This window comes from Temnothorax longispinosus, chromosome 6, assembly GCF_030848805.1.
Source record: "Temnothorax longispinosus isolate EJ_2023e chromosome 6, Tlon_JGU_v1, whole genome shotgun sequence".
NCBI classification, from domain to species: Eukaryota; Metazoa; Arthropoda; class Insecta; order Hymenoptera; family Formicidae; genus Temnothorax; species Temnothorax longispinosus.
This window is the reverse complement of record NC_092363.1, coordinates 10057612-10129700: the sequence shown is the minus strand read 5'-3', so window position 1 is coordinate 10129700 and position 72089 is coordinate 10057612. Positions and strand designations below refer to the sequence as shown.

Sequence of the window (72089 nt, the reverse complement as noted above, 5' to 3'; positions counted from 1 at the left end):
AAAACGTCTTCTTATCTTAGACAAAACATTCGAAAAACTTTTATTTTTGAGAAATAAAAAATTAAGGGTGTTGTGGATGGTTCAAAATGCTACGAAGTTGATAAAAACAAAATTACCTTTTTCAAAAAGGTAAAAAAAGGCGCCAAGTACACGCAATGTCTTTTGTAAATTCAAAAATCTAACCCAAGTGGTAGTTTAATTTCTCCTTAACAAAATTATTATATCACAAAATTATGTTACCTAACTTAACCCAAGTAACATGTATTTCAAAAAAAAATGTGTGTTCGCGATTGAACCAAAAACCGGCGTCGCGGCGGTTAATTAATACCGCGAATTAAAATAATCATTCTTCCAAATAATTTCTGTCAAATTCTGCCTTTCAGTTTAAAGTTGTCTAAATTTAAAGTAAGAATAGATCCGTTCGCAGAAATAACATCATATTTCCTGGTACACTGGAAGGGCAGAAAAACAGAGCTCAGTTTTTGCCTATATACCGACTCGCTCCTTTGTCTCGGGGACTCGGTGCGCGAGGCATACACCCGGGGCAAAGCGAGCGAGCGATATTTCAAAACAGCTGATCAGTTGCCGGCCTCAAGATCAGTTTGACATTTGTCAAATACGAATTTCTTCGGAGGTCGACAGCTGATTGGCTCAGCTGATTTTTCGGCTCGTTACCGGGGGTCCGGAGGATTCGAGAAAATTCTGAAGTTGTGAGAATAAAACCCCGGACCTTCGCGCGCGAGCCCGCATTCGACCAAAGTATTCTGGCGAACGTATAGGTATCTAATAAAGTCTCTCGTATATCCGTTGCTTGCGGTTATCGTGTACTTGCTTCACGCGCGGGAATATCCGTCGTTCGCGAAACTATCTGTCTGTGGCTCGCAGCATAAAGATACTGTAAATACTTTGTAAATACTGTATATAATAATTTTTATTATAGAAAACAAATAAAGTACTTTTACTTCGCCAGTGAGTGATAAAGGAGTTTGTTAATTTCATTATAGACTTTTACATACTGAGTAAGACTTTGACATTAAATTCAAAGTTCCTTCTTACTCGCGACTCCTTTGACCATGCGCGCACAATGTGAAATCTTTAAATTGCTTCAATTGCAAAGAAAATATATATATATTGCTTTGAAATATAATTGTTGTGCAACTACTTTAAAAAAATAAAATTTAACTGGTACATATCTTTGTGTTCCCATTAAAGGATCTTCCTATTCCAACCCAAGTGGTAATAGCTTCTTAAATCTCCTTAACAAAATTATAATATTACAGAACAAAATAAAAATATTTAATTAAAATAAAATAAATTTTTCTTGTAAAAAAATTTGGCGCTGCTTTTTTACTCTCGTCACATTCTTCCCTAAATTATGTTTTTTTATTTAATCAAAAATTTTAGTACTAATGTTTAAATTTTAATGTTTAAATTTTGAAGTCTAGCAGCACCAAGTTTTTTTACAAGAAACATTTATTTTATTTTAATTAAATATTTTTATTTTGTACTGTTACCTCTTAAATTCTTTGTGATTAAAACGATTCTTTGTAATATTATAATTTTATTAAGGAGAATTAAGAAGCTATTACCACTTGGGTTGGAATAGGAAGATCATTTAATAGGAACACAAAGATATGTACCAGTTGAATTTTATTTTTTTAAAGTAATTGCACAACAATTATTTTTCAAAGCAATATATATATTTTCTTTGCAATTGGCACAATTTAAAGATGTCATATCTTTTTTTGAAATACATGTTACTTGGGTTAAGTTAGGTAACATAATTTTGTGATATAATAATTTTGTTAAGGAGAAATAAAACTGTTAGATTTTTGAATTTACAAAGTACATTGCGTGTACTTGGCGCCTTTTTTTTACTTTTTATGAAAAAGATAATTTTGTACGTGTGATATCGTTTTGTGGCGTTAAGCATCAGGGATCGGCAAAAAATTTTTCACAAAATTAGCAATAACAATAAATTAAATTTTTATTAAATTAGCAAATCAAAAAATTACTAATTGCATAAAAATTAATAATATTTAGGTAAAAGTGAAGTACAGAGATTACTTAAAGAATTCATAATTACCTCGACAAAAAAGAAAGTGGTAGTATTATACCTCGAAAAAACCTAAGTAACAAGTGGTAGACGTAATCTTTATATCTCGAAAAATCTCGAAAAAATCTAAGCAGTAGTATCTTTATTTCCGAAAAATTATAACCCAAGTGATACACATCACAAAATTATGTTACCTTATCAAAAATAAGAGTCGCGCTTCAAGTGATCTATTACAATTACAAAATAGAAATGATATCTCTTTAAATTACAGCGCCAATTACAGAGAGAACATATATATTGCCTCAAAAAATAATTGTTGCACTACTTTGAAAAATCTTTACATTGTGTCAATTAGAAAAGAATGTATGATAACAATTTTATAAGATTAAAAAATTTTATTTAAATTTAACAAGGGAATACAAGATATTTAAATACAAAGTTTACATGTGTATTTTTTAGTGGTCACAAAGAATTACAGAGGTAACAGTACAAAATACAAATATTTTATTAAAATATTTAATCCAACGAGAGAATACAATTTGTATTTAAATATAAAGTTTATATATGTATTTTTCAATAGAATAAAAGATTTAATCACAAAGAATTACAGAGGTAACAGTACAAAATAAAAATATTTTATTAAAATACATAAATTTTTCTTGTAAAAAAACTTGGCGCTGCTAGACCTCGAAATTTTAAATAAGAGTTTTTTTACAAGAAAAATTTATGTATTTTAATAAAATATTTTTATTTTGTACTGTTACCTCTGTAATTCTTTGTGATTAAATCTTTTATTCTATTGAAAAATACATATATAAACTTTATATTTAAATACAAATTGTATTCCCTCGTTGGATTAAATATTTTAATAAAATATTTGTATTTTGTACTATTACCTCTGTAATTCTTTGTGACCACTAAAAAATACACATGTAAACTTTGTATTTAAATATCTTGTATTCCCTTGTTAAATTTAAATAAAATTTTTTAATCTTATAAAATTGTTATCATACATTCTTTTCTAATTGACACAATGTAAAGATTTTTCAAAGTAATGCAACAATTATTTTTTGAGGCAATATATATGTTCTTTCTGTAATTGGCGCTGTAATTTAAAGAGATATCATTTCTTTTTTGTAATTGTAATAGATCACTTGAAGCGCGACTCTTCTTTTTGATAAGGTAACATAATTTTGTGATGTGTATCACTTGGGTTATAATTTTTCGGAAATAAAAATACTACTGCTTAGATTTTTTCGAGATTTTTCGAGATATAAAGATTACGTCTACCACTTGTTACTTAGGTTTTTTCGAGGTATAATACTACCACTTTCTTTTTTTTCGAGGTAACAATATATACACTACTATACGTGTACTTGGCGCCTTTTTTTACCTTTTTTTAAAAAGGTAATTTTGTACGGATATCACGCTTTTTTGTAGTGTTACGCATCTTAATCTTATAAACAATGTATCTTATAATCTTATAAACAGTATATAATACAAGGTATGAAGCTAAAAGTGTTACGGACTATTATTTCTAAAGAAAACAACAATTTAATATTTTGCTTAGTTTTTTAAAAATAATAATCTGTAACCCTTTTAGTTGTACACCTTGTATATATTTTTCAATTTCAACATAAAACATAATCGCAATATAGCATGATTATTGTTAATAAGTCATTAACTGTAAAATTCTTTATTTATTTTTATTCGCGTGTCTTACTGAATGTTGTTCGCAACTGTATATGTACCGATGTCTTCAGGTATCGATATTTTTGATAATTACAGATGAACACCTGTAACATGTGTCTGAAATTTACCTGATTTGTTTATTCTTTTATTTCCTTCAACTAATCGCAAATTAATTCTATTTGATAAAAGCAATTCTGTTAAATTTCTCATACATAACGCATCGTTTATAATTTTCTATTAATTATAAATATTAAATAGTACGATATATATATATATATATATATATATATATATATATATATATATATATATTCGTACTCACATCCTTGAAAATTATTTCGGGAATTCGAGCGAATGTCACAACTAGATAAAATTATCTTTTATATTTTGACAGTTGAGTAGGAACATATTTGAGTTGGCGAAAAATGATTCTCTGAAACCGCACGTGTGTGTAAATAATTCAGTAGAAAATATATAATCTTCATTTCAAAATACATTTGCACACTACGTACCAAAAATATATAATATGATAACGTAGTTTTTGCTATTCAATTGATTGAATTTCAGAAAAGAAAAAGATTTAAAAGTATATAACTATGTCAGTCAACAAAGAGACATAGACGCAAATTGAATCATAAATATTTAATTGCCTGCTCATTAAATATAAAGTGCAAACACATAGAAATTGTATATTTTTCTATACTTAAATGCAATAGGAAGAAATAATTAAACAAGTATTTTTGCATAGGAATATTATGCATGATTTTTACAAAACATATTTGAGATTCGCGCAATTGAGATATATAATAAAATTAATAACGATTCTATAAATCTTAGGTATATGTTAATAATATTACGACATGATCTTTTTAATCATGAAACTTACAAACTAACGGAAAAAGATTCGTATCCTAAATGCCAATAATTTTTCTAATTTTCCAAAATTCTTTGCTTTGTCAGTGAAAAATTAACACAGGTTGTATTTTTGACCAAACTGACACTTATTCTTACGTTAACTCGACGTTTCGACACTGGTTTTGTGTCCTTATCAAGAGATTTCTATCTCATATTGTTCGCAAATTGCATTAGCCACCCACAAAGTTCTTGTAGTTCTACTAACATTGTCAAATCTTAAAAACAGTCAGTCGCTGTCTTTCGATCCGGAACGACGTGTCACCGGTCGATTCCGTTCACATCATGACTGCGGCTCGCTCTGGAGTGCGACTTTTTTAAGATTTGACAATGTTAGTAGAACTGCAAGAACTTTGTGGGTAGCTAATGCAATTTGCGAACAATATGAGATAGAAATCTCTTGATAAGGACACAAAACCAGTGTCGAAACGTCGAGTTAACGTAAGAATAAATGTCAGTTTGGTCAAAAATACAACCTGTGTTAATTTTTCTAATGTAACAATAATACTGAAAATATATGGATAGAAATATATATAATAAATAATAACATAATTAATGATGATATACAAGAGCTTTTGTTGCGCATATCGATTTTCAATAATGGATATTATAACAAATACGTTTTACGTTTATTCGAAAACAAATTATGTGTACATATAATAAAAATTGTATGAATTAAAATTATGTGTATACACATAATAAAAATGCGGAATTATTTTTATGTCAGACATAATTTTAATTCATCCAATTTTTATTATGTCTAGACATAATTTTAATTCAGCGATTTTTATTATGTCATGACATAATTTTAATTCTGCCGCTAGGGAATTTTTAAGTCGATTCTTATGAATCAAGCTTGAATTCAATGTCTAGGTGTCCCAGGTTGCCGATGACGAGGTCCACATAGTGCGCTCTATAGTTTTCGGTGTCCAGGTGTATTAATACTTGAATTCGATGTCCACGTGTTCCAGGTTGCCGATGACGAGGTCCACATAGTGCGCTTCGTAGTTTTCGGTGTCTACGTGTATTAATACCTCGAATTCGATATCTACGTGTCCTACATTCAGATTTAAAGTTATTAATACACCTAGACACCAAAAACTACGAAGCGCACTATGTGGACCTCGTCATCGGCAACCTGGAACACGTAGACATCGAATTCGAGGTATTATTACACTTAGAGACCGAAAACTACAGAGCGCGCTATCTGGACCTCGTCATCAGCAACCTGAGACACCTAGACATCAATTTCAAGGTATTAATACACGTAGACACCGAAAACTACGGAGCGCACTATGTGGACCTCGTCATCGGCAACCTGGAACACCTAGACATCGAATTCAAGGTATTAATACACGTAGACACCGAAAACTACGGAGCGCACTATGTGGACTTTGTCATCGGCAACCTGGGACACGTAGACATCGAATTCAACGTATTATTACAACTGGACACCGAAAACTATGAAGCGCACTATCTGGACCTCGTCATCGGCAACCTGGGATACCTAGACATCGAATTCAAGCTTGATTCATAAGAATTGACTTAAAAATTCCCTAGCGGCACTTTCTGCCAAGCGTAGAGAACCTTCTTTTCCGGCAGCGGTGGTAATACAATGTAAGGATACGAAATCTCTCCAGATAAACATGAAGCAATTGACTCAATATATATATTATATATATATACCTAATTTACCTAAATAGAAATCTTCCTCCTGACCGATAAGTCTATCGACCTAATTTTGAAATACGCGCGCGATATCGAAACAGGCGATACCTGCGCCGCCAGCGTCGAAAAAGTGAAAGTGACGTTTCTCTAAAATAATCATAATAATATTGAGACGTCGGCGTTAGGAGGAGGAAGAGGAGGAGGAGGAGTATCTTAAAAATAAGTTTTCACATTTGGACTTTGCGTCGCAATATCTCCGCTCGTAGGGCACGTAGCGGAATATTATAAGAGAAACCCCCCCCCCCCCTAATTCGACCTCAAGCTATGGATCAAGCCTACTTAGAACTTGATCCGTTCACTCGTTATCGAGATCTCAACATCTCGGGTCCTCGCAACCCGTCGCGTCGCGTAAAAGAGTCACGGTTGGTCTCGCTCCGCGTGTACTTGGCGCGAGACACTACCGTGTCTCTTGATTTGTCAGAGAAAAATTTCTAGTTCGTAAAAGTTAGTATTTAGGTAAACATAAATTAATTTTTTTTGCAAATTTGTAATTAGTAAAAATAAATTCTTTATTATTAAAATAATTAATAGTTTGTCAAAAATAAATTACTACTTATTTAAAAATTAATAATTAGTAAAAAATAATAATTATTTTTTTCAATAAAAAATAATTAGTCTCTACTTAGATAAATTACTTATTTTAAAAATTATTAATAATTATTAATAATTAAAATTATTAATAATTATTAATAATTAATAGTTAAATATAAATAATTAATTATTGCAGTTAAAGGTGGTTTAAAAAATAATTATGTTAATGTTATATTAAAAATATAAACTGGTTTGTCCACTTCCAAAAACTTTGCTATTATAATTTTTATTGTGATATATTTTGTTTAAATATTAATTAATCCTTTTAGAGTCTAATCTTTTTTGTGTGTGAGAAGAACATATTTAATTTATTTATTTTTTAAAATGTTAGAGATTGCTGAATACGAATATAAAATTTACCAAAATTTATTTTGTTGTTATTGCTTTCGTGAATAATTAATATTTCCAGACTATAAGATATAAAATCAACGTCTATCACAAATAATATAATGGACTCGATTCAATTAATTGCGCTACAGATCACTTTCTCGTTTTCTTCAACTTTTACAAGACGGAAATTTACAAGACATTTACAAGACAGCATATGCATACGTGTGTGATTTTGGTTGCGCAATGCGCACCTTCTAATATATAATATTATATGATATATTGATGATCGCACGCACGCACGCACGCACGCACGCACGCACGCACGCACGCACGCACGCACGCACGCACGCACGCACGCACGCACGCACGCACGCACGCACGCACGCACACGCACGCACGCACGCACGCACGCAGAGCACGCACCACGCACGCACGCACGCACGCACGCACGCACGCACGCACGCACGCACGCACGCACGCACGCACGCACGCACCGCACGCACGCACGCACGCACGCACGCACGCACGCACGCACGCACGCACGCACGCACGCACGCACGCACGCACGCACGCACGCACGCACGCACGCACGCACGCACGCACGCACGCACGCACGCACGCACGCACGCACGCACGCACGCACGCACGCACGCACGCACGCACGCACGCACGCACGCACGCACGCACGCACGCACGCACGCACGCACGCACGCACGCACGCACGCACGCACGCACGCACGCACGCACGCACGCACGCACGCACGCACGCACGCACGCGCACGCACGCACGCACGCACGCACGCACGCACGCACGCACGCACGCACGCACGCACGCACGCACGCACGCACGCACGCACGCACGCACGCACGCACGCACGCACGCACGCACGCACGCACGCACGCACACGCACGCACGCACGCACGCACGCACGCACGCACGCACGCACGCACGCACGCACGCACGCACGCACGCACGCACGCACGCACGCACGCACACGCACGCACGCACGCACGCACGCACGCACGCACGCACGCACGCACGCACGCACGCACGCACGCACGCACGCACGCACGCACGCACGCGCCCCTTACGGAAAGAAACTACAGCCAGTAAATATTACACTTGTGTAGTTACTACAGGACCCCCTGTAGTTATCACAGAAAGGAACGCAATAATCTGTAGTTATTACACGCTGTAATTCCTTTAGTGCGTGAAATTCCTGTAATATGGAATACATGTCTAATTATGAAGTGTAAAATCCACTACACGTGTAATCCACTATATGTGTAATACACTACACGTGTGGTAAGTGTAGTAGACTACACGTGTACTAGACTTGTGTAGTAGACTACACGTGTAATCCATTATATGTGTAATATACTACACGTATGGTAAGTGACTTGTGTAGTAGACTACACATGTAATCTACAAAATGTGTAATACACTACTACACGCGTGTATTAAACGTAATGCTACCAGTAATCCATGAAATTTGAAATAGCGAGCCTCATATATGGAGGGGTAAAAACAACAGTGGTGTAAGTCAAATTTTTAAAAATATTTTCTCGTGTGCATAGATGCAATTTATATATTGTACAAATTGCATCTATGCACACGAGAAAAAATTTTTAAAAATTTGAGTTACACCACTGTGGTTTTTACCCCTCCATATATAATATACTTTTACTTCAATGCAGCTGTATATAAATTATTTCTATAAATATTGTTTGAAATTTATTAGATTTAATGTATCACTTTTTAACCACATTTTATTATTTTTTAATTTCATATTTTATAAGTAAATAAATATAAAAAAATATAAAGTATCAGTGTGTATACAGGGTATTCGCCATTTTGACATCATATAAATATATATTTTTCTTATATATATTATAATTATACATTACAGATTATTTTCCTATAATTCCACAGTGATATTACAGGCTATTATTATCCTGTAATATCGGCAAGATATTCACAAAAAAAAAATATTCTACTGATAAGTGGGGAAATTTGTTTCTTAAGATGATTTTTGAAAAATTATATATTTGCGCTGGTTATGACATATGTAGACTATATATAACACTTACATCAAATTAAGAAGTAGTCTACCACGTAAGGCAGTTGGCTCACGATCCAGAGGTCCCGAGTTCGAATCCCACCAAGGTAAGGTTTTTCAAATACAAGAAAATATTTATAATCATAGACTGTATCTTAAGAAACAAATTTAGTTATAAAATAGTAATAAAATTTCAAAAAAAATATTTTTTTTTATGCCGGGTGAATATCGGAAATCAGTGTCCTCTAGTATTAAGAGGACTCTTAAGTTTAGTGTCTCATGGTTAGAGGATATTCCTCTAGATTTTAAAATATCTTCTTGAGACCGTATTTCAGAGGAAAATTCTCTAAAATCAAGCGGGAGCTACTAAATGACAGAATACAGGTTATTTTCCTGTAATATTTTCCTGTAATCCGAGCGTATAGTACGAAAATATTACAGTATATTACAATACTTCAGTCTGTAATTTCGTGTAATACTTTTATGTAGTTCCTGTAATATAATTTTCTGTAATCCGCTGTAGTTTCTTTCCGTAAGGGGCACACGCACACGCAAACGCAAACGCACACGCAAACGCACACGCACACGCACACACACAACGTTTATGCGAGCGTTCTTCTGTAGTAACTTACGATAATTCATCCCGCGTAAACGAGTGAATTATTGTAAGTTACTTATACAAAAGTAACGCTTGCGTAAACATAGTAACGGTCACGACTGTCACTTATACATATCTCCGACCCGCTGATATTTCGCCTCTTGTGACATCTACATCCTAATTTCGTGGCACTTCGATCCTTGCGTGACGCGACCGAAATTCGGAATTAAACGATCGTAGTATTTAACGATGAGAAACCACGGTGTTACGCGCGAACGCGATATGTATTTCTAGGTTATAACTAATGACTGACAGCCCGCTGTCCGCGCGAACGCACTGAGCGACGAGTGCACACGTACGCGTATATGCTGTCTCTTTTCAGTGTAGCAACATTGTCATGGAAGGGTCCGGGGGGACGCTCGAGATGTTCTCAAACGCCATCTATTGAAGCAAAAGCAACCGTATGGCGACGACGACGACAACGACGACGACGTTTCTTAATTGTAATGTAAAGTTTAACATTTCGGACTTTGCATCGTAATATCTCCGCTCGTAGGGCACGTAACGGAAAAATAAAAACACTTTTATTATATAATTCAAACCCAAGCTATCGATCAAGCCTACTTAGAACTTGATCCGTTCACTCGTTATATCTCGGGTACTCGCAACTCGTGCGTTCGCGTAAAAGAGTCACGATGCGGACTCGCTTCGTGTGTACTTGGCGCGAGACACTATACCGTGTCTCTTGATTTAATATCATATTCTGTATTTTCTTTCAAAGTTCGGAGCCTTTCAGATCGATTCACAATTTAGATAAAAAGTTATCAATTTTTGAATATCCGAGTTTTAAAACGTAACCTTATGGTGTTACAGAGAAAAATGTAAAAAGAAGTTAAAAAATACTACCAATATGATATTTCACACACAAGTAGATCATCAACAAACAAAAATATATGGCAACAAAATTTAAAACAATTTACAACATAGTTTTAAAGAAATTGCAAAAAAACCAGTGAAATTATTACGTGATCGGACTTTCAATTACTTTATTTTATAATTTTTCACATTTCTCTTTATTAAGTTGAATTCAGGGCAACTCTCAAAAATTTTCATTAAGTTTTTATTTTTATTTTTTTATTATTATTATTGTTATTTTATTAGACTCGCCGTAACTATTTATACATTTTTTGTCTTTGGATTTCTGGAAAATTAATATCGGTGTTTTTAATATTTCTATGGCTCTGACCAAACCTAACCATCCAGAACATCCTTAAAATAAAATTGTGAGTACTACTTTTAATATCCCTTTTACAATCTGTGTAATTCTTTCTGTACATTTTTAATTTCATAAACTCAAATTTATCTAAAAAATTATCTAGATAAATCGCGATAATCACCTCATCTTTTATCTACATTAATTAACAATAAAATTATCTTTATCTCATCTAAGATAAATTTACGGATTTTTATTTTTATTTTATCTTCATCTTAGATTATTATGAAATTATTATTTTGAAATCGTCGGATGATCAATCAAATCAATATTGGAATTCCACAAAGATCTCTTGGCAGGAAAAATTTGAAATATTTCATTATTTTGTTTGCGTTTTTATGAAAAACGTATCAATTTGTACAAAAATTCTAAGAAAGTTTTAAAATGTTCATAAAAATTCTGATTAATAATACGAAAAATTCTGAGACATCTTTCCACGAGGAAATGCAATAAAATTATATGTTCGAAATAAATATTGCCGGTCTGTTACGTAAATATTATTCGTTTCTTTCTTTGTTGCTACGTAACTGCTATTGCAGTGGTCAAGCCTCTGTTTCGCACGGAACCTTAACGATCTAAATCATGATCGCGCGCGACGCCTTCTGCTCCTGTACAGGAAATAATTACGCCTCGTGCTGGCGGCGCGGTGTATCGAAGATTTGTCTTCGAGCGGGTATCATACAGCGGAAACTCTCTCTTCACGTGAGAACGGCCCGTTTCTCGTGGTTTCATTAACATACAATTATCGAAAGAGAATGTTACATCAATTAAATCACCTTCTGGCAAACATTTTAGAAATAGCAAAAGTAGCAAAATTGTATTATATTTTACGTAATAAACTAATCAATCACAACATATCAATGTAAAAATAAAAAGTTACGGTATTCACCATAATTAAATCCTGGATTAATTATTCATTAAATACTGGAAGAGTAAAAACTCCCTTGCGTGAAATATTATTCAGACTTGTAATCAGAGATACGCTTTTTCTCTTAGAGATAATCTGAAAGAGGAAATTAAAAATTATAGTGTATTTCATTATTTTTAATTTGTTTTCATTAATTACAATTTTAATAATTGCGACCATTACCGATCAGAGTTCGTTAATTGTACCTGTATTCTTAATTGTACGTCGAATTAAACTTATACTGTAAACTTATACCGAAGGCAATTCTTCACCAGCGAAGATAATTCGAGATTAAACAGTTAATTTAAGATTTGAGAATGAAAGAGCAAACGCTGAACTTACAGATAACATGTGCTGATAGAGAATATTGCCCAGACCCATACGCTGTCGCGACTCGTGCACGTAGAAATCCAGGATGCATCTTGCCTGCAGCTGATAATGCTTCCCCGTTTCGCCGAACAGAAACAGATTCTTTGATCCCGTTTTTAGTAATCCCACGACGCTACCGAGTCCGCTGCAAAATGAAGCAATTTTATGCGAATGAATCACAGTCTCTCGCGAGACGACTTTGGAGGACACTATATTACGTCGTTGTAATATCTGTGTATGGTCTGACGCGTGTCTCATGTTTTTCAAACGTTTACATCGGAGAAAACAATAATTCTTTATTTACAAGCAATTGAAAAATTTAACTCCAGAGCAGAAAACTATGGAAAATCGCAGATCCATATTCTATCGTCAAGTATCTGTAGGTTGACTTTCATATATCAATAAAGACAATTTCAAGTTAGAGCTTGATCAGAATATAACGTTACAATTTGAAAAGTTGTAATGGGAGCGTTTATCTTGCTATTCTCGCTAAAGAAGAGTCGAATTGATCAAAGTATTCGTTGACAAAGGCTTAATAGTTTGAAGACGCTCTATATATTATAAAAGTATTTTAATTATATTGTATCTTAATTAGATAATCTTAAAAATAGACGAATTATGTAGATGGAAAGAATTAAGGATCATGTGTTAACAATTTTAAAGAAAAATCTAACGAATGTTGCTTCGACTAGAAAATACCCATTTTGGGATATTATTTTAAGTATATTGCTTCTTTAAAATTCGCGAATTTAAGATATCTCGATTTGTCTAATGGTTGTGAAACGTAATAACAATGAAAACTCTTTTAATAAAAATTAAGTAAAAAGGACCCTCAAAATTGAAAATAGAAATAAGAAAGGCTGTGAGAGTCAGACACGGTTCTCCAGGCGTAATATCAGAATCACTGATTTATTAATTATTACGTTTTACATCTATCTATCCGTACGTTTCGGCTTAAGTTTGAGCCATCTTCAGTAGTATAATATTAAAAATGACATTCTCCGTTCCACAGTGGTGAGTTTCCAGAATATGCGGCGATTACAAGGTAACCGTAAATCCGAAATTGTTAATTGATAGACACTCATTACCCCGGATTGAACACCTTATTGCGAATTTACAGGGGGGGGGGGTTTCTTTTCGAAAATAGACCTGAAAGAGGCCTACGCGCAGGTACTGGTGAGCGAGGAATCAAAACAAATACTAACGATAAGTACACATAGAGGTTTATTCCAACCGAATAAGTTACCGTACGGCATAGCCTCGGCACCGGGATTCTTCCAAAGACAAATGGAGCAGATCTTTGCAGGAATGCCGGGCATAAATGTATTCCTCGACGACATAATTATTACCGGCAAAACGCTGGAAGAAACCGTACAGAGAACGAGCCAAGTCCTTGATAAATTGAGCGAATGCGGTTGAAATTAAAAAAAGAAAAATGTGAACTATTAGTCCGTAAAATTCGACATTTGGGCGTGGAAATAGACGAACACGGGGTACACGCACCCCAAGAACGAGTAGACGCAATAGATAAAGCACCGGCACCAACAACAAAAAGGGAATTGCAAGCTTTTCTGGGAATGTTAAATTACTACGCAAAATTTATCAAGGATCGGGCCACGAAACTGTATCCATTGTACGATACAGTAAAACCTCGTTTATCCGAGGTAATGTGGGGAAGGGGTACCTCGGATAAGCGAAAACTCGAATAACACGGAATAAATAAAAAAACTCGAAAACTTCCCTTATTTTTGGTATATTTAAAATGGTACAAGAGAATTTAACCACATTAACATATGAAAATGAAAAATTGTTGAACATATGAAAATGCCCGAGAAAAAATGATTAGATATAATCACATATGATTTTATAAAATCGACATTAGATATAATTAGATATAAAAAATGGCCCGATATAATTGTATATAATTATATATAACCACATATAATTATATAACCATATATGGTTATATATAATTGTATGTGGTTATATCTAATTATATTTAATGTTGATTTTATATATAATCATATGTGATTATATCTAACATAATAAATATTTTATATATATTAAAAAAGAATTCTGTTAACTTCGATTAAGGAATAAAGCATTGATAAATTAAGTGTATATTTTTTTCAAAAGCCAGAATTAAAAGTGAAATGATTTACATATAACTTGGCGCTGGTTGGCGTGAGATACTGCCGTGTCTCTTGATACCATTCTTATACCATTGTTTGTCAAATTTTAAATACGAGAAATAAATCCTATCGGATGCCATCTATCGGATAATCCGAATTTAAGTTTATATATGGCTATATATAATCATATATAATCTACATAGATAAATGCTTAATTCTTATATATATATATATATATATATGTAAGTCCAGAAGTATGTTCCGGGACTTTTATTTTTTACATCGGTATATTCCAGGACATTTGGCAGTTTCCAGGACTGTCCTGGAAAAAATTCATGTCCTACGGCACGTTTCGGGACAATTTTTTGAATCTGATTACATATATATGCGTTATATTCCAGGACTGTACATTTCAAAAAACGTAAACAGTCCCGGAACATACCTCTAGACCTACATATATATATATATATATATATATATATATTTTATATATAAATTATATGAACTTATATATAATCATGTCAAAATGTATGTGAAACTTTATATATATATATATATATATATATATATATATATATATTTAATAGGATTCGTTTCTCGTATTTAAAATTTGACGGACAGTGGTATAAAAACGGTATCAAGAGACACGGCACTATCTCATGTCAAGCAGTGCCAAGTTGTAATATATGCATGGAATAAATCATTTCACTTTTGATTCTATAGCTTTTGAAAAAATATACATTTTAACTTATCAATGCTTTATTATCGAAGTTAACAGTTCTTTTCCAATATATATTGACTATATATGGTCATATATGGTCATATATGATTATATATGATTATATATAATTATATATGATCATATAGAGACAAAATTCATATGTAATTGCATTATATATAATTATATATGTATATTTATATATCTCTATATATAAAGGAAGATGTCCTGACTGACTGACTGACTCACTCACTCACTCACTCACTCACTCACTCACTCACTGACTCATCAACGCCCAGCCCAAACCCCTAAACCGAATTTTTACCAAAAGTATATGAAATAAGGGTAGAATTTTCCGGGGAGTGCCACTATGTGTATAGTTTTTTGTTACCGATTTTCTGGAAACCGATTTTTTTAATTTTTCCTATTTTTCGAAAAATAATTGATCAAATCTCAACAAATTATAGATCAAACGAAGATAGAATTTTCCAAGGAGTACTATGAAGTGTATAATTTTTTGTTACCGATCTTTTGGAAGCCGGTATCGAAATTTTTTCAAATAATTTTTACCAAAAGTATATGAAATAGGGGTAGAATTTTCCGGGGAGTGCCACTATGTGTATAGTTTTTTGTTACCGATCTTTTGGAAGCCGGTATCGAAATTTTTTCAATCTTTCGGGAATTAATTGACCGAATCTGAAAGAATTGTATATGAAGTAGGGGTAGAATTTTACGGCGAGCGCCATAATGTGTACAGTTTTTATTACCGATCTTTTTAGAAACCGGTTTTTTTAATTCTTTCAATTTTTCGGGAAATAATTGATTAAATGTCAAAGAATTATACATGAAGTAGGGGTAGAATTTCCCGGGGAGTGTTATAAAGTGTACTATTTTTTATTACCGATCTTTTTAAAAACCGGTTCCGAATGACCGAATCTCAAAAAATTGTACATAAAGTAAGGGTTGAATTTCCCGGGGAGTGCTATCAAGTATATAATTTTTTGTTACCGATCTTTTTGGAAAGCGGTATCAGAAGTTTGACGAATTTTTCGGGAAATTAATCGAATTTTAAAAAATTGTATTTAGAGAGAGAGGGGGAGAGAGAGAGAGAGAGAGAGAGAGAGAGAGAGAGAGAGAGAGAGAGAGAGAGAGAGAGAGAGAGGAAGAAGAGAGGGAGAGAGAGAGAGAGAGAGAGAGAGAGAGAGAGAGAGAGAGAGAGAGAGAGAGAGAGAGAGAGAGAGAGAGAGAGAGCGAGAGAGAGAGAGAGAGAGAGAGAGAGAGAGAGAGAGAGAGAGAGAGAGAGAGAGAGAGAGAGAGAGAGAGAGACTATTTGCGTGTCTGATTACATATGTCCTTCGGGGCGAAGCCCGGGTAACCAGCTAGTAATTATATATAATTTTTTTTCCGGGTACGCACACATGACCTGCAGTATTATTTTATAATACTGAATTATATAATATTATGTAACGAATTTTTGAATTTAATATCTATAATATATATAAAAACGATTCAAATAAATTTTTAAATTTAGGATTAAATATCTGCAGCATATATGATAACTTGCGAATCTATATCTATACAGATATAGTGCTATATCTGGTTGTACATAGGACAAGATTAGGCATATTAATATATCTGGCTATATATGACTTCATATATAGTTGTATATAATGCTATATCTAGTTATATGTAGAGTGCACTACTCATATATCATTATATCTGGCTTCACATACATTTATATACGATTAGATATAGCGCTATTTCTGGTTGTATATAGCGCCAAATTAGTCACATTAATATATCTGGCTATATATGACTGCATATATAGTTGTATATAATGCTATATCTTGTTATATGTAGGGTGCACCATTCATATATCATTATATCTGGCTTCACATAAAATTATATACATTTATATACAAGTAGATATGGTGCTATATCTGGTTGTATGTAGGACCACTGATTGCACATGTGGCCATGTATAATTAGATATGACCCCATATAAAAACATATATAATTATATATAATTATATATATACCAGATATAATTATATATGATTATATCTAATCATTTTTTCCCGGGTGACCAACTGTTAAATTCTACCTTACAACCGCGGAGAACAAAGCGTGTATTAATAAGCTCGTGCGTATTTAAACAAAAAAGTAGCGATCGCAAACTACTTCGCGCGCATCGCATAGCAGCGAAGCGTCATCCGTTTCATCCGAGTTTTTCCGTATTATCCGAGCGCACAGCTCGGTTAACGCGGAGTGCTCGGATAAGTCCGGTGGCTCAGATAACGCGGAGCCTCGGTTGATCGAAGGCCGGATAAACGAGGTTTTACTGTAATTTAAAAAAGGATAAATTTCACTGGACGGACACATGTCAAAAAGCCTTTGAGACAGCCAAACAGGAACTAAAATCAACCGAGGTACTTATAAATTACGACCCGAATAAAAAAATAAGTTTAACGTGCGACGCATCAGACTACGGCGTCTCGGCGATACTTGCACATGTGACTCCAGAAGGTGAACGGCCGATAGCATATGCATCGAAAACATTAAATTGTCGATGAGCGAGCGCAACTACGCACCAATTGACAAAGAGGCCCGCGCGATCGTGTTCGGCGTAACAAAATTTTTCGACTATTTGTACGGGCAAAAATTTGTGTTAAAAACGGACCACCAACCACTGGTACGAATCTTCGGCCCAAAAAAAGGCATACCGGTTATGGCAGCACGTAGACTGCAGAGATACGCGAGTTTTTTAAGCGCGTTTGATTACGACATCGTATACGTACGTTCGGAGAACAATAGCGCGGATGGGCTTTCAAGACTTCCAACCCCAGCGACAAAGAAAAGATTAGATTCGAGAAAAATGAATTTGCGCACTTAAACCTGGTACAGCAGGGACCATTTGCCTGTTTTAACGACAAGGTCGTCGCGAGACAGACGAGGAAAGACACATTATTAGCCCAAGTTACGAGGTATATACTGGAGGGGTGGCCGAAGCGAAAAACAATTCCAGAAATATTACGACCGTTTGAAACACGAAAAGATGAATTAGCCATAGAACAAGATTGTATTATGTGGGGGTATCGGGTAGTTATTCCGGAAAAATTAAAAGACCGAATAATCAAAGAATTGCACGCAACACCTTCGGGCGTAGTAAAGGGTCCGTTCCGTTTCGCGCAGTGAGCGCATGAATCGCAGCCAAAGCGCTGCGCGCATTGATATTGTTCCGTTTCGCTGATGCGCATATGCGCTCTTGGAAACGGAACAGCTCTTGATGCGTTTGATGTAAAGTTGAAAATGGATGCTACCATGAACGACGCGCTATCAACAATAACCTCATTGTTACTAATAAATTCGAATGACAACAAAATTAGCAGTAGTGAATCCAGTGATAGTGAAAATGAAGATAAAGATGAAGATATTCTGTTTAATTCAGAAATGGAAATATTATATACAGTATTAATGGTTAATGAAACACTAGGAGAGATGGTTTTTGTGGAAAAATTATATGATTATGTAGAACGAGTTATTCCTGGATATTCGAAAACAATATTTAAAGAACATTTTCGGTTAAGTAATAATTATATAATTATATTTTTGTATTTAAAAAATGAGAACATAAATAAATTAATCTTTTACTCCGATTATTCCAAACACAATTATTAAAATATAATAAAAACAATTAATTTTGTAAATATTTAATTAACTAATTACTTAATCAAAATAATTAATTACTTAACCAATTTTTTTATTTATTTCATGTTCTTATTTTTTAAAAATTAATGAAGTTTTTATAAAATTAAATTTTACAAAATTAATTGTTTTTATTAGATTTTATCAGTTAAACTTCTCTATTTTAGAATGTTTCCTGCAACATTTGAAATGGTGCTTGGAGTAATTGGTCCAGGATTACGTGCTATTAATAATAATATACCTTATGGTAGAAAAAGAATATCAGAAGAAAAACAATTACTTATAGCCATCTGGTTTATGGCTACACCTGATTCCTACAGGTATATTTAATACTTATTCTGTACAATGAAAATATGGCAAAATATAATATATTACATATATATATATATATATATATATATATATATATTAAATATATATTAAATATATAATATATTAAATGTTACTTATATAAGAAGTTGTAACATTATTTAATTCACATGACATATTATTGTTGTAGATCTGTAGCTACAAAATTTGGTGTCGGGAGAGCAACTGCTTTTCGAGCATTACGGCGAGTAACATATGCTCTACATTGTGTTTCACCTCGTTTTATTAGATGGCCGAGAGATCAGATTGCTTTAAATGTAATGGAACGATTTCAACGATCATGTGGCTTTCCCAACATAGTTGGCGCTATCGATGGCACGCACATTAAAATTCGAGCCCTTGTCAAAGATGCAAACTCTTAATATTAATAGAAAAGACTTTCACTCCATGAACGTTCAAGTTGTATGTGATTCTCAGGGCCTATTTACACATTGCTATGCTGGACAGCCGGGCTCTGTCCACGATACGAGAGTATTCCGGAATTCACCGGTGGCTCGATTTCTCAAATTTCCCTCATATCATTGGAGATGCTGCCTATGGTATTCATCCCCATATAATGGTGCCATTTCGGAATAACGGACATCTAACAATTCGGCAAACAAATTTCAATTTTTGTTTGTCATCATCGAGGATGGCAGCCGAAAGAACAATAGGGCAATTAAAAATTCGTTTCAGAATATTGCTAGATTGTTTGCCATTAATCGATATCAAAAAAATCCCTGAATTTTTATTATATCGCATGTTGTGTACTACATAATATTTGTATACTTCAAAATGATGAAATGTTCATTGGCGTAAACAATCATTTTAACACCAAGATGATTACTATATAGTAATAATTACACGTCTTTCAATACTTTTTTTTTGTATTTACTTTTATTTGTCTTCTTCCTACAGTTTTAAATATTATGAAAAATATTATAATAATCGATTTCGTTAAGTAATAGTAATTAAGTAATTGTAATAACCGCCTCCTCTTTCCGAGTTTATCTAAAAATATTATTAAAATAATAATATAATATAATATCATTAATATCAAATACGTTGAAGAGTGCTTAAAAAACTAACCTGAGTCTTTCAAATTATTTGTATCACAATTTTTATCAGGCTGGAGGGTACTTGGTTCTTTATTTTTTACATCTTGTACAAGTTGCGCCAAGAAATTTTTGTCTTTACAGAAAAATATTAACACATATATTAATACAAAAATACAATTTATGAAAAAAAAATCAATTTTACCTCCTGATGCTCTTGACGCGGTTTCTTTATTTACGACTAAGGTTAATAATTCGTTATCCACTAAGACGGGAAATTCTACTAATTCCTCCATCGTGTCCTGTGATACTTCTTCTTGTTCTTAAGTAAAAGGTTATGTTATTAGAGGTAAATACGCATCTGCGCATGCGCGCATTAACTGCTTCAAGTCCGAGTTGTAGTAGTCGATGCGCGCTTGATGCGTTAAGAGGTGGAGGGATTCTAGGGAATCCTATGCGCCACTAATGCGCGCATTACCTGAAACGGAACGGTTGTCCATGCAATTCATGCGCTCAATGCGCGAAACGGAACGGACCCAAAGATGAAAGCGGTTGCACGTTCATTTTTCTGGTGGCCAAAGATTGATAACGATATTGAGAACGTGGCGCGAACATGCCACCATTGCGTAGAATTTAGAGACGATCCACCGAAAGTAGAACTAAACCCATGGAAATGGCCGGAAAAACCGTGGCACAGAGTGCACACCAATTTCATCAAACCATACAAAAATCACAATTTTTATTGTTAATAGATGCGAAAACGAAATGGCCAGAAGTATTCTTAATGAAATTAACAACAACGGAAGCCACAATAAAGGTCTTCAGGAATCTGTTTTCACGCTTCGGGCTCCCTTCCCAGTTAGTTAGCGACAACGGACCTCAATATACAAGCGAGGAGTTTAGCAAATTTCTAAAAAAATTAGGAGTAATACACACCTTCTCGGCAGTAAAACATTCGGCGACGAACGGCCCCGCCGAAAATTTTGTTAAGACATTTAAGAGAAAACTAAAGATACTTTTGAAAACGGGAGAATCAGTCCAAACGGCAATAGACAGAATCTTATTTGATTACCGGTCAATGAAACATTGCACAACGGGCGAGTCACCGGCAAAATTAATGCTAGGTCGCGAACTGAGAACCAGATTTAACCTATTACGCCCCGACATAAGAAAAAAGTAGAACGCGAGCAGAACAATCAAACACGAAAATACAGGAGGAAAGAGAGTAGTACAATTTCAAGAAAAAAGAGGTAGTATGGGCAAAAGATTTCAGTAACAACGCACCGCGATGGGTAAAAACCGAGGTTATTAAAAGATTAGGACCGGTGACGTACGAGATTATATTAGATTCGGGACTAATAGTGAAGCGACACGTAGATCAAATAGTGAGGGGACCTAAACAGACTGAGAGGGTTCTAGGGAACGAGCCAAAACAAGAAACAAACGACAAGGTTCCCTTGCGGCGGTCAGCGAGACTAGAACTCCGAAAGGGTACGGAACATTGTAAGCCGACAACGAAAAGATTGTAAACCGAGTTAAAATTAAGAAGGAAGGAGTGTGGTGTATGTACATGTGTGAGAGCGCGGATGGGAGAGTGCAGAGAGTGGGGAGAGCCGGAGCGACGCCGACACTTCGATGTAACGAGTCAGTCAGTCAAATAAATAATCTAGCCCACACCCAATCTCGATCGATACCTTCCCCCTCCCTGAATAAGGAAGATACAGAGCAAGTTTCATGATTCGAGATTTCAGAAACAAAATTGACTTAGACTAAGAGATCCATGTCTGTAAAAGTAATTTCATTATTACTATAGATATTATTATAAAATCTAAGAAAATTCACCAAGTAGTCTGGATAACGAGAACATCGAAACATAAAGCAAATCGAAGTAAATATAATTATAGTATGACATTTGGTACAAATAAATTCTCTACGAAGAGATCAATAAAAGATCTTGTCGACACGACGCACAACAATGATATGATTAGATATTGCAAGAAGGGGCATGTCTTAGGTCAAAGCAACAGAGAAATAAGAGTTATAGAAGTGTAGGTCAAACCAGTAAAAACCAAAATAATAAATATTCAATGTATAAACAATAAAACGTGATCTGACAAAAGACAAAATGTTTATGGACATGGTTTACAATACAATTTATTTAAAATAGACACATATACATGGTGCATAAACTCTGTATCAGTTTGAGAGTTGAGACTATTCTTTTAATATATATATATGGGCCAATAACTTAATATGGGCCATCTCAGAAACTAGTCGCTTTGATAAAAATTTCTCCTTATCTAAGATTTCAGCATTCTCCTAATCAAATTCGTGATCAAATTTAATTCTATGTTCCGTAATGACAGACTGAGTTGTCGTATTTCTATGAATATGATTACAATGTTCCGAAATTCTAGTCTTTAATTGCCTCATCGTCTGACCAACATATGAAGCGTCGCAATTTTTACATGATATTTTATACACAACATTTTTATTTGATTGGATTGGGAGAATAGCCTTTTGTCCTTTAATAAAATTCTTAAGTTTATTCAAACTATAAAACGACAAGTTAACATTAAGATCTGTGACAACACTTTTATATTTTTCCGAAATATTAGAGACATATGGAACCGTAAACCAAGTGCGTTGTTCCTTTTCATTTGTTGGTGGAGGATTGTTCTGTTTACGAGTATATTTATCGAGCAACGATTTAATTCTGGTATTAATTATGTTAAAGATGAATGATAACGGGTAGTCATTGTAAAAGAGTGTCTATTATGAATTTCATATTCTTTAAATAATATTTCGGATGTGATAATAAAAATGCTCTATCAACCATGCCCATAACTGTGCCTCTTTTTTGGAAAATAGGATGTTGCGACATAAAATTAAGATAACGGCCTGAAAACGTCGATTTGTGAAACCAATCAAATTCTAGAACGTCTTTGTTTTTAATAATTGTTAAATCTAGAAAGTTTAATTTGTCACCTCCTATTTCAATAGTAAACTATAACCTAGGGTAATAAGAATTAAATACATGTAATATTGTGTCAATAGAGTCAGAAGGTGCAGCCATAGCTATGTCGTCTACATATCTAAAGTAAAAGGGTAAAATAAATGTGAGTAATTGTAACACCCTACTTTCCAAATCCTGCATTACCATGTCAGCAACAATGGGAGACAAAGGAGAGTCCATAGGAGTGCCAAATTTTTGTTTATATATGATGTTATCAAATGTGAAGTAAGTTGAATTTAGAATTAATTCTATTGCCTTCATAAATTCATCCTTTGGAATGTCCATCAATTGTTGAAGATATATGACTATCTGTTGGAAATACTTTCTAAGACTAAATTTATGTAGGGATGTTCGTGAATAAAAAAATTGCATCTAATGAGATAAGGACAAAATCATTATTAATGTGTGTTCTGTTAAGTTTTGTGACTAGTTCGAAACTGTTATCTATGTTAGGTTTTGGTATACTTGTAGAGATAATCTTAAATTGTGGAGAAAGTAACCTAGTGAGTATGTTGAACTATCAATGGAAGAAATAATTCTTCTAAAAGGATATCCTGATTTATGTATTTTTGGTAATCCGTAGGCCCTCGGTAGAATACTATCTCTGCATAATAGTTGTTTATATTTATCTCTTAAAAATTGCATCTAATGAGATAACTTTTATTTTTTATAATTTTGAGTATTAGTTGCCACAAATTTTTTAAAAACTTATTAAGAACTTTAAAAAAATTGAGGAAAAAGTCGAGAGAGAGAGAGAGAGAGAGAGAGAGAGAGAGAGATCAGTATCGAAATATCGAAATTCTTAACGGTGTTGTTTGGATTATACACAAACGATAGATTTCAAGTGTAAATAACTATATATTTAAATACAGATATTGCATCTTAAGTGAATATATCGAAATGGAGAGAAAAGCTTACTTGTTCGCCTCATTATCTACAAGCAAATAAATCGTGTGATCCGTGTCACGGAGTTTAAGGGCGCTAGTGATGGGCTTGTTGAGTCCTTGAGCTCTCGCCGATGCTTCGCCCATATCGTCCAATATTCTGCTCAACAATCTCTGACATTCACTGAAAAAAAGACGATATTTATTAAATATATACTTACGTTTATATTTGTAGGGCAACTAAATAAAAGTCGGACGCATTTATACACAGAATAATTCGCAATTAGCAAATTTAACTGTATGAGTTGCTACAGGATGTCATATAAATCGTACGCGAAACTTCTTATCTTTCTCATTTATTTTTATAACACAATTAATTAAAATATGAAGAAGCCTGTTTTTGTATGCATAATTATTAGTAGATATTTATTAATTTGGCTTCCTCATAGAGGAAGCAATGCAGGTTTCTACTTGCACACTTAAAAACTATAAGAAAGCAATGTGCAAGTTTCTACTTGCTCACTTAAAAACTATGAGGAAGCAATGTACAAGTTTCTACTTGCACATTTAAAAACTATGAGGAAGCAATGTGCAAGTTTCTACTTGCACACTAAAAAACTATGAGGAAGCCATGTGCAAGTTTCTACTTGCACACTTAAAAACTATGAGGAAGCATGTGCAAGTTTCTACTTGCACACTTTTTTTATGGATAGAGTATTATTAAAGATAGATTGGTGTTGAATATTTGGCAACAATCGGTGAAGGGGTTACCAATTTTTGCCTAAAAAGTGTACAAATCATACATGTAATCTTATATATAAGGTATTATTAAAGGGAGATTGTTTTGAATTTGGCGGAGATTAGTGAAAGGGTTACCGATTTCTGCCTAAAAAATGTATAGGGTAGACCGAGGCAAATCGGATTACTAATTAGGACGATAGAATAGCTCTTTTAAAATAAAACACTAACGAGAATTGTCTTAAAACTTATATTAATCCGATTCGCTTCAATCTACCCTAAGTTATTTGATGTGTGGATAGCCGATCCTCAAAACCGATCCTCAAAAAATTTAAATTCGACGTTTTCGAACATAAGCAATACATTGGCATCAAAAACTTAAAAAACAATTTTTACTTCGGTCTTTTCTACCCCTATTTCATATATAATTCTTTTAAATTTGGTTGATTAGACTTAGCTTTATATGCGATCAAAATTATGGACCTTTGATCGCGTATAAAGCTGGGTCTAATCAACCAAATCTTAAAAAATTATATATGAAATAGGGGTAGAAAAGACTAAAAAATATAATAAAATTAGAAATAGATCGATATCTCCAAATTTGCGAAAGTTAGAGCAACCACGGACATTTCTAAAAAAATTCAGAATTTTTTTTAAAAAAAACCCCTTTACCGATCATCGCCAAATTCAATACCAACTTTCCTTGAATGATACTCTATCGATTAAAAAAAAAAAACAGCCCGATATCTCAATATTTACGGAAGTTAGAGCAACCACAGACATTAAATCTGCACATACACACACACATACACACATACGGACATTTTTTTAGGCGATATTTCGACGTTTTACAACAATCTGAACATATTGGCAGAAAAAACTCAAAAACCAATCTCTTCGTTGGTTTCTTCTACCCCTATTTCATATATAATTTTTTTTAAATTTGGTTGACTAAACCCAACTTAAACGTAATCGAAGGTTCATATACGAAATTCACGAAAACAAAGCTTCCTCTATGAGGAAGCAAAAATATAATCGAATCAACACGGTCAGAAATTAATCTTTAAGGGCATCTTAAACATGATTGCAAAAAAGTAAAGTAAAAATTTAGTGGATATTGAGAATTTTATTTTTGATTAAAAAAATAATTTGATAGATATCGAATAATCGTTGCCGATACCTTTTAAAATAAATAGCGAAAAAATAATAACGTCTCGAGCAAGCATTGCTGTTTTTCAACTACATAGCGATTTAACGCTGAAATAGCACGAAACAGACACGTTCTACTTTTCTTGCTTAGTCTTCACATTTTATGTTACGAACATCATTCTCATAGATCTATGCTAATTAATTCCGGACGGCAAATTAGTTTCGATCCGCTGCTGTCAAGAATTTAGGACAAAACACTTTTCAAAACCAGCATACCAACCAGCGAAAAGTAATATGAGTAAGTATAGAAAAAAGTGGAAAATATATCTATTAGAAGAAAGCACTCAGATAAACTTTTATATTGATATATAAATGTTTTTTATATTGAATGGAGAATAGTTTACTTCCGAAAACTTTTATTTTTAAATACCGATCATAATTTTTAAGTGTTAATACTAATAATACATAAAACCGATGCAATTATTCTAAATAATAATATAAATTATTTATTACATAAAAAAATATTGATTTATAACAGATAAGGTGGAAAATTTTGTTATGCATACAATAATTATTAATATTAAATATATTGTAAAACAACGTGCAATTTGACATTTATTATTCAATTTTGGTTATGCAAAATTACATGTTAGACATATATGCAATTATTTACACTGCTCTAGTAAGAAAGGTTCTTCTTATAACATATATATCATTCGGTTACAAACGGTGACCTTATTCACATTTGGACATGTGCCAATCCGGTTTTGCGGTATAGATCGATCGAGTTAATTTATTCTATCGGCATTATATCTTCGCTTATGACCATTGTGCTACAGGCGCGAAGTGTAATGGATTGTGTGACGATGACGTGAGTAATCACCGAGTATGGAAAACTGCATTGCGAAATCTACAACTCATAAAGACATGAAATTTCGCGGAGATGTTATATAAAACGCTTGTTTAATTTTGACAATGGATTGTTTAATAATAATTTTACAATCCATTTTTAGTTTTCTATTTATGAGAGAGAATCAAAACACTATTATGAAGATGTACGATGAAGTGGTACGATATACAGGATGAGCCACGCAATTGTATCTCGAGTTTGGTTAGTAACACAAAAAAGTTGTAGAAAAAAAAGCTTTATTAAAGATATTAATAGTAAATGTCAGCGATCAACAACATTCGTTGTTGAACAACACTATGTGAAGGCAAAACGTTCGAACATCTTTAATAAAATATACGACTTACCAAAAATGTGAAATATCTCACAAATTGTAGATTTTATAATTATTTACAGTAGGGCATTTTCCGAATTTTGATTTTTTTTTTTTATTTTTTGCGGCTCTCTTGGTAAAAATCTTTGTTGTGACTCCGACAGTGATAACACAGGCACGCGAAAAAAAAAGGTCTTGTCCACCAGACGAGACAAACATTTTTATACGTTTTTAGGGTCGCTGAATCCGAATCCGGGGTCGGTTTGACTCGGTCAGATCGTATTTCCGCATTTCTCCGACATATCGGGGTCAGTTTTCGGTTTTTTCAATCACTTTTTTGAGGTTAGGAACGAAATGCGATCTAACCGAGTCAAACCGACCCCGGATTCGGATTCAGCGACCCCAAAAACGTAAGTATAGAAATGTTTGTCTCGTCTGGTGGACAAGACCTTTTTTTTCGTGTGCCTGTGTAATCAATCAGGGGAGCCCAAAAAATATGTAACCTACCTATTTTTTATCTATTTTTTTTTTAAGTATAGTTCAACTTTCCACGCAAACTTCTACGTTCTCTTTTACTTGAAAGTACACATGTAAGCGGGGGTGGGTCTACCGTTTCTCCTCCGCAGGCAGAGGTGGGTGGGGATGGACCTCGATTTACGTGGAAAATTGAAAACCCGAACCGTACAATGTTAGACCTCATTTCGTCTTATAAGCAGAGGTAAGGTGAGGTGGCGTGGACCTCGGTTTGCGTGAATGTTTCTCTGGACAGCATTGTACATTCCACAAAGCGAGATCCACTCCACCCCACCCCTGCTTATAAGACGAAATGAGGTCTATGCATTGTACGGTTCGGGTTTTCAACTTTCTACGCGAACCGAGGTCCACCTTCATTCACCTCTGCTTGCAGGGAAGGGCTGCCCAGCCCCTCCCCCGCTTACATGTGTACTGTCTATACACACATATTAGTAAATTACTTCCCTTAATATTGATACAAACTGTTTGACACAGAAATGACGCAATATACACGCAAATAGACATGATTCACGAATCACTATCGGTCCTTTTCAGGATCAAAATCAGTCCTTTTAAGAGTCATTATATATTTATAACGTCGGAAGAACCGGAAAGCCACATCGGAAAAAAATAGGTAAAAAAATAAGTAAAAAAGTTGTTAAAAAATATGTAGGGTAAGGGAGACCGAGGCGAAGTCGTCACTATTTTTTCGGTGCCAATTTTTAACAACAAAACAAATAATTTTAGTAAAATGTGGTGTACCGTTGTAAAAAGTGAACCCTTGGCTACAAAATTTATAAGTGCATTTTTGGTATACGTTGCTTTGTTCAACCGGTATAGAGTAAAAACGACAAAAATTGAAATGTCAAAATTGCCGGGGCGGAGTCGTCACTCTATTCTTGAACTGGATTTTAAATAAAAATTCATAATTCCGATCATGAAAAATAATAGGATACATTTTATTAATTATTTTTTAATAAAAAATGGAAACATTAATTAAAAACACGATGGCGGAAAATAATTACAAGAAAAGCGCACGCACTTATGTACCCTACGCTCGCACTAAATGCAGCTGTTGCTCGTCAGCTGTGTTCTCTGTATCTCTTAGCACATGCAGCACATATTATTTAAGTCCTCCGTCCAAGAATCCGACCACTGCTGCTTCCTTGACTTTGATTTTCGTCCAAAGCCTTTATGATATCGTACGGGCACGTCATCCAAGTGTGCTATTTCATCATTATTCTTCTTCAGCTAGTCGTTCAACGTAGTTCTTCCAAATTGTTTTGCGACTACTTTTTGTCTTAATTTTATCTTTTATCTTAATTTGTCTTAATTTTATCTTTTTTTACCGCAAGAACTACTTTCCTGAATTGCTTCTTGTCGGCGGGAGTCGTTTTGCGATGGTACGTGCGTATCATTTTCTTGCAATTGAGAAATACAATGACGCATTTGCAACGAAAATAAATAGAGTGAAACCACCGGGATAAAGTCGTCACAGTGACGAGCCCCGGTGGGTTGGTGACGGCTTCGCCCCGGACACAGATTTTAAGTTTGATCGCTCATGAAATCTTAGAAATTAACTAAAATAAAAAAACTCGAGTTCAGCATGCGTTGCTCTTCAGAATCACATATCTCGAAATTCGGAGAGAAAATAATATTTAAAATATTAAAAATTTTTGACGCGCAAAAAATTTCACTTTTGACCTTCAAAAACACATTTGCCTTAATGAAAATCACAACATGGCATATAATCTCACTAAACTCTATTGATCACATGGGCACCATAAGTAGCATTTACAATATTAATGGCGAGTTCATACAACATACATATTTATAAGATTGTCTATTAGCCCTCTTTAAACTCTCCAACTTTTATCTAAAACATTTTTCAATAAGCCAATACTATATTTTCTGAGATAATTGTCCGTTCCGGAACTTTTGGTACGCACATATACAGATAGAAATTCTTTGACTCAAATATCCGTTTTAAATTTAAAAGATTTGATACCTACATAAAACTCGACTTGGATACACACAATTTTAGACATCTATCTATAATAGAGTACAAGAAAAAAATGTTCCAAAGAAAATATAAATATATTTCTTAATTATTTTATCTCCCACATTTAATCTTTATATCGGCTGGTTACGTTACATTCCCTTCAATATCATTCAGTAAAGTTATTCTAAATATGGTTATATCTGGCAATATCATTGACGCCGGAAACATTACACGCCATTTCCATAAAAACGAAGAATCAAGGTGATCAAGAAAATAAGGTATATCGATCGTCCTCGCACCTCGAAAAAATATACAGAGATTACTCGTGTTTCTTGCTCCAATAATTTTACTTTATCTGTGTATTTAAAATTATTAACCGAAATAATTTCGTATATCATCTATTAATCATGATTAACGAGAATAAAATGGTGTGCACGTTAAAAGAATTAGTAGAACTCACGAAATGTTTCGAGAATGGTCAATTATACTTTAACAAGATTATAAATTGCTAACAGTATAGTTTGCGGTTTACGTCATCTAATGATATAATTCATCATCCATATACAGAAATAATAGTAGTACTTTCTAATCAATAACATAGATAATAGATGAGTATAAGTAGGTATGTAACATAATGTTGCGACAGAAACAATTTTATAATTTTGTATTTTTTTTCTGAAAAATAATTAATTATATTAGTAATGACAGTAATAAAAAGAAATTTTAGCTAGAATAAACTTAGCATTACATAATTATAATTTGTAAATTCGTTTTATAAATCAACGCAACAAATTTTAATGCCTTTTTTTAGAAATGGATTTTCGATATATCGTGATCTTACATATCATCTTTGCACATCATATTTACATCTCAATTAAATAACTGCAATTTTGTGTAATTTCCCAAAGTTTTCTTATGTATACTAAGATGTTATATGAAATAAATACCAACTGCACGTTTGTTCACAATAGCTGATGGTTATTACGTATAAAAAATTATTTTTTTTTATATACAAAGTGCATATAATTATATAGGTACAATATGCATATAATTAAAAAATTTTCTCTTACTAAATAATTAATATTATTGTTTAAACTTACGTCAATTATATACACAATATAATTAGTATTTTAGAACTAAATTTCTAGTACTGCAGCTAACATTAAAATAATTTATATAAAACTTGAATATTGTTAGATGCACACATTTACGTTTACATCTTAACGCTATGTAATTAACAAGATCGCGCAGCTTCAAGACGACTATTTTCAATACAAAAATATAAATTAAAAGGAGTACAGAAAAGGACGGATTTCCACACTGAATATCAAAATAACAATCAATTTTCTAGTATAAACACGCGTGTAATCGTTGCGTCAACTGCTCTCATCAAGGAGGACAGCCAGCCGGAGACTGGGTTTTCCGGATAATGACAGACAAATCTCTCGCGATGAGAAACTATCACTTCTCTGCCATTTCATCATAGATTTCCGCGAACGTCGCGAGTCACTGCCCAAGAATTCGATAGAAGTTGTTGCAAGTGAACTGAGTTCCTTGAACCAAGAATCTACGGGTATATAGAAGCCTGGCTGTCCGACTTTACTGTTCGAAAATACTCATTTACTTCGCAATCCGCGAAGTTTCTTTCATAACGAAAAATTATCTCGGAGAGTGGAGGTATCCCACCATTCGCTTTTCATTCGGAGAGATAATTGCATCAATTATCATTTAATGATAATGGTACATGATCTGAAATGTGTATCGTAGATTCCGGTAGAATGACATATTATCAAAAATGTCAAATGGATACCATGAGCTCTGAAGAAGAGTAATGTATTACGGGAACGAAAGTCATAGTAACGCGAGTATTATAACTTTGTAATGAATAGATTGTACGAATGTTGAAGCGCGGAATCTTATCTAGACTTTATTATGAAAATCGCTTGCGTAATATCATGATCTAAATCTTAATTAACGGGATGACATAAAATTACAGTACTCTGCAGCTTCTAAATATTTCACACTGACTTTCAATTAGCTAAGCAAATATTCTACAATCATTCAGCAATCAGATGATGGCAATCCGGTGATGGTACATTTGACGATATTTGTTAGTGTCTCGTGTTTATATTACAAAAAAAACATTAAACAGGTTTATTAGATTAGATATTTATTAATTAGATTAGATGATTATTAGAAAAGTGAATTGGTATATGATACATAACTTTCAAATATTCGAAGCACATGGCGCATCATAAACTTTAGCGAGTGTCGCGAATTAATTTGCTTCCACAATTATCGTACGTGGTATTTTATGGTAATTTAAAATACTAATATAATTTTGCATTACAAAATAAGAATTTTCCTAAAGCGCGATGATATTGGGGAAATCATTAGTGCATCACTTCGCAATTGTGTCATCATCAGCTAACAAACATCCGTATTCGGATTCTGACTAATTATATAATCAAGCCAATTATATATTCGTTGAGAATAAATACATATGGAATTTATAACCAGATTTGTAATTGTACATTTTTAACTTCAATCACCCCATCTAAATCGCCAAACATTTTACGAATCAACGATAGGTCTTGATGTAATATAGTAAAGAGATTTTGCGTTGTTTGATACATATTATGTTTGTAAATCAGTAACTGACACATATAAAATATAACGAGATACGTCTCATTGCATAAACGAACGTATAAGGATATTCACTATAAGCTCGTGAACAAATTTACAGATTTTATCTCTACAATTTGCTATAAGCAGTAAAAAGATTTGTCTATATATTTACAGCATTCACTACGTGGTACGAATAAAAATGTAAATAATGCAATTAATAGGACACTATATGTTTCTCATATCAGTTGTGGATCACTATAAAGAAATTAAATTCACGATAAATTAAACCGATGTCATTATTTCATGCAAATACTTTATAAATATAATATGACAGAAACGATGAATCATAAAAAAAGAAAGAAAATGATAACAATAGCGATGAAATGGCATAAATGTCATGAAAAAATAATGTATATGATAATAACACAGATCAAAAGTAATGAAGTAACACAAATCAAAATTACGTTAATAACAAGATATTGTTTCCCAGAAATTTTGTTCCTAGATATTTTCTCAGAAACAGGACGTCGAAACACACTGATGACAAGCGGCAAATTTGCTATGTCATTAATACGTAGCGAAAGTTTTGCGCCTATATATATGTCCATTATGTATTACGATCAGCAATGTAACCTTGATGATACACAATACTTTCACGTATTGCTGCATTCTTTTCATTTTGTCTTTTTTTTCTACGAAAGATCCACGCGATCTTAAGTCTCAGTTAAGAGACGACGGAGTATACATCTAATTTGGCAAATGGTTTTTATGAACCAGCAAAATTGATAATTAAGCTTATTTTAATAATAATCAACGATAATTCAGAATCATTGATTGATAGAGCCCATCGGTGCCTTCAATAATTGTCTTTCGAAATTGGTGCTAAAAAAATATAAAGATCTCATTGCCAGTTATTTCCACGATCCAAACAGTCCTCAATTCTCGTATAAATGTCGGAATCTGATAAATGTAAAAAAAGTCTCACAAAATTGTAATTATAAATTGTTGCATAATGCGACATGGAAAATTATTTCTAAAAAGAATTAGTATAATATGCGTATCTTATTTGTGTGTGTGTGTGTGTGTGTGTGTGTGTGTGTGTGTGTGTGCGCGCGCGCGCGTGGTGCGTGGTGCGTGGTGCGTGCGTGCATCTATATACATATATACATATATACATATATACTGATATATATATATATATATATATATATATATACGTGTATATATGTATATTTTATATTATATGTATATATATATATATATATATATATATATTTATTTATTTATATACAATAAATTTTCCTACTATATTAATATACGCTTTACCTCTATCTTTACACATTTGTGATATAACAATTTAATAAATATAGAAAGCCGCTAAGAAGATTCACGAAATTACAGATAGGCGCGAGTTTCGATATATATATATATATATATATATATATATATATATATATATATATATATATAATATAAATGGACATTACGTAACGCGATTAATAGTTCGAGGGAGCTATTTTAAGATCTCACGCCCGGGAGTACTCACTTCAACTCGCGCCGATCGCCTTTGAAGTCTTCCGGCACCAGGTTATGCGTGACCTTGTTGATCTTTCTGGGCAAGAGTTTATTTACGTTGAACTTGAACTCCATCTCAACGACGAGATAATGAAGAGGCTCCTGTCGCCGTTGTCACAGGCCGTGCGCTTCTTCGTTCACGTCGTTCACGTTCTTCGTCCTCCTTCGATCGCGTCCCGTCCCCGACAGACAGTCGCGAGATCTTTTTTTTTTTGCGATTCTGCGTCTACCCGGGGCGACGACGAAGACTCGCCTTGAATATGGCCGTTGTTCGCGCACCCTTTCGCGGCAACTTCACTTCACGTTGTTGATTGTCACCTGAACATCGATCGGTTTCACTCTCACTTTCTTTCTCTCTCGCTCCTGTACGGTGAGCTCCTCTGTCACTGACGCAGAATCTCGCTCGAGCCTCGTATCGAATTGACACCTTTACACGGCACCTCCAATCGTCACGTGGGTGCACTACGGCAGCCACCGCCTGTTCTCTCCTATTTCCCAATCGTCTTACGCTCCAAACTTAACTTATTGTCTCGTCCCGGAATTATTCTAGCGTCTCTCAGCATGACGAGCCGGAGAGAGATCGATCATCTCTCATCTCTATATCGTACGCGGGGATACAACTCGACTTCTGCTTTGATTTAATGATACTTGGACCTTCCGGGTCCAATGCGGCCAGTACAGGAGGAAACAACTCCGAAACGCTCTGACCGAACAGAGCAGAGCGAGCTGGCGAGAGAGCGCAGCTCCGTAGGATCGATCGCCTCTCGATGGCGCAAAGCCGCACACCTGCAGCCACGAACTCACGGCTCACGCTCTCTTGACGGCTCACGGTCGACTGATAGCCATTGCCGCTGCTCGCGTCGCGTGTGCTGAGCACGAGGATGCGGTTGCGACCTCCGCATCTCTCCTTCACGAAAGAGCGACCGGCGATGTAATATGTAATGCTCAGAGGCGTACGCTTGTTCGAATATCGAACGAATGGCTTCCAAACAATCCAAACGGCCAATACAAGCGGTACTCAAACATCCAACGACGAATCAAAAATCGAGACTGAATATCGAGCAAAATCCGATACAATCCAGATAATAAATAATCACGGCGAAAATCCGTGCAATTTATATAATCGTGTTCCCAGATTTTCATTTTAGCGAGAAACAGTCGCGCTGGGCTTCATTGCTTTTTGGAGCGACACGTTTAATTTTTCCTGTAAAAACCGCGCGAGTCGCCCCAAAGCGCGCGCGTATACCTCGGATGAACGGCAGGGTCGTATTTAAGGTATTCCTTTCATATATGACACCAAAGTCTTAAGAGTTAACTGATTTTTTGGTACGAGAAAGTTAAAATGCATATCTTTACGCCAGAAAAAAATTAAACCACATTACCGAACATATAAAGAAGAATTATGACTTTAAAAATTTGATATTTTATATGTGACGTTATCGAAAAAGTTTATTTTCCACATTTCAATGTAATAATTTGTTTATCAAATATGTTAAGATATTAAATATTAACTGCGCTACATATTTGCTAAACTCTATACTTTCGATAGTGCCGATAAAAATACAGAGTCACCAAATATTTAAACAAATATTTATGTTAAAAGTTGACTTGAAATGTGGTTTATAGATGAATATTTTTAATGGCGACTTTCAAGGAATTGTTTGGCAACGCTGCAAGCTGTGCGCTCATGTCACACTTCAGTTCATCACGTACGGTTTATTATCAACTTTTATTTTCACAAATTGTCTCTTATTTTTGCCCACATTACTCCTCACTTTATGTTTCTTATCACTCATTATTATTATAAAATTTCTCTTTAATAAAAAGAAAATGTCACAATATTCTTTGATTAATGAAATTGACACTTACATTGACACTTTTGTTATCAACTTCACATTTTACAATGGGCGCCCTGAAAAGCGCAGCGTTGCCATGTTGTTCTGACAGTAAAATTTACCGAAAAATGAAAAATTTCTAAATACACATAATATTTTCACTTTTTTCTTATAATTAAACATAATAATCAATTATAACTTGATTTTATATAAGTTTAATGCAAGAGTTTGCTGAGGCCCTGCTTAAGCGCCTACAAAATACGCTCCTCCGTGAAAGGAATACCTTAAAGGCCATCGCACACAAAATGCATAGCTTAGCATAAACGTAGTATAAGATCGCTAAACCAATGAGCATCTAGCATAGAGTCGCCATATTAATTTACATAAGATGCTCATTGGTCCAGCGGTCTTATGCTATGCTTATGCAACCTATGCAATTTTGTGTGCGATGGTCTTAAGGTCTATCCAGACGCATAGCGCATAAACATATAAGCATAATGCTTATTCTAGATCTGAGGATGATCCTACTTTTGGGTCATCCTAGTGAGTAGTGTAGATGGCTAAAAATCATGGATAATCAATGATTTTACCCGTCTACACTACTCACTAGGATAAGCCATAAGTAGGATCATCCTCAGGTCTAGAATGGGTATAAAGAAATTGATTGGTCCAATGTATACATGTGCATAAGGAAATAGACCAATCCATTTCTTTATGCATCCTTATGCACCTATGCAAGTTTGTCTGATGGATAGACCTTTACGTGCGAGGAACTTGTATCGATCGTCAAGTACGACGAAATCTCGACTTTCGATTCTGTCTTGTCGTCGAAATACACAGGAAAATAAGGTTTATGTCAAAATATATTTCAATAATTTGGAATTTGTATTATAACATTTTTATGTGGAAATAAAATGCATATTAACACGCAACATTGCCTTTCTGTCGCATCGTTATTTCTTGTTTCACTCTTGAAATATCGGAAATATACCGGACGATGGACGCGAATTACTTGGAAATAAGAGCTAGACAAGTTGCGAATTGGAACTTTATACATTACGATGGGCTTTGCACTACTTTATAGATAGCAAACAATTATGAATAATTTATTTTGACAATTAATTTTTTTTATTATTTGAAGAAAAAACTTACCATTCAAAATTTGTTGGAAAATTTTATTCGGCAAATTTTATTGTTCACAAAACGCTACGTTTTGACCGCAGATTTCGGTCCTTTTCAAGCGTTAGAAACTCATAAATATTGTTAGTCAGACATAATGCCCAAACTACGCCGAATCTAAAAACTAAACATAAAAAATTGTGGCACGCAACAATAAGTATCCCAGATAGCACAGCTGATCTTTATGAATTCAAAAAGATCTGAATCTGATCTTTATGAATTCATAAAGATCTGTTGAGCAGAGCGAAAGAGAAACGACCACGCAGTTCGACTGTCCAACGGGAAGTGAAACTTTAATCAAGAACATACATAGATGCTCCTATAGGTGGAGCAGATAGGGTGCATGTACATAAAGTGCATAGAGTATATCCAGTGTAGATACAAGTTAGATATATTAATTTCAACACCCTCACTCATTAAAATATTAAAAACAGCATAGAAACTATAGTTGGCAACAGAAATATAGTCTTGAACTTATCAAGTAATAAAAAAAATAAACAAATTATTAACCCTCTTTCTTAATAGCAAATATGTCCAACTATTATACAAAAAAAATATAGTCTGAGTTTAATTTTTAATGTTCTTTAGACCCATTGCTTCAGCACAAAATTTGCCTTTTTGCCCGGTTACAGCTTTGGTTAAGCTGTCAGCTGCCATCTCCTCTGTAGGTACATATATAATCTCTACAGTTCCGTCTTCAATCTTCTCACGAATATGATGATGTCGTACGTCGATGTGTTTGGATCTAGCCCTAAATCCATCCGTTTTGGCTAGATTCAGTGCGCTTTGATTATCGCAACCGATTTTCACCGTTTCTTGCTTTATGTCTGGATCTAGATCCTTTCCGAAGTTTTTGAGCCAAATTCCCTCTTGGACTGCGGAGGAAAGGGCCATATATTCTGCCTCGGTGCTTGATAAGGCTACTGTAGGCTGCCTCTTACTAGACCATGAGACCGCGCCATTAGAGAATTTGAATACATATCCTGTGCATGATCGGCGCTTGTCTACGTCTGACGCCCAATCTGAATCCGAATAACCAGTCAGTTGACGTTCGGCCGATTTCGTATATCGTAGTTTGTAATCAGCTGTTCCCTTAATGTAGCGTAGGATTCTCTTCACGGCTGTCCAATGAGCTTTGCCGAAATTCTGGTTGAACCTGCTTACGTCATTTACCGCAAAAGTCAAATCCGGTCTAGTTCCTTGCACTAGATATAAAAGACTGCCCACTGCTTCTTGATAGGGTATATTTGCTAGCTGTTGTGTCTCTTGGTCATCTTTAGGGCACATGCTAATAGACAATTTTTGATTTATGTCGCTTGGAGTTTTCACTGGTTTGCAATCGACCATTTTAAATCGTTTTAAGACATCGTTAATGTACTTTGTTTGGTCCAGACAAATTGCGTCATCTTCGTATGTTATATGCAAACCAACACAGTCTGTAGCTACTCCCATGTCCTTCATTTTGAAGACCGAACTTAAGGATTTCTTCAATTTACTTTTCACTTCTTCATTTTTCCATAGAATAAGAATGTCATCTACATAGATGGCTACAATTAGTGAAAGGTCCTTTGAAAAATAAACGCATGGGTCAGCGGGAGATTGTTCGAGTCCAAACGATTTTAAAGTCTTCTTCAGTTTTTTGTTCCACTCTCTGCCACTTTGCTTCAATCCGTAGATTGCTTTACTTAATTTGCATACTCTTCCACTGCCGTCATCAAAACCTTCGGGTTGAGTCATATATATTTTAGGGATCCTCTAGAGAGGGATCGGACTAACCGTCGCCATTTGTTTCAAAACCGGAAGTGGTATATGCAGCGGCAAAACTCAAACGTGTTTCAATGCAAATGTGTATATTTTATATAATTAGACATGACAGACACGCGCTACGCGCGTGTTATTTAGCTTTAATTATACAATTCCTATTACATTATACTATTAACGAATTAATACACAAACTGTCAAAATAAGTAATGATAGATGTTTACGAAAAAAGCAATCAGCATCGCGGAAAAATGTCAACAATGAAACCTTACATGACTTTTTTATGAGTGAATTATTCTTATACAATGAGAAAAATAAAATATTTCATATTTAAATACCGAAAATGTTGTACAGTAATTCTTACAGTTATAGTTTATTTACAAATAATAAAATATAAACAAATTCTTTCAGTGGTAATTGGTGCGCAAGAGTTCCTTTCGTAAAAAATATTTAATGATTCGTAAAAAATATATATTGATGACAAATTGTAATTTTACATGTATACAAGTTGTAATTTTTTATTCCGTTTATTGGCTGCAATAAGACTCTTTTTCAAAGCTATCCTAGATTTTTCCAATTTGTCATATAATTTTTGTAATCTATTAAATCGTTGTTCAAGTGTTTCTTCGAAAGGCGTTTTTTTCCTTCAGTTCTTCAATACTTCCTTCAGTTTCCTGAATTTCTTCTGAATTGTTGTGAACATCACCTGCACATAAATTTTTTGAAATAGAAAACTGACACTTGGTCGCAGAAGAAAAATTAAATACTGGTTTCAAAAGAAGTCTTATTAGTCAAATAAATATATTATGTTTGTACTTACTGAACACAATGTCGAACTCACTCCAGGAACCCAGTCTGCACAATACTTTTCTTCTTTTCTCTTCTCGTGGGAATCTACACATTTGGAAGCCTTTGCTCGATCAGTTCGTACAGTAATCTGCACTGCAACCCGTCATATTTCTTTTTCTGTAAATAAAATTTACGTATTTATAAATAATTATATATGTTATGTGGAAAATGACAGGCAGCTTTCTAAATCGTACACCACCGTTCTTTCGTCAGGCGCGTAGATGAGAATAACCTAATAGTCCTTCAGAAACAGAGCAACGTTTCACGTGAAATAATGGGTGCGTTCAGCCGATACTCCGCTAGCCTAGCAATCGTGAGCAGTCGCTCGTTTTCACTCGTTTCCTCTCCTTTGACCCAATGGATTAAAAGGAGAGGAAACGAGCGACTGCTCACGATTGCTAGGCTAGCGGAGTATCGGCTGAACGCAGCCACTCATAGACGAGGCAAGGGCACCGTAAAGTTCCTTAACTAATTTTAACTAATTATCGTTTCGCTGGCGTACTAACCTACACGACTAACTTGTCCTCGTCCTTCTCCGATCGTTGACGCCAAAGGAGAACGCTGCGTCGTAGGTTGACGACGACGACGACGACGACGACGACGACGACGACGACGACGCGACGACGATAACGATGACGACGACGACGACGGCGACGACGACAGGGTATACCGTGACGACGCGGTTTTCTGTTTACTCGCTCTCCTCGTTTCGTTGCGATTTACGGTCACGCGCACGCGTGTGTGTATGGCTCTATCTCTCTTACTCGCTCGCTCTTTCTCTCTCTGTTTCCGGTTTTGAAACTAATGGTCGCCGACCAATAGAAAACGATACCCGCTTAGTCCGATCCCTCTCTTGAGGATCCCTATATGGGACTCGAGAGTAGCGACACTAAGATAACCGGTGACGTCATAAAATCAAAGCTCATGGATTCGGCGTATCAGCAACGAGCTGAGAGTGCGTTTCTCGGAAAAGGTGGCGCTAAAAATCAGAAGTACAAAAGCAAACCAAAGTGTTACACTTGTGGTAAAAAGGGACATATTTCAACTGAGTGTAGAAATAAACCAAAAGACAAGGATGAAAAGTCTATCAAGTCAACGCCAGACAAGGAAAATAAAAGTGCGTTATGTGTAATGTCTACTTCCAATACATCAATGAAGAATACCGACACCGACGGATGGTATGTTGACAGCGGTGCCTCACAACACATGACACCATCGGATAGTTGGTTATGTCAAAAGAAGCAGACGTCAGTAGCAAGTGTTGTGACAGCAAATGACTCAAAAATGACAGTCTCCAGTGTTGGGAATGTGACAACCAAATTACATGGTACCGAAGTGGATATGAAAAATGTTTTACATGTACCTGAACTATCTACAAATTTGTTGTCAGTTTCACAGACCGTAAAGTTGGGCAATACGGTAGTGTTCGATCAAAGTGGATGTTCGATCTACAACAAAGACAAAGACTGCATTCTAAACGTTAAGCCTGTTGGTGGCGTATATAAAATTCAGGCTGAAAATATTAAGTGTTTTTCGTTACAGGCATCAAGCGATGACATAATGAAGTGGCATCGACGTCTAGGACATATGAATTATACAGATTTGTGCAGGATGCGAGATGGCATTGTTGATGGGATCAACTTTAAGGGATCTGCTGACAAAATCAAGGACTGCATAGTATGCTTGGAGGGAAAGCAAACCAGGCTTCGATTTCCTCAAAGTGTAAATCGGTCGGCCAGCATTTTGGATCGAATACATTCGGATCTATGTGGACCCATGGAATGTGCATCAATTGGCGGAGCAAGGTATTTCATAACATTTGTTGACGACCATTCTCGAAAGGTATTCGTGTATTGTTTAAAAGCGAAATCTGAAGCACTAATAAAATTCAAAGAATTTAAGCAGTTCATAGAAACTCAAACTGAAAGGAAGATCAAGTCGATTAGAACTGACAATGGCAAGGAGTATTGCAGCGAAGAATTTGAGGCATTCCTTCGAACACATGGCATTGAACATCAGACGACTGTACCCTATACTCCCGAGCAAAACGGAGTGGCGGAAAGAATGAACCGTACGCTTGTAGAAAAGGCCAAGTGCATGATTTTTGATGGCAAACTCGAAAAATTCTATTGGGCTGAGGCCATAAATACTGCTGCGTATGTTGTTAATCGTTCGGTAAGTTCTGTTTTGCAAGGGCAAACTCCTGAAGAGGTGTGGACAAACCAGAAGGTAGATGTCAGTCATTTGAAGATTTTTGGTTCATCAGTGATGGTGCATATACCGAAGCCAAAACGATGCAAGTGGGATCGTAAATCTCAAAAATTGAGATTCATTGGATATAGTGAAACCACAAAAGGATATCGTTGTATAAATCCTATCTCAAAGAAGATCACAATCAGTCGAGATGTAGTTTTCTTGGAAAATAATGACGAGTCGAGCACCAAGTTCAACATTGAAGAGGATATCAATTCAGTGAGGGATCTCTTTCCAGTTAAAATCGACAATGAAGATGACGTCACGGAAGATGCAGATACCATTGTACCCGAGGAAGGAATTGAAGATAATGAAGAAGAGGATTCGTTCCACTCAGTCGAAAATGAAAATGACGATATAAACGAACCAACTGTGAGTTGCAACATAGATGTCCCACCATTGAATGAGCCGCGACGATCATCACGAAAGCCTAAACCTAAAAACTTCGATGATTTTATATGTCATTCAGCTAGGATAGAAGAAGATACTGATCCGGTTACTGTTAAAGAAGCTATGGAAAGAACGGATTGCGAAAAATGAAAAGCAGCAATGAGTGAAGAGATGGAATCATTAGCAGAAAATGCAACTTGGAAATTGGTTCAACCTCCATCTGATAAAAAATCCATTAAATCAAAATGGATCTTTAAAACCAAGCGAGATGCAGAAGGAAACGTTATACGGTACAAAGCGCGTTTAGTCGCGAAAGGATGTTCTCAACAATACGGTATTGACTACTCTGAAACGTACTCTCCAGTAGTCAGACATACCTCTATACGTTTTCTAATTGCACTTGCTGCTAAATATGGACTTAAAATAGACCAGATGGATGCTGTAACAGCCTTTCTACAGGGTGAGCTGTCAGAAGAAATATATTAGGGATCCTCAAGAGAGGGATCGGACTAAGCGGGTATCGTTTTCTATTGGTCGGCGACCATTAGTTTCAAAACCGGAAACAGAGAGAGAAAGAGCGAGCGAGTAAGAGAGATAGAGCCATACACACACGCGTGCGCGTGACCGTAAATCGCAACGAAACGAGGAGAGCGAGTAAACAGAAAACCGCGTCGTCACGGTATACCCTGTCGTCGTCGCCGTCGTCGTCGTCGTCATCGTTATCGTCGTCGTCGTCGTCGTCGTCGTCGTCGTCGTCGTCGTCGTCGTCGTCGTCAACCTACGACGCAGCGTTCTCCTTTGGCGTCAACGATCGGAGAAGGACGAGGACAAGTTAGTCGTGTAGGTTAGTACGCCAGCGAAACGATAATTAGTTAAAATTAGTTAAGGAACTTTACGGTGCCCTGCCTCGTCTATGAGTGGCTGCGTTCAGCCGATACTCCGCTAGCCTAGCAATCGTGAGCAGTCGCTCGTTTCCTCTCCTTTTAATCCATTGGGTCAAAGGAGAGGAAACGAGTGAAAACGAGCGACTGCTCACGATTGCTAGGCTAGCGGAGTATCGGCTGAACGCACCCATTATTTCACGTGAAACGTTGCTCTGTTTCTGAAGGACTATTAGGTTATTCTCATCTACGCGCCTGACGAAAGAACGGTGGTGTACGATTTAGAAAGCTGCCTGTCATTTTCCACATAACATATATAATTATTTATAAATACGTAAATTTTATTTACAGAAAAAGAAATATGACGGGTTGCAGTGCAGATTACTGTACGAACTGATCGAGCAAAGGCTTCCAAATGTGTAGATTCCCACGAGAAGAGAAAAGAAGAAAAGTATTGTGCAGACTGGGTTCCTGGAGTGAGTTCGACATTGTGTTCAGTAAGTACAAACATAATATATTTATTTGACTAATAAGACTTCTTTTGAAACCAGTATTTAATTTTTCTTCTGCGACCAAGTGTCAGTTTTCTATTTCAAAAAATTTATGTGCAGGTGATGTTCACAACAATTCAGAAGAAATTCAGGAAACTGAAGGAAGTATTGAAGAACTGAAGGAAAAAAAACGCCTTTCGAAGAAACACTTGAACAACGATTTAATAGATTACAAAAATTATATGACAAATTGGAAAAATCTAGGATAGCTTTGAAAAAGAGTCTTATGCAGCCAATAAACGGAATAAAAAATTACAACTTGTATACATGTAAAATTACAATTTGTCATCAATATATATTTTTTACGAATCATTAAATATTTTTTACGAAAGGAACTCTTGCGCACCAATTACCACTGAAAGAATTTGTTTATATTTTATTATTTGTAAATAAACTATAACTGTAAGAATTACTGTACAACATTTTCGGTATTTAAATATGAAATATTTTATTTTTCTCATTGTATAAGAATAATTCACTCATAAAAAAGTCATGTAAGGTTTCATTGTTGACATTTTTCCGCGATGCTGATTGCTTTTTTCGTAAACATCTATCATTACTTATTTTGACAGTTTGTGTATTAATTCGTTAATAGTATAATGTAATAGGAATTGTATAATTAAAGCTAAATAACACGCGCGTAGCGCGTGTCTGTCATGTCTAATTATATAAAATATACACATTTGCATTGAAACACGTTTGAGTTTTGCCGCTGCATATACCACTTCCGGTTTTGAAACAAATGGCGACGGTTAGTCCGATCCCTCTCTAGAGGATCCCTAGTCCCATAATCATTGGTTTGAATTGGTCCGGGAGCCCAGCCAATAGGATTGCACCGATCCATTCGTCGCTGATTTGGAAACCGATTCCTATCAACTTATTCGCTGTTCCAATGATTTGATTCACATAGTCCGCCATTGATTCACAACTTTCCAATTGAGTCGTTATTAATTTTCGCAAGAGACCGATTTTGCGCGTAAGACCCTTGTCCTCGTACAAAGTCTTCAATGTCTTCCACATCGCTCGGCAGCACTTCCCGAATTTTGGATATGCACATAAATCGAAGTATCGATGCACAGGGCTAGTCTGGCTTTTGCTTTTCGCAATTTATTAGCGTCGTTTTCGACACCTTCACCATCAATGATGCACTTTTCAAGCCCGTTTAACTCGAGCACATTCTGCATTGCGAAGGCCCAAGTGTGGTAGTTTTCACTGCCTTTTAGTTTCTCGATGGTTCCCCATAGTTCTCCGCCCGACGCCATTTTTACATGCACAGAACACGTATCTTCAGATGCCGGTTATACTTTTAATTTGCAACTAATGCAAAAAAAAATTCACACGCGATAGGCTAATGCAACAAATGCGAATAGAGAACTATTACTTGACTTTCCCTTGGACTTGATCTTTCGGCCCTGGGCCCATAACCTGTTGAGCAGAGCGAAAGAGAAACGACCACGCAGTTCGACTGTCCAACGGGAAGTGAAACTTTAATCAAGAACATACATAGATGCTCCTATAGGTGGAGCAGATAGGGTGCATGTACATAAAGTGCATAGAGTATATCCAGTGTAGATACAAGTTAGATATATAGTATTAATTTCAACAAGATCAACTGTGCTATCTGGGATAAGTCCAAAAATAATTATATAAATCAAAACTTACATATTTGTGCGTTAAATTTACAGAAGTAAAATACAATTTAAACGGCATTTTCGTTATTCGTTTATGTCGAAGGGCATGTAAGTGGGCAGAGCCGTGCGGTGGTAAAATTTTAACTGACATCAAGAACAGACAAGTAATAAACAAACCAATAACGTCAATATTAAAAGCCAGAGCGTGGAGAGGGAAACAGAGAAGAAGGAGATAGACTTACGTTTCTTTTATGATATGTTCGTAGAGAGCGTTAAGATTCTCCGTGTCCTTTTATAAATTAATGGTGTCGTCAAATTTTTTAATAAAAAACATCTTTGTTAATTCCCTCTTTCTAATCTGTCTCTTCTTATGCATTTATTTCTGGCTTCCCCCAATCGAAATCATACCCACAGGATGTTCGATGTTCACTCACTACAGAATGCTTGCTCGCCGGTTTTCTGATATTGTTCTGGTGTTCTTTGAGACGTGTGCACAAATGTCTTTTTGTCTGCCCAATATACGTAGCATTGCAATCTTTACATTTCTACAAACATATCATAAAAGAAACGTAATTCTATCTCCTTCTTCTCTGTTTCCTTCTCCACGCCCTGGCTTTTAATATTGACGTCGTTGGTTTGTTTATTACTTGTCTGATCTCGTCAGTTAAAATTTTACCACGCACGGCTCTTACATGCCTTTCGACATAAACAAATAACGAAAATGCCGTTTAAATTGTATTTTACTTCTGTAAATTTAACGCACAAATATGTAAGTCTTGATTTATATAATTATTTTTGGACTTATACTTATTGTTGCGTGCCACAATTTTTGATGTTTAGTTTTTAGATTCGGCGTAGTTTGGGCATTATGTCTGACTAACAATATTTATGAGTTTCTATACGCTTGAAAAGGACAGAAATCTGCGGTCAAAACGTAGCGTTTTGTGAACAATAAAATTTGCCAGTTTGGTCGAACATAATTCTTTCGCTAATTATTCAGAAGTATTTCTGAAACGTTTTATCAAAATCATATATCATTGAAAGCTTTCCAAAAGATAACTTGGAAATTAATATTGAAATGTAACATTGAAATCATTCAGAAGGTGAAATCATTCACCCCTATACAGGGTGATCCGGAACAATTTGATATGAGAAAAAGTATCTGAAATATTTCCCATATATTTCTGAAATATTTCAGAGATATTTTCGAAGCATTTCAGACATATTTCTTAGGCATTTCAGAGGTATTTCTTTAAGCATTTCAGAGATATTTCTGAAGCATTTCAGAAATATTAAAAAACATTTATGATATCTCAGCTTGGCGGACATTTTATATATCTGAAACATATCTGAAACATGTATGAAATATTTTTTTGAAAAGTTTCATATTTCATTGACGGCTTTTTGAAGGCTTTCTGAAATATTTCGGTGCTGTGTGGGATGTGTATATATGTATATACCTATATATATTCTCTCTTTGTAATTGGCGCAGTATTAAAAGATTTCACATATTTTTTTTAAATAGATACCACTTGTTATTTAAGGGGTCATGCCTAGTTGGAAGGGCATGATTTTCGGGGATTTTTATAAGAAAGTTAATTTATTTTTTCTTACAACAAAAAGTTGATATCAAAAGTACATATATTGAACAACATTCAGAATTTTTTCGTTGAAAAATATTGCAAATTAAGTTACAGCCACTCCTGATTTTTCAGAGGTGTCGTGCGGTGACCACGATAACTCCAAGCCAAATCATCTGAAATCAAAAAACCAAAAAGATTCTGTTAGTATATGAATATATCTTGTTCGTGAACAAAGAATTTTTAAAAAAAATAGTTTTTGACAAAATGGCGGCCGTTTTAAGGAAAAACGCAATTATTCGGGCTCTTAATTTTTCGTTTTTCTTCAATAAAAAAAAAGTTTTCATTAAAAAAAAACCCCCCTTCGTTCACGAACAAGATATATTCATATACTAACAGAATCTTTTTGGTTTTTTGATTTCAAATGATTTGGCTTGGAGTTATCGTGGTCACCGCACGACACCTCTGAAAAATCAGGAGTGGCCGTAACTTCCTTAATTTACAATATTTTTCAAAGAAAAAAATTCTGAATGTTGTTCAATATATGTACTTTTGATATCAACATTTTGTTGTAAGAAAAAATAAATTGACTTTCTTATAAAAATCCCCGAAAATCATGCACTTCCAACTAGGCATGACTCCTTAAGTTTTTTTGAGGTAGATATCACTTGGATTGAATAAAGTAACAATTTTGTAATATAATAATTTTGTTAAGAAAAATTAAAGCTACTACCACCTAGGTTAGAATAGATTTTATTTATTTTTTAATTTAAAATTAATGATACTACCACTTAGTTTTTTTTTTTTCGAGGTAACAACCACGCGTGTACTTAGCGCCTTTTTTTTACCTGTTTTGAAAAAGGTAATTTGGTACTGATATCATGCATTTTGTAGTGTTACGCATCCTCTTCTAACTAGTCTTATAAAGAGTATATCTTACAAACAGTATGTATGTACAGATTGTAAAGCTAAAGGTGTTACAGATTATTATTTCTAAGAAAATATAAATTTCATAATTTGCTTACCCAAGTAGCACAGCAAGTCACAATAAAGTCAAAATGATGTCAAAATGACTGCAAAATGACGATTTTTGATCATTTTACCATCATTTTGACATAATTTTGATTTTATTGTGACTTGTGACTTTCTGTTCTCCCTGGGTAGTTTTAGAAATAATAGTCTGTAACACCTTTAGTTTTATACCCTGTATATATTTTGCAATATAAGGCATAATCGCATTCTAACGTGATTAATGCTAAAAACGCAACGTGAAAATAACACTTTTCAACTAGTATCAGTTGCCATCGTTTGCGACGTATTGCAGAACCGGCTTAAAGGCAGAACCAATCATATTAAAGAATTATTGAACGCTCACTGATCCTGCTTTGGGAGTTTTCCAGCAAGTGACACAAATCGACACAAGCATCGTTCTATCTTTTTTTTGGCAATGAGTAACAAAGATAAAACGATACTTGTGTCGACTTGTATCACTTGCTGGAAAGCTCCCTTTGTCTGCTGAACGTGCCCAATGTTACCATTTTATAAATATTTTCTGATCAACCAATCAATCCTATGCACCACAAAAGGAAAGGCGCCACAAAGTAAATTGCATTTCACATTTGTTTTTCTTCCACGTGGTAAAAGGCGATTTTTGATGTTATAAAGCAGAGAGACACGGTAGTTGGTCGTTGGTGGTCGTTGGCGGTAGTTACATCAAATCCAACTCGAGATCGAGTGCCATTCGCAAATAAGAAGAAGCAGTGAGACACGTAAAGCAGGACACACACTTTTCGTAGAACGTAACACGTAACAGTAAGGTTTCGACCAATCGCGTTGCTCGATTCGGCCGTCTGTAACCGTAGAAGTAAGAACAACACGATTAGTCAAAACCTTACTGTTACGTTCTACGAAAAGTGTATGTGCCCTGCTTAAGCTATTAATCATAAAAAGCTATTGTATGGACATACATATGTATACAATAGCTTTGTCACGACTTACGTTTTCCTCTGCGTTATTTTTGCTTCCATGACCACGACAAACATCTCGTTTTCTGTCGTCGGATTTGTGCATCAAAGTTATCATCATCGCTCATCTGACCGTTGCTCATCACATCGGCCGCATTCAGGAAACACAACTGTTGAGTGAGCGGTCAGTGATTCTTTAATATGATTGGTTCTTACCTTTGGTTTTTCTCTGGATCTAAGTGTAAGAACCAATCATAATGAGCGCTCACTCAACAGTTGTGTTTCCTGAACGCGATCATCGTTGCTCAACGCAACGTATCGTAGACGCTCGTCGTCGCGCGGTTGCGCTGCCGCGAATGGCCGCGCGTTATCGCGAGGCGAGGTGCGACAACGCGCGCATACGCGCGTACGCACGACGGCGTGCCTATGGATCTAAAATGATATTCTCTGGATCAAAGAAATTATCTCTCTCTATTTATATAACAGTTAAGACAATCATACAATTCCAAAATAACTAATTTGTACCATTTAAATGTTCATTTTTCGTTATTTATTTAGTAAAATAACAATGATTTCTCGCAAAAATGTTTCATTAATAATAATTAGAAAACAAAATAGCGATGCTAAAGCTTTTATTAAAATGAATATTAATACTCTTAAAGTAGTTTCAATAATATATAATGAAACTCTAACTATACATCTTTCATCTTGGACAACAATAGTTGCAATCTGGAAAACACTGCAACAATTTCTATTTTTATTTAAGTACACCATGTGCATGGAGGTTAATTTGACTAGCTAATTGTAACCACCCTCTTATTGCTTCTATTATTCGTACCCAAGAGTTGTGAAATATTAGTAAAATATCTTTTACTGGGCATTACGCGCGATACAGGCATCAAATTCAACATAATTAATTATAAGACATTACTGAACGCATTTTCTATCCATTTCATCTATGCGGATTCCTGACCAGTAGTTAAAAGATGCAGAGCTTTCCGAAGATTCATTACAGAAGTAGCTACATCATCATAATCCAATGCACTGCTTGCTCATTTGATCATTTTTTGAACCTTGCTAATTTGTTCAACCGTCAACTTGGCACCACCTACAAATTGTATTGTGTTCGAAATAAAATGATTATTTCACATTTTTGTGTTCCCAGACTTATTCATTTTATCTCATTTGTAAATATATCAATTTACATTACAGGACTTATTTTCTGTTTTATACTTATCATCTTCTGATTCAAACAACTGCGTTCTTGTAGTTGGCGAATTTACAGGAGCAGACGGAATGTCTAGCAAAGTATTATCCTTAGGACTTCCAGGATTTACACTTGATTCAGGCTCATCTGATGGTCATAAAATGTTCATTAGAATTTGACAAATTTGTGAGGCTAAACACCCAATATTTACAATCGTTGTCATTCGACGCATTAATATTAGGTTGGCAACTAAGTTCCCGCCGTTTTTTTAAATGTTACTAGACACTACAGACGCGCGCTTCGCACGCGCTATTAAGCTTTTACATTACACACATATACAATGACAGCTGCTCATGAAGTAAGCACAGCGAGAGAACCAATCGGCATCGCGGAAAAGAGGGAACTATAAAAGCGATATATTTGAGTACCGACTTTGCACGCCTTTTTTTAGAGAGGAACATTCCGCACGTTATTTGTCTATGTTTTGTTTTTTTCAGATCATTAAAATAGAATGTCAAGTTGAGAAAAATGAGCATTTTCGACACTTCCTTCTTTTTGCTTTTAATCAAGGTTCTAAGGCCGCAAAAGCTGCTCGCGACATTTGTGCTGTGTATGGAGCGGGTGCCATAGCTGAAAGAACCGTTCGTGATTGGTATGCCAAGTTCAAAAATGGAAATTTTAACCTCAAAGGCGCACCTCGTTCTGGCCGTCCAGTTGAGTTCGATGAAGAGCGATTAAACCAACTTTTGCACGAAAATTCGCGTCAAACGACAAGGGAACTGGCAAAGAAAATGAAATGCTCTCACACTGCTATAGAGAAGCATCTTCACTCGATGGGAAAGGTTCAGAAGTGTGGAGCATGGGTTCCGCATGCTTTAAGTGACAATAACAAAAATCAACGAGCCACAATCTCCGCTGGTTTGCTTGCTCGTCACCGCTCAACTCATGGACACAAGCAACGTTTTCTTTACCGAATCGTTACTGGCGACGAAAAATGGTGCCTGTACATCAATATGAAGCAGCGCAAGCAATGGCTTAGCCCCGATAAACGAGCGACACCGCGCTTGAAACAAGAACTTCATCCGCGTAAAACGATGTTGTGCGTATGGTGGGACTGGAAAGGGATTATTCATTACGAATTGCTTGAACGGAACCAAACAGTCAACGCGGAACTCTATGTTCAACAAATGGAACGACTCAACGGCTATTCAAGAGAAAAGACCTAATCGGCAGCATGGAGTTCTTTTGCTGCACGACAACGCCCGTCCTCATATTGGCGATATCGCCAATATGACCAAAGAAGCCATTCAAACGCATGGCTGGGAAGTGCTGCCGCACCCGCCGTACTCTCCCGATTTGGCACCAACGGATTTCCACCTCTTTCGATCTCTTTCAAATGCTATGCGCGGAGTTTCGTTCAATACTGATGCAGAATTGAGAGTGATGAGAATTGAGTTTGGTTGGATGAATTTTTCGAGTCGAGACCGGGTGATTTCTACCAACGAGGAATTGAACATCTTGTTGAACGTTGGGAAGAAGTTGTAAACAACAAGGGAGAATACATTATTGATTAATTAGTTGTTAATTTTTATTGAAAAATAAACTTTTACAAAATTTAAAAAAACGGCGGGAACTTAGTTGCCAACCTAATAAAAACTATCATCATCTGCTTCTTTCATTGGCCCTGGCACCGGAGTTTCTCTATTTGTGAAACAATTGTTGAGATAAACTGCTTTCCATTGAGCGTACTTCCAATTTTGTGCCACTTCCACGCTCAATTCTCCAAACAGCGGCAACACATCGTACAATATCTGAGCGGTATAAAAGCTCTGTAGTACATTCTTGGAAAAATTTGCAGCCCTATCGTTCTTATCGGCATATAAAAAGAGCTTCAGGGCCCAATTTTCTAAATGCGCTTGAGCGGCCACATCGTTAGTAATAGCTTCGTTGTCATGCAGTTCTTTCTTCGTTGCTTCCAACCAGTCCATCAACTTTAATAAAAAATTAGTCTCCGCCGATGTCTTAATGGACAATTTCAATCCAGTTTGAAGAGCATACAGGCGACCTGTTTTTTTGTACGTACATTTTAATTAACTCTTTGTCTCTCTTAGAAATAAAAGACAAGGCATATTGAACTTTTAAATAGAAAATACATTTGTTTTCTTTTCACCGTGTCATTACCGAGATATTTCTACAATCATGATTTAGAATGTATATTATGTACTTACACCAATAACTGACAACGTTATTTCGTTGGTCGTGCTTCGACGCGACTGTTAAATATTTCTGTATTCAATGTGATTTCTGCCCAGTGCTCTGAATGTCAACGTGAAAAAATTCAAGCAAGCGCGGGTAAACGGCGGGAGTAACTATAACTCTCTTAAGTGTAGCTTTAGGCCATAAATAAAATTAAGGGAGATACCTCACTTAAGAGAGTCTGGCTCTCTCAGGCCCTTGATTCTCATACAAGTCTCTTTGGACCTGGGGTTAGAGAAGGTTACTTGGGCTGGTGATGCGAATACATAGCCTCTCCCGGTCAAGTCATACCAACCCTCCTCCTCGAGGTCTCGCTGGAACGCTGTGTAAGGTGTTGCTTCGGTTCGGTGCGGCTTGGTCCCATAGAGCTTGCTCTGGGTCCGACGCCGTCCGACCGGTACGCGCGCTGCAGTAACCAAGTTGGTGGTATGGCGACCTAGGTGCGCCCCGAAGGGTCTGTAGCAATACAGGCCCAAGTACCGATGTCCATGGTGAGTTGTGGGTCCAAGAAAGGGCACGGTTATCTGGGGAACTCTCGGTTGTCAATCCGTTTGCTCCCCTACACGCAGTAAATTTATGGAAGGTCCACGTATGAATGTCAAACCCCCGGGTTCTCGGATGGCCCGGGTACTGCGTGCAAGATGCGCAAGCGATAGTGCCGTTGGTGCGGAGGTACCTGACGGGGTCGTAGCTGGCCCGTCGCGTACTAGGAGTAGAGCCATGTCCGAAATCACAGAAGGGACAGAAGCATATGGCTGTGAGTTTTGTCCAAGGGAGTTCCAGACCATGCGTGGTCTAAGTCTGGATGTTACTAAGGTCCACAGTGGTGGCCAACAGCGCGGTGGATGTCGAGCGCGTAAAAGCACGTTGGTCAGTGTAGGAGGTCAGGCTCATGGCTCGCGCTGAGGCTTCAGCCACCTTAGCCGGGGGGAATTATCTTCATGAATCATCATCTGCAGAATAAGTTCCCCCATAGGAGTCTCGAAGCTATCAAGGGTAAGCGTCGACAAGAGGCTTATCGCGAGATGGTTAGAGTCTTCTGCCAAGAGCTGCAATCGCGAAACGCGGTTGGCATCGATGAGGGCGATAGGGACGGCGCGGCGATGATAGGAGCTGCTGCCGGCCCTGCGACCATAGAGTCTGACATTGTTGATCCAAGCGCACATCAGCCTTCCCCTGAGCAAAGATCTCAGAGGCTGCGGGACATTATCAACCAGCTCACAGAGCAGAGCTCAGCGTTCCGTAGCTATCAGGCTGATACTCTCGTTGGCATCGCGAGAGATGCTCTACTGACGGGGGTGGTCGACGTCCAGGCCATCGAGAGATGGCTGGTCTTGATCTTCCCGCCGTCAGCTGTGCGCCCTCTACAGCGCGCCTCGACGAAGCAGCGCAATCCTTCTAACACAAAAGAGAGTAGGAAGCAGAAAAGAAAGAGAGAATATGCACACGTGCAGACTCTCTATAAGAAGAACCCAAAGGCCTGCCTATCGCTCGTCCTCGGGGGCGACTCGGCACGTGAGCGACCGTCCGCTGTCGAATTCGACGGGTACTGGCGTCCCGTGATGGAGACGTCCAGTGACACGGATGGAGACATGACAGCCTTGCGCGAGTCGTACGGGGTGGCGGGGCAGGTAGCGCGTACTAGCCGGAGCCGTCCACCGACAGCCAGAGGGATTCATCTCGAAGGCCTAGGTGAGGGCGCCGCCACTGGCCCACCTCGGGTGGCGGATAAGGCCTCGCTCTGGGATCCTATAAAACCTATCAAGGTTTGAAGAATTTCGATCAAGACTGGTACGGCGCCCGGATTAGACCAGATTACGCCGAGGATGTGGAACGTTGTTCCTCTTGTTCTCCGTGCGCTTCTGTTCAATCTGCTGCTCCTGGCAAGAACGGTACCCTCGTCGATCGCCACAACTAGAACTGTATTTCTGGAGAAGGGAGGGATGTCCGACCGGCCATCACCGGCGGAATACCGACCTCTCAGCATAGGATTAGTAGTGGTGAGACTTCCACAAAATTCTTGCCAAACGTTTAGCGGCCCTGGACGTGTTCGACACTCGCCAAAGAAGTTTCCGGCCGGTGGATGGGGTGTGTGAGAACGTCACAGTCCTGTTCGCCGTGCTCGGTGATGCCCGGAGGCGGTGTCGGACATTACATCTGGCGTGCGTTGACCTGTCGAAGGCATTTGACACGGTCTCGCACCCAGCTATACATAAGACTCTCGCAGAACTGGAGCTCCCTTGGGAGTTTAGAGAGTATACATCAGGGCCGTCTATTCGGATGCGCAAACGGTGATAGGATCCGTCACCGGTAATGTATCGGCCATCAAGATCGGCCGTGGCGTAAGACAGGGTGATCCGTTATCGCCGCTACTGTTCAATCTGGTCGTGGATAAAGCACTAGCAATTCTCTCGGAGGATGTTGGCTATCAGTTAGGAGACGAACTGATCAGCGTCTTAGGCTACGCAGACGACATTGTGCTTCTTGCCTCTATCAGGTCCGGTCTGCAGGAGAACTTGACAGGACTTCAGGCTGCTTTTGCGCGCAATGGACTAACAATCAACGCAAAGAATACGGGGGTGCTGTCCATGGTGGCGTCCGGTAGAGACAAAAAGGTGAAAATTGACACAACACCTTACTTCACCGTGAGGGGAGCGCTGATTCCGCAAAGATCCCCTGTCGATATTTAGGCGTACCTGGGCTGCATGTATGAAGGTGCTAGGGAATTCGCTAATAATCCGCCCCTAGCTCATTCCATCGAGCTACTCACTAAGGCGCCTTTGAAGCTGCAACAGCGACTGAGGCTTTTGCGTGACTTTCTCCTGCCACGTTATTATCACCGCTGGATAGTGGTTGCGATTTCCCCATGATGTTCCTGCTGGATACTTTCATGCGCCGATACAAAGTGGCGGGCTTGGTTTGCCTTTACTCAAGACTCTAATCCCTATTCTGAAGTTTGACCGACTACAGCGGTTGTGTCGCAGCACTCTGCCCGCGGCGCGCGCCGCCGCCGAAACCAAATTTGTGGCTAGGCGGCTGGTTTGGTGTGAGAACCAAATGCGCATCCGGGGCAACAGGGTACTTACGACCGCTGAGCTTAGACAACAGTGTGCAGCCTGGTTGCGCGAGTCGTGTGATGGGAACGGGCTCAAAGAGGCGGAAACGTCGAAGCTGAGTTCACACTGGGTGTCGGCGGGAGCCGACCTCATTCCCGGAGCCGACTACGTGCACTATCATCACATACGGGCCAACTGTATTCCGTCTAGAGCGAGAGTCTCCCGAGGTCGTGATGGGCGCGAGGTTCGCTGTCGTGCTGGTTGTCCCGATATCGAGACGCCGGCGCACTGGAATCCTACGAAGGAATCCTACGGCATAACGACCTTTGTCGTCGAGTCGGTGGCTTCTTTCAGCAGAAGGGATGGCATGTCGATGCGGAGTTAGCCTATTCGACCTCTGCCGGCCTGAGGCGGCCCGACCTGACCATTGCTAATGGTGATAAGGCAGTGGTCGTAGACGCGCAAGTAGTATCCAGTGAAACTGCGTTAGAGGTGTCATATGAGCGCAAGGTGGAGAAGTACCGATCCTGTAATGATCTAGTGGACCGGGTGGCGGAGCGCACAGGAGTGCCGCGTGAGTCCGTTTCACCGCCATTACGATCTCATGGCGAGGTGTCTGGAGCCCTAGGAGCGAGGGTGAGCTGCGTAGTCTGGGCCTAACACCTGCCCAACTGCGTACGCTTACGACTCGTGTCCTCTGGGGCTCATGGCTTAATTGGAAGAGATTTAACGGAATAACAACCCGTTATGTGCCGGGGCAGAACGTAACCGCGATTAGTGGTGCACGTTGGGGTGGCACGTAGAGTTGGGTGCCTCCGCATCAGCGGACGAGTGAGAATGTGAGTGTGCATGATTAGTAGAGTGAGAGCTGCTAGACAGCTCCTTTCAAGCACTTCCAGGGTGTTAGCTGCGAACACCGACAGTAAACCACCTTGCAATATCGTTAAAGGTTCAGAGTGACCGTGCATTATTGCGGTCGTTTTGCCTTAAACAAAACAAATAGCAAAATGCCTCGTTATCTAATTAGTGACGCGCATGAATGGATTAACGAGATTCCCACTGTCTCTATCTACTATCTAGCGAAACCACTGCCAAGGGAACGGGCTTGGAAAAATTAGCGGGAAAAGAAGACCCTGTTGAGCTTGACTCTAGTCTGGCACTGTAACAGTAGCTATGAATTCATACGACTATAAAAATAAGATGGAGCTATTACTGTCAGATGTTAACACATATACCAGGATCAAAAAGGACCCTATCCTTTCCCTTACACGGAATGTGAGAGCATTGCTTACTAGATGGAAGAATCGAAAATTTATTTCGCCCGCTACTTATAAGTTCCTTTATTGCAGTGACGGAGTTCTTCCGAGAGCCTATGGACTTCCGAAAATTCACAAACAAAATCACCCTTTAAGATAGTTTCGTCCATTGATGGACCTCTACATAATTTAGCTAGGTTTTTACATAATATAATTTCTACCAGCATCCCTAAAGCTAATAGCCATATTAAAGACAGTTTTTAATTGGTTAATAACTTAAATAGTTTACGTCTAGAAGATGATTACATTTTGATCTCTCTGGATGTTGTCTCTTTACCAATGTTCCTACCGATCTTGCTATAGACAGCATTGTAACAGGTGGGAGCATATCGCGGAGAAGTGCGATATTTCCAGAGACGAATTCATCCTCGCGGTACGACTTATTCTCGACTCTACTTATTTTAGATTCAACAATAATGTATACAAACAGAATTTCGGATCTCCCATGGGTTCTCCACTGTCTCCTGATTCGCGGATTTAGTCTTACGGGACATGGAGACGAGGGCAATAGGAATTCTTAAATTCAAGATACCATTTTTCTTCAGATACGTGGACGATATTGCGATGGCCATACCTTGTGATATGGCTGATTTTGTTCTACAAACTTTTAATTCTTTCCATCCACGGTTACAATTACCATAGAGGTCGGTGACAGGAAACTTCATTTTTTAGATACCACCATTATCAACAATAATGGTATTATTGAATTTGATTGGTATCATAAACCAACCATTTCTGGCAGATATCTGAATTATTTTTCTTGTCACCCCCCTTCTCAAAAGCGTGGCACCATCATAGGACTTATTGACCGAGCCTTTTTACTTTCGCATCCGAAGTTCCACGAAAAAAATCTTGGACTTATTGTTAATATCCTTCTGAACAATGATTACCCTCTGGATCTTATTTTTAACACCATCCACGAACGTGTCTTAAAAATCTCTTTTTTAAGAAAACAAAAAAGCAAAATCTTGACGATACTGATGACGATAGGAAATGGTTTACGGTTCCTTTCTTTCCGTCCATTTCCGTTAAATTTAAAGATGTTTTTAGAGGTTCAGACACTCATTTAGCTTATTACAGTGTCAATAAACTAAACAAACTGATCAAAGTTCAGAAGGATACTTTACCGAAGTTCGCCAAGAGCAATGTAGTTTATAAGATTTCGTGTCGTGACTGCGATGCTTCTTACGTAGGGCAGACTGGCAGACAGTTAAAGACCAGAATATCGGAGCATCGCAGTCACATCAACAGAAACAGTTCTGCGCATTCCGTGATCACCAATCACAGAATTCACGAAGGCCATGATTTTAATTGAAACAACGTCGAGATTTTGGACTGCGAGAGATTTTATTATAAGCGTCTCATCTCGGAGGTCCTACATATTCAACAACAGCGCCACGGTCTGAACCTCCAATCAGACACCAAGTTTTTACATCACGAGTATCTACCCATCATAAACAATATTTAATTTCTGGTTTGCCCTCTCTCCACACTAATTCGTAACAACGGTTCCGACCTACACACTTGTTCGCCACGTTCTCACTTCTGTTTCAACCGCCACACATGCGATGGCTACACGTTCATTTTGTAACATTCGATGCGTTTCGACCACGGTTTTTCTCGATCTATACAAGATGTGTACCTTAATGTAACTACGATACTACCATTATTACGATTTTCTGTATTTTTGACTTCTGCAAATCTTGAGGTGAGTTCACTCCCCCGGTTTTACCATGTTTTCGCTTTAAATTAATGCGTTTTTTACAGTGGTTATGTCCACAGAGGTGTGCTTCCCAGCTCGCTCTTGACAACTCCTTGGGAAGGGAGCTTCTTGCCCCGAGGTTTGCAAAGATCTTCTTAATAAACGCTGAAGATGGCTCGATGTAGAGCCGAAACGTTCGTTAAACTAACATTGTTTTAAATTATTTATTTTTATTGCGCACCACGTCCCGCGCTTAACTCGCATTAGCCGTTTCCTTTTTGTTTTGACCTTTCACGAGTCTAATCATTTTAATTTCTGTATAGATTTCAGAGGATTCAGAACTTGTGGCAAATCGGGTTCTGCTAGTGCCATTGGAATAAGAAATATCATCATCAAAGACACACCGTTAAGAAATTATCTTCTCTCGATAGACCGCTTCTCGGATATATCCACACTAATATATCTCAATGCACAAAGAATGAATTATATTGGTCTATATATCAGTCGACTTCTTAACAACACTCAACGGCAAGACGATTTCTTATCGTCAAAATAGGTTATAATAATAATGATCGATAGACCGCTTCTCGGATATATCTACACTAATATATTTAAATGCACGAAGAATGAATTATATTGGCCTGTATTATTAGTCGACTTCTTAACACAACACTCAACGCAAGACGATTTTTTAGGTTTTTTCATTTGCTTTCCTCAGTTGAGGAAATTTTAACACAACACTTAACGGCAAGACGAGATTTCTTAGGTTTTTTCATTTGCTTTCCTCAGTTGAGGAAATAAGGTGTCTTGTACCCAAACAATTTTTTTTTTTTGAGGTTATTAACTCCGGTTGAAGTTATAAACGCCTTCAGCCCCACCTTTGGGCTATATAGCGTAATTTAGTATGAATCTGTATTTTCTTCTGTCTATGTGATCCTGTTTTGCAAATCTCGTTATATAATTCTTCCAATCCGTTTAATGAAATTACTCCGATTTTAAACCAGTCTTCCCTCTTAATTAGTTCCACTATGTCCTCTGCTCCATAGATGTCGCGTTTCACCAATTCCTCGTTCATCACTTCCCTTTCCATATCGTACCTACTACACTGCCATATCACGTGTTTTATGTGTTGCCATTTATGTCTTAATTCCCTTTCATATCCGCAGTTGCATCTAAATATATCTATGTAGCCCTTTTTGCCAGAGACTCATTCAAGTTGTAATGGTTCGCTCTTATACGATTGATGAAAGAATAAAAATATCTCTCCGCTCTAATTTTTTTAAACTGTTACGTACTGAAATTTTATATATTAAAATTTCGACGATGCACTTTTGAACGCTTAGACGAGGCACGTTAGCTCGGAATTCCGAGGAGACGGTCGAGTCAACGTAAATGTTTAGATTATCTTATCGGAATCCGTTGAAGGGCTGGGGGCCAAATGGGCCCAAAACTACGCTTCTAGAATGTTCTAGAAGCTTCTAGAATACCTCCCCCCTTAAGACGCGTAGAAAAAGGCGGGAATCTCGCGCGGGAGATTCCGGTCTTTTTCGGGTATAAATAGGGCGGAAAAACGCCGCGAAGGGGCAGAAAGTTCCAAGCTTCGGCTCCTTACACATACTCCGGCTCTAACATTCCAATTGCTTAGCCATTCCTTCGGCTCTAGCATTCCAATTGCTTAGCCATTCCTTCAGCTCTAGCACTTCAATTGCTCAGCCATTCCTAAATCCTATATTCGACTGTACTTATAAATCCGAGCATTCGCGCTCGATCTTGGGACTTAGTCCCTGTACTCTTGTACCTTATAAGACCGCGCTTCACGCACGATTTGTACTGAGATTTTTAGAATAAAGGTAAGATAAGTTTGAAAAGGAACAAGTTTGAAAATCTGGAATCTTATCTCGTATTCTTAATCAATAATCGATCACTTCTAAGATTCGACTCGCGGTAGTCGCTGACAAAGCGTGGCGATCTGTGTTGGGGCGCTGACGAAGAGTGTGGCGATCCGGTACTTTCGCTGCCGAAAGCGTGGCGATTACGGGGTTGATTCTTGAGAGTCGTAATAATCACTATCACTTCTGGCATTCCGACTCGCAGTTTCCGCTGACAAAGCGTGGCGATCTGTGCTGGGGCGCTGACGAAGTGTGTGGCGATCCAGTACTTTTGCTGCCGAAAGCGTGGCGATTTCGGGGTTGGTTTCCAGAAAAGACAATAATCTCGATATATAAATTCCCGAAAATGAATTTGACCTTTACGCTGACGATCTGAGCGCTGACAAAGAGTGTGGCGAGCAGAGGGTGTGGCGGATTGGTTTTAGTGCGCTGCCGAAGAGTGTGGCGAGCTTAAAATTCATTTTTGTGAACGCGGCTGAATGACGAAGAAAGGAGGTAGGCGCGTTCGAATTAAACGAATCAGATTCCAGATCAAACAAGCAGTCATTTCTAATCAAGATCCTCTCCCCTTCCTCCAACAATTGCAACAACTAGAAAACGCACCTCCATTTAAACCTATTCCTGTCGATTTCGACGTTGATTATCCTAATTATAATCAAATAGATAAAACTGATCCTCGTTACCAAACGTATAAACTCAGATATTTTTTCGGTCCCAAATAATAAATATAATAATAATATCCTTCACACGACTTGTCCAAATCCTTGGTAAATTGCTTAAATGCATTGACCAAAAAAACGGACGAACAACGACAGTCAGAACGTGACAAAACCAAGGCTGCTTTTTATTTTTGTCATAGAAATTTCGGAAATAATCCTTGCCTTTATATAGACTTTCGCTAACTAGTTTATCCTGCGTGTTATTCCAGGCTTCTTCCTTAAATATGCTTCTTAAATCCGTTATTGGAACAGGAATGTTTGTCTCCGCAACTTCTGACGCACCTACTTTTGCTAATCTATCAGCAATCTCGTTTCCTGTATATCCTCTATGGGCTGGAATCCAACCGTAAATAATTGTCCAACCGAACTTAGTTTTTAACCTGAAGTGTCGTCTTCTGATGTTTAATATATAACTACTTTTATATACATCTAGCCTATTGTTTTTTATGGCTTTTAATACGCTCTGACAATATGACAAAATTAATATATGCTTGTTATTTCTTTCTCCTTGTTCTTGATCCTTTTCCAATTTTTTTAACGCAGTAGCTATTGCGAAGGCTTCCGCTGAAAATGACGAGCACATCTTCGGGAGACTAACATAAAAAGCCTGATCATTCTCTTCAAAAACCACGCTGGCTCCTATCGAAACCAAATCTTCTGATCTTGAGCCATCCGTATAGATGACCAAAGGGTTGTCCAACTTGTGTACATCGCAGAATTCTTCAATGAAATCCAGATCTTCTTTCCTATACCTCATATCTTCCAGGTTTCTTCTCTCCTTTTCTTTCCTTTTAGCACTGTGAGACCGTCCTATTTCCAGCTCTATTGTTATATCTTCCGTGAGATCTTCGTACTTCATATCCCATATTTCGAAATTACTCGTTGGTTGACCTATGTCTTTCGCTAATAAATTGACTCTATCCCCACGCTACTGAGATTAAACGTTTCTTTTTCTGCGGATATCGTAATTTATGCATCATTTCTTTGTTGCTCAGGTTACTTATACTCCTTTTAATATCTGGATTGCTATATTTTATAATCTTAGACCAGAAATTCTTGGCTAACATCATGGCTCTTTCACTTAATAAATCCACTTTGGCCTCTGCTACTAACACGTTTGTTGGTGTGCTATTCCTAAAGCCCATCGCGGTTCTTAATCCCAAGAACTGACCTCTTTCAAGGTTTAATCTTAATAAGGAGCTACTAGTAGGGGCATACACGAAACATCCGTAGTCTGAGACCGACCTTACTAAACTTTTATATAGCATATAAGTGCTGTGGTGCAATCCGCTCCCCTGGTGACACTGTTTAAATATTTTAAAATCGAATTGGCTTTTTCTATTTTGGCTCTTACGTCTTGAATGTGGCTTACAAATTTTAGCTGATTATCCATACGAACTCCGAGGAATCTGGATTCTTCTATATTTGGGATTACCGTGCCTTTTACTATAATGGAAGTATCGTCTACAAAGCCACTTTTCGAGAATTCCACCAGGGTTGTTTTTCTGGGCTCCAAGTATAATCCAATTAACTCAAGATTGCTTGCTATAATGTTAACAGCTTCTTCGATCTTCATCCTGTTTAGCTTCCTATCGAGACCCATCCTATACACCACGATATCATCGGCGAATTCTAATTCCATTACATCTTCATCCACATCCACGGTGATATCGTTAGTATTCAAAGCATACAGAATGGAGCTTAAGACTGCTCCTTGAGGTAGACCACACCTCGATATTCTTTTCAGAGTTTCTCTATTATTTATGATGTACTTGACTTCTCTTTCATCCAACCAGGTGTTGATAAACTTGAAGATCCTGCCAGGACAGTCCATCTTTCTCAGCTTGGCCTTTAAAATATGAAAAACTACGTTGTCGTACGCTGATGCTACATCAAGGAATGCCGCTAATACATATTCCTCACTGAGTAAAGCTGTCTTGATGTCCGAGGTAATCTTCACCAGGTTTTCAATACACGATCTGCCTCTTTGAAAACCATTTTGCATGGGATGTAATTTTTTCTCTTTCTCCGCCCACCATATAAGTCTTTCGTTAACTAGTCTCTCCATTAGTTTGCCCATACATGACGATAATGATATCGGCCTAACTTTATTTTTATTTACCTTATCGATGAATAAGACTTGATATTCTCTCCACTCGTGTGGAAAGCCTAATCCTAACCAGATATCGTTAAATAATCTTAGTAAGTATTGCATGGCGTTTTTTGGTAAATTCTTTATCATTTTATAATCCTGAGTCTTTTTTAATCATTCCGATTGCCCTGCACAATTCTGCCTCAGAAAATAACGAGTCTAATTCTGTTCCTTTTCTTTCATATGTATCATCCTCTACTGCCTTCCAAGATACTCCAAATGCTGACAATTTATCTATCTCTTCTCTTATGACCCCTTCTCTATCGCCTATCTGCCACTTATTCCAGTTTATTCTACTTCTAGCTTTCTTAAAAGTTCTCATCGTATTCCAAACGTAAGATATACTGGTAAATCTATTAATACTATTACAAAAATTTTTTTAATTTTCTCTCTTTTTTTCCTAAGTACTTTTCTTGTCAAAGCTACATGTTTTTTGTAATTTATAAATGAATGTAAAGTCTGAAGTTTCTTATATATTTTCAATTTCTTTTTTCGCGTTTCTAAAGCTTTTGTACATTCTGAATCCCACCATCTTACTTGTTTTTTAATCGATTTTCCTTGTTTTATTTCTGGATTAGTGGATTTTTCGAAAGTTTCTTTCCTGCCTGACGCTATATTCACCGCTCTTTTCATTTTGTCAGTAAACAAGGAGCACGGTCTTACATACAGGTCTCTCAACTCGTATGGTGGGGATGGTTCGCTTGGCGAAGCCGAAAAGTATGAGGTCGCTGCAATCGAGGAATGTTCTGTGAGAGCGAGAGAGCAATAGTAGCGCATAGCGCATACGTATTATATTGTAATCTAAGAATCCGTGGAATTTTCATAATACATTTACAATAAATAAATAAATAATATATATATATATATATATATATATATATATATATATATATATATATATATATATATATATATATATATATATATATTACCTGTAATTATTTCTTGATAAAGTCTTTTATCTTTATTCTCTCCGTTTCGAATTGTTCGGCTGTTAAGGTGATTGGGCCATCAGAGCATGTCAAAGAAAAAAATCCGAATTAAATATATGTTATAAAAAAACCTAAATACGCTTAAATTTGCAATTTTGAGAAGATCTGACGTCTAGTTTTTGAGATATTAAATCTCAAAGTTGGCATTTTTAACATAGGTTTTATGGGAAATTGTACCGGAAACATACAATTTTCGAGAATTTCACTCATTGTCTGTAAAGAAACAAGTTCAAAAAACTGAAAATAACATTATTTGATTCTTCTAGCACTTGTTAAGTATAAGACAAAACGACGTTGACGTGTAATAAAGCCAAAAATTCAATCAAAAGTTGATGAATCGTCGCGTTTCTTGTCGGCCTTTCGATCAGCTGTACGCGACGTGAACATGTGGCAACGCCGCGCCGTGTGGTGTTTTCTTTCCACAGCACTATTCTTTTACAAGCAAATCTCCCGTTATCGAAATTGTTTGTTACCTTCCATTATTTTTTAACATAAACACAATACATAACCTCACTCAAACACATGGTACTGGTATGATAGCTGCCTACAGCGAAGAGATGCAATGTCGCGACATTTCTCTTGTACGGATGTCAACTGAAGTCAAATCTTGAACTGTTTACATTTATCAGTAGATAAATTGATACGTAATCGAATGAAAAGTTACATTATAAAATCAGTAATTATACAAGTGTCTAGAATATATCCATAAAAATGGTTTTTCTTAAAATCAAATTTAGACCTTATATTGACTCATATGGTACATGGCCCAATCACCTTAAGTCTTTGTAGCGAGGATCAAGGAAGCTTGCAATTTGACGCACGCTGACTTTCTCGTTTGATTGTAATTCCATATCAAAGCGCCTAATCAGTGATTGACGTAATATTTGTTTGAATGTCGAAATATAGTCGTCGTCCAAAACGTCTTCTATCAGATGATTATCTATGATTCCTCGTATTACCGGACAAACCAAAAATATTGTGACTTCGGATGAAGAGCAAAATACAGTGGTTGCACATTGGAGAGGTTTCAGAAGCGTCACCAGTTTTTCTATAGTCAACCATTCAATTGCAGTGATTTCTAAGTTTTGAGCCTGCCTCGGTTTTGTTATAGATGTATCATTTAATACCGCCAAAATAGGAGTTCTATTTTTTTGTAAACGTTCACACATATAATAAGTTTTTTGTCCTCCGACGTTTTACAGTGTTTCCACACCCAACTTCTTTTAGGCATTATCTTCTAATTAAATAATGAGCACACAAATGATACACAAGCTTCGTATTCGTAGAAACGCTTTCCTTAGATGTTCAAACATATGTTTGAAAAAAAATATATATAAAAACAAACTCTGACAGAGGATATAGATTATTATTGTTATTGTAAATAGAGTTCTTAGTAAGAAGTTCATATTTCTGTCTGTTTTCATACATCGCCCAATATCGGTATTGTACCGTTATTGTACTGACATCGGTAGGAGTTACTCTCGAGAGCTCGAACATCTAAGGAAAGCGTTTCTACGAATACGAAGCTTGTGTATCATTTGTGTGCTCATTATTTAATTAGAAGATAATGCCTAAAAGAAGTTGGGTGTGGAAACACTGCAAAACGTCGAAGGACAAAAAATCTGCCTTCTGCAACATTTGCGATGCTTCCTTCGAATATTCAGGATCGACGAGTTCGTTAAATAAACATTTAAAGGCTATACATTGTATGATAAGGAATAAGAATGATCCGACAAATCGTAGCGAACAACTGCAGGATCATAGCGAGACTATAATAGGTAACTGTTAATATTTATTTGAAAATTGCATGTAAGAATTTAATATATATCGAAGCGTGATTATTTATTTAACGGCCTAATATAATCACGCTTCGATACATATTAAATTCTTACATGTGATTTTAAACACACACACACACACACACCCACACACACACACCAATATATATATGTGTATAGAAAAGAAATTGTTTGATAAAATGTGGCTGATAATTTATTTCGTTATTCGATTGTATTATTAATCATAGAGTATCATTAAATTTTATATATATTTACATGTTCTATATTTTATATTGTTTTTAATCTTGTATAAATAATTAGAAGCTAATTTATATAACGTTTCATACACAGAAATGATCTGGAAAAATCCTCTGACTCTTCAAATACAGATTCTTCCCCGTCTATAAATATAGATGATCCTTCGTTATCTTCAAATTATTCAAATACAGGTAAGATAAAGTAAGCTTTTTAAAATATTATTGTATTTAAAATAATATTTAAAAAATAATGCATGAATGCAATGTGTTATTTGTATTGTATATAAATGTATATACGTGTGTGTATAATATAGATGACATAAGACAGCCACGGCGTAAGAAAAAATATAAGAGAGATAATGCAGTATGCAGCGCAGATCGTCAAGAAGATATATCTAAATCGCTAACTTGTCTAATTATTACAAATCAATTGCCACTTTTATTTGTTGAAAGCAAAGGATTCCGAAATTTTATGGCTACTATAGTCCCTGGATATATGGTACCTGCAGCAAGAACAATTCTATCGCGATTGCAGTTAAATTATGATGAAATAAAAACATTCCTGCAGCACAAGATGCAACATCAAGGCGCCAATATATCATGCACCACGGATATTTGGACATCTCTCTCACAAGATTCTTTCTTATCCTGTACGGCACATTATATAGATAAAGAAAAATGGGAATTAAGTAGTCACACTTATGTACAATAGGATTAGAGGAACTACATACAGCTGAGAATATAGCTTTAGGACTAGAAATGATATTCTTCGATTGGAATTTAGAAGAACAAATTTTTGCCATAGTACACGACAATGCATCCAATATGATAAACGCTGCAGAAAATCTTCAAAATATAAATGAACATGTTAACTGTGCGGCTCATACCCTACAACTAGCTGTGAATGATGCATTACAATTAGAAAATATAGCATATGTTATACAGAAAGCACGGAAAATTGTTGGACATTTCAAACATTCTACATTAGCAATGCAAGAGGTACACAAAACTCAAATAAAATTCAATCTGCCGCAAGAGACATTAATTCAAAGCTGTCCTACAAGATGGGATTCCACTTATTATATGTGTGAACGTTTACAAAAAAATAGAACTCCTATTTTGGCGGTATTAAATGATACATCTATAACAAAACCGAGGCAGGCTCAAAACTTAGAAATCACTGCAATTGAATGGTTGACTATAGAAAAACTGGTGACGCTTCTGAAACCTCTCCAATGTGCAACCACCGTATTTTGCTCTTCATCCGAAGTCACAATATCTTTGGTTCGTCCGGTAATACGAGAAATCATAGATAATCATCTGATAGAGGACGTTTTGGACGACGACTATATTTCGACATTCAAACAAATATATTACGTCAATCACTGATTAGGCGCTTTGATATGGAATTACAATCAAACGAGAAAGTCAGCGTGCGTCAAATTGCAAGCTTCCTCGATCCTCGCTACAAAGACTTAACAGCCGAACAATTCGAAACGGAGAGAATAAAGATAAAAGACTTTATCAAGAAAGAATTACAGGTAATATATATATATATTGTTTTATACGTACATTATGTTTGCAATGAGTAAGATAACGAAAAGTAGAGTTACTATAAAGAAATAGACTGAATAAAATGAATATTTCACTTTTTACAGACGCTAGCTTCAACCGATATACCGGAGGAAAGAACTACACGTGTGGTTGGAAGTGCATTGGATTTTATTTTTAAAAAGAGTACTTCAAGTACACAAACTGACTGGCGAAAGCAACTTGACCATTATCAAATGGAGATAACCATTGATTATAATGACTCACCCCTCGAATGGTGGAAGGCAAGAGTTAATAAATATCCGACACTCGCCGAATTGGCGAGGAAATATTTAGCAATACCTGCAACATCCGCGAGTTCGGAAAGAGCATTTTCCTCAGCGGGCAATATTGTATCACGAAAACGTAACTGTTTAGCCCCGGAAAATGTAAATATTTTAGTTTTTTTGTACGAGAATAGGAAATATATATATAAAAAATAAAATTTATAATATTATACAGAGTGCTCCGGATTTTACCCGACAAACTGCGGGAGTATATTCTACAAGTGCAAATAAAAAAAAAATTTATATGAAGTTTGGCTAGAAATGCTTTATGACAAAGTTGTAAATAATTATTGAAACGGAACGTGAAATAGGTAAAAATTATTACCTATTTTGATGACTCTTATTTTTTAAAGTTCCCCATAAGTAAAAATCAAGAGCGTTAAATTTGGCGATCTCGCCAAATTTAAGTCAGAGGAGGTCAGAGAACCATTATTACCTATTTCATGTTCCGTTTCAATATTTGTTTATAACTTTGTTTATAATAAAGCATTTCTAGCCAAACTTCATATAATATTTTTTTCTTATTTTCACTTGTAGAATATGCTCCCGCAGTTTATCGGGTAAAACCCGGGGCGCTCTGTATAAAATAATGATAGTATTATATCATATATAATTATATTACTGGTTTTAGAAAGATATATATGCATGTAAAATAAGAAAATATATAAAATTACACGTAAAGCAATTTATAGAAATTTCAAATATAATTACACACATATACCTATTTATCCACATAATGTGTAATGCATATTTAACCTTCCGTGTACGTGGGTCTACGGCGTCCAAGCCAAAATAATATCTGCTCGTAACTGTAAAACTGGCAAGCCTGCCTCCATTTCTAAAAAAGTAAGTGAGAAAAGGGACTCAAGAGGGACCCAGAGCTGTTACGAAAAATCAATATATCGCCGAATACCGAGCAAGTCAAGTCTCGCACGGACATCTCAAACCCATGTATGCACTAGACGTAATATCTTTTTTGTAAGTAATAATTTTGCTAATATTATTGAAAGTTCATTAAAAATCAAATATTAAATAAACAAATGGTTATCAAAAAATTATAAAATTGTCAACTACAATGTAGACAGATGTTTTATAAATTTTTTCAGATTTTTTAAAATACTTTAAGGTAGGGAGCGTTGAACATGACAGACTCACGTATGCACTAAGAAGGTATCGAAAAAACGGAAGGTTAATATAAAAGCATTCTTTCATATATTTAATATATTCTTGAAGCGTGTGAGAATTTATATTTTATTACTTTGCGTATACGCGTCTCCGTGTAATACGCCGCGCAGATGTCTGTAGCATACGCTGTTATACCCGCCTCGATACGGATACCCGTACTGACGCGGGTATAACAAGTACCTGTATTGACACGGGTAGCGGGTACCCAAATCGATACGGGTACCCGCTACCCGAATTATCCGAATTACCCGGGTACCCGCGGAACCGGTCTAGATTCGTATACAACGGGTAACGGGCGAACGGGCGGGTACCCGGATACCCGATGCATATTTTACATAAAAGCAATGTCCGGCAATGTATATATTATATATATTAACAACTTCAGACACATTTCTTTATAAGGTGTAATTTTTTTCTGTTAAGATTAAGATGCGTAACACTACAAAAAGGCGTGATATCCGTACAAAATTACCTTTTTCAAAAAAAAGGTAAAAAAAGGCGCCAAGTACACGCATAGTAGTGTATATGTATTATGCTGTTACCTCGAAAAAAAAAACAAAGTGGTAGTATTATACCTCGAAATAACACCCTGTACATACTGTTTATAAAATGCGTAATACTACAAAAAGGCGTGATATCCGTACAAAATTACCTTTTTTAAAAAAAAGGTAAAGAAAGGCGCCAAGTACACGCATAGTAGTGTATATATTGTTACCTAAAAAAAAACAGTGGTAGTATTATACCTCAAAAAAATCTAAGTAACAAGTGGTAGACGTAATCTTTGTATCTTAAAAAATCTCGAAAAAACCTAAACAGTAGTATCTTTACCTCGAAAAAAAACAAAGTGGTAGTATTATACCTCGAAAAACCTAAGTAACAAGTGGTAGACGTAATCTTTGTATCTCCAAAAATTTCGAAAAAACCTAAGCAGTAGTATTTTTATTTCCAAAAAATTATAACTCAAGTGATACACATCACAAAATTACGTTACCTTATCAAAAATGAGTCGCGCTTCAAGTGATCTATTATTACAATTACAAAAAAGAAATGATATCTCTTTTTAAATTACAGCGCCAATTACAGAGAACATATTTTTCGAGAAACAAAGATTACGTCTACCACTTGTTACTTAGGTTTATTCGAGGTATAATATTACCACTGCTTTTCTTCGATTAGAATAAAAGATTGAATCATGAAGAATTACACAGAGGTAACGATACAAAATACAAATATTTTATTAAAATATTTAAACCCAACAAGGGAATACAAGGTATTTAAATACAAAGTTTATATATGTATTTTAAAAGATTTAATCGCATCGCAAAAAATTACAGAGGTAACAGTACAAAAAATAAAAATATTTTATAAAAATGCGTAAATTTTTCTTGTCAAAAAACTTGGCGCTGCTAGAGAGAGAAAGAGAGAGAGACCTTTTATCCTATACTTAATCATAAGCCGCATTATTCGAGAGAGAGAGAGACCTTTTACAAATGTAAATATTACTTATTCTATACTTATTCTATACCTACTTAATTCTAATCGCTTTAAAAATATAGACTTATCTTAACTTATCCTATACTTAATCATAAACCGCATTATTCACCGTCACACACACACACACACACACACACATCACCCACACACACACACATAACCCACATTCACTCGCTCGCACATACACAACAGGCTGACCTAATTTTGAGGTCTAGCAGCGCCAAGTTTTTTGACAAGAAAATTTTATGTATTTTACTAAAATATTTTTATTTTTTTGTACTGTTACCTCTGTAATTCTTTGCGATGCGATTAAATCTTTTAAAATACATATATAAACTTTGTATTTAAATACCTTGTATTCCCTTGTTGGGTTTAAATATTTTAATAAAATATTTGTATTTTGTACCGTTACCTCTGTGTAATTCTTCATGATTCAATCTTTTATTCTAATCGAAGAAAAGCAGTGGTAATATTATACCTCGAAAAAACCTAAGTAACAAGTGGTAGACGTAATCTTTGTATCTCGAAAAATAATGTTCTCTGTAATTGGCGCTGTAATTTAAAAAGAGATATCATTTCCTTTTTGTAATTGTAATAATAGATCACTTGAAGCGCGACTCATTTTTGATAAGGTAACGTAATTTTGTGATGTGTATCACTTGAGTTATAATTTTTTGGAAATAAAAATACTACTGCTTAGGTTTTTTCGAGATTTTTGGAGATACAAAGATTACGTCTACCACTTGTTACTTAGGTTTTTTCGAGGTAAAGATACTACTGCTTAGGTTTTTTCGAGATTTTTCGAAATACAAAGATTACGTCTACCACTTGTTACTTAAATTTTTTTGAGGTATAATACTACCACTGTTTTTTTTTAGGTAACAATATATACACTACTATGCGTGTACTTGGCGCCTTTCTTTACCTTTTTTTTAAAAAAGGTAATTTTGTACGGTCAGATTATACGTAAAGTGTGGCTTATCTTTATTTGTAACTCTATTGTACAATTTCACAGGACATCGAAAAAAAAAGAAACGTTTAGATATTCTATAATTTATGTGTAAACAATACAGAACTTATAAAGAATTGATACATGCGCACCTTCCTCAAGAGCCGAGACTCGAACCAGATCCGTG

General features: G+C 36.3%; 2 protein-coding genes, 2 long non-coding RNA genes and 2 pseudogenes across 4 annotated transcripts in view; 2 read left to right on the top strand and 4 right to left on the bottom strand.

The window, feature by feature from the left end:
* Positions 1-35109, bottom strand: part of LOC139815150 (alpha-tubulin N-acetyltransferase) — a 136659-nt gene extending 101550 nt beyond the window's left edge. Inside the window, exons 1-3 of the mRNA XM_071781821.1 lie at positions 34171-35109; positions 24409-24558; positions 12490-12661 (exon numbers count right to left, since the gene is read on the bottom strand). Of these exons, the coding sequence (XP_071637922.1) occupies positions 12490-12661; positions 24409-24558; positions 34171-34274 (426 nt within the window). The 5' untranslated portion in view covers positions 34275-35109. The remainder of the gene's footprint in view (positions 1-12489; positions 12662-24408; positions 24559-34170) is intronic.
* On the top strand, positions 18171-20224 carry LOC139815151 (putative nuclease HARBI1; annotated as a pseudogene).
* Positions 20323-22328, bottom strand: LOC139815152 (uncharacterized). Its single transcript, XR_011732676.1, has 3 exons — positions 20680-22328; positions 20509-20610; positions 20323-20430 (listed from the first exon to the last, which is right to left on the bottom strand). It is a non-coding gene; the product is annotated as an uncharacterized lncRNA (long non-coding RNA).
* An 8293-nt stretch (positions 35110-43402) lies between the features above and the next one.
* LOC139814771 (uncharacterized) lies at positions 43403-44592 on the top strand. The gene is made up of 3 exons (XR_011732586.1): positions 43403-43621; positions 43699-43844; positions 43959-44592. It is a non-coding gene; the product is annotated as an uncharacterized lncRNA (long non-coding RNA).
* A 5412-nt stretch (positions 44593-50004) lies between these two features.
* Positions 50005-58982, bottom strand: LOC139814907 (uncharacterized). The gene is made up of 7 exons (XM_071781428.1): positions 58921-58982; positions 52782-52992; positions 52509-52566; positions 51932-52345; positions 50492-50521; positions 50284-50427; positions 50005-50181 (listed from the first exon to the last, which is right to left on the bottom strand). Exons 1-7 carry the CDS (start codon positions 58980-58982, stop codon positions 50126-50128), a joined length of 975 nt encoding a protein of 324 aa, XP_071637529.1. The 3' UTR covers positions 50005-50125.
* Positions 58983-59451: 469 nt separating this feature from the next.
* Positions 59452-63298, bottom strand: LOC139814906 (uncharacterized; annotated as a pseudogene).
* Between the last annotated feature and the right edge of the window lie 8791 nt (positions 63299-72089).

Coding starts and splice junctions, on each gene's coding strand:
- LOC139814907 (XM_071781428.1), bottom strand. CDS start 58,982: ATGGCACTAGCAGAACCCGATTTGCCACAAGTTCTGAATCCTCTGAAA. Junction 52,567..52,781: donor TATTCGCATCACCAGCCCAA/GTAACCTTCTCT, acceptor CATTGAATACAG/AAATATTTAACAGTCGCGTC. Junction 52,346..52,508: donor TAACGTTGTCAGTTATTGGT/GTAAGTACATAA, acceptor ACAAAAAAACAG/GTCGCCTGTATGCTCTTCAA.